The sequence below is a fragment of the Neltuma alba genome, unplaced genomic scaffold, assembly GCF_004799145.2.
Source record: "Neltuma alba isolate B1F8T4 unplaced genomic scaffold, ASM479914v2 tig00003155_pilon, whole genome shotgun sequence".
Lineage (NCBI taxonomy): Eukaryota > Viridiplantae > Streptophyta > Magnoliopsida > Fabales > Fabaceae > Neltuma > Neltuma alba.
Genome location: NW_021633163.1, coordinates 81,183 through 150,188, shown reverse-complemented (window position 1 = coordinate 150,188; position 69,006 = coordinate 81,183). Strand labels below are relative to the sequence as shown.

The window sequence follows — 69,006 nt, the reverse complement described above, 5'->3', positions numbered from 1 at the left end:
GTCTAATCTCTCCTTAAAAAAATAATAAACCAATAACCGAAATACAAAGATTACACCGTCAAGAAATCAGTTCTTATTTTATTGATAGCCGAAAGGCTGGTCTTGTGATCCTTCTAACAGAGGCAAATTACTTAGCAACAGACTGAGGTTAACTGCATTAATTCTAGATGATGATGATCTGAAGTGATAAGGGACGAGGTATAGAAAGAAAATAATATTATAAACATATGGCTTCGTGCTGATCACCATGCATGGTTGAGAAGTTATGTCATAAAAAGTTACAAACAAAGGCATTGACTAACACGATGAAGTTCTTCTTTGTTGGAAGTTTAAGCATCTAAACCGGAGCAAGAACAACTGTATATTAATACGGCCACAACCGCAAGAACTCATATGCCCAATGGGCAAGTAGATACTTGAAGGAAAACAATTAAATATTCTTCTTTTCCACGAATAATTACGAATCCTACAGCACCCAATCTAATAGACACCCCGAACCGAGGAAGGTTTACCTCCCAGTACAGCCCAAATGAACATTTTCAGGTTCCCATTTCATACCAAAAAAAAAAAATGTAACAACTTTGAAATAGACAAAGCATTTGCTTCGAGTGAAATTTACCACTCCAATCCAGTTTAGAGAACTGGAAATACCCATGAACAGCAACAATCAGACACAAGCATAAACTAATCGAAGTGGGGGTTAGATAGACGAGTTCATACTATGAAGCGCTGGTAAAACTTGTGTTTGTAGTGTTCGACGACATCAGAACGTGAGGCCAAATGGGGAGGGACGAGGACATTTGACCAGTAGTCGGCCCATCTTGGGTCGTTCTCGTAGTCATAGGAAGCCGCTGCAATCCGCTTCAGTTTCTGCGGATCTTCTCTGTCATCTCCCATATTCCCTATTAGCTTTCAGCAGTTACTGTTTCTTCACAAAAGGCAGAATCCAAGTCCCTTCTCCGATGCTTTCAGTGAGGATTGAGAAACTTCGATTCGAGCGGTGCTTGGCTTCAGATGGATGGGATGGTGTCGTTGGAGGGCTGCTTCTCAGGCGATCCCTACGAAGTGTCGTTTATTGTTGGAGAGCTGTGGGTTTTTTTTTTTTTTTCTTTGGGCAACACTGTGGGTATTAATTCTGGCTTTTCTCTTTCTTTTTTTTTTTGGTTTTGAAAAGTAAATTTTTAGGAAAAATGAAGGTAAAATACGTATTAAATTTCAAATATAAATAGTTAGACTATTAGACATGTCAAAACTATCTATCTATTTATTATTTTGAAATTCAACAAGTATTTTTTTTATATTTTTCCTTATAATATTAACGGCATATATTATTATTTTAGTTTTTTATATTTTTTAAAAAGGAAAAAAAAAGGTTTATGTTATGAATATAATAATATTTTTGTGGATGTCTATATATCTCTCATTATCTCCTATATCTGCTATAATCTCTAATATCTCTTATTATCTCTATATCCCACAATTATCTCATATTATTATGTAATCTGTAGATTCTATCAAAGATGTAAAACTGTGCCTATAAATAGAGGCCATGTATAATGTAGAGTATCTCTTGAATGGAATGAGAAATACTCTCTCTTGTTGATCCTCTCTTCTTCTCTGTATGATTCTTCTTTATATTTCTTCTTTATTTATAATACGTTATCAGCACGAAACTCTAATCAATTGCATATGATATACCTTTTTACCCTAGCATAATTTTAGAGCATCATCTCTATTATTTTTGTAGAGTATCTTTTGCTTTGTTCAAATAAAAATCTCGAGCATCACATATATGGTGTTTCAGAGTATCCATAATCCTATTCAATTTATCTAGGATAATCTAAGCCATTATATGGAATTAAAAGAATTATCTACCGTTGTTTTAAACATGGGTTTCATGGTTATGATTGGAGATTTTGCTTTACTTTTTAGTGCTACAATTTAATTTTGACATAAATATTATACCTTCCGAACTAATTAATTATGATGAGAGGATTTTTTTTCCCCTATTTCTTATTGACCTAACGTCACTATTTGGATAGAACTCGAAATTCCAATAGATACTCTTAGTATCCTTAAAGAGTTATCATCTAAAATTAAATGGCCAGAAGCCATATAATTCTAAATTTTCATCTCATTGTAATTAAATGGCCAGATGCCATATAACTCTAATTTTCTATTCTTTTCAAATTAAATGGCTAAAAGCCATATGATTTTGATTTTCTATATTATAGCCAAAAGCTATATAGCTTTGATTTTTTTATCTTATGACTAGAAACCATATATATATGGCTAATTTTCTAATTTTTTTAAATGGTTTGAAGCCATATATATTTGAATTTTTTTATCTCATTAAAAGATTAGAAGCTATATAATTTGTATTTTCTATTTTATGGGAAGCCATATATATATTTAATTTATCTTTATTTATATATATCATGTTGAATTTTTTATTTTATGGCCAGAAGCTATATATATAAGTTTTCTATATCTTCTTAAATGGCTCGCATCCATATAACTTTGATGTTCTATCTTATGACTAGAAGTCATAAATATTTAATTTTTTTGTTATTTATTAATTGGCTAGAAGCCATATAACATCAAATTTTTATCTTATGGTCAGAAACCATATATCTTTAATTTTTTTATTTTGAAATTAAATAGCTAAATGCCATGTATCTTTATTTTCTTTATTAAATGGCCTGAAGTCATATAGTTTTGATTATGAGAAAACATTACTATATAGTGGAGGATGTATTGGTAAAAGAGTTTACCTTTTTCTCTTTATTTCATGTTATATTTAATTAATTTAAAATTTAAGTTTTATTCTTATCTATTCTCATATATTCTTTACATTCAATTTGATATTTATTAATATTATAATTTCCTATTACTAAATGGCCATCAGCCATTACACTCATATTATTGAATGACATGAAAATAACAACTTATGATATTTTTAAAGTCCCGAAGGCTTATAGTTCAAATATTAAGGGACATAGATTATTTTTAAAATATATATTTACTATAAATAGCCCTAAAGGCTTATGAATTAAATCTTCATAACTATATAGTTTGATTTTAGTCCTTGTAGATCTTCTCAAATTTTTGTTGGATTTATAATTTTATGAATAAGTTCTGAAGCATTACATAATATATACAAAGAAGTGAAGTTTTTGAATAACTAAATATCCATAAAATTTTATGTTTTGAAAAAAAAATACTTCATACTTTGAAAAAGCATAACTAGAAGTAAAGTATATCATATAGTGAAAAATAATATATATTAGTTCCTAAACAACTATATATATTAGAATATTTGTTTATCAAAAGGTTTTAAGGTGATAGCGCAATTGGATTGAAATTCATTATTATATCTGAATTAGGAAGCATTTGGATTTTCAAGTTAAAGATATGTTATTAGCTTACTCTATTCACTCTATTTGAAATATAGAAATAAGAAAAATATATTTATATGACTCACACTTGAGGGGAAGATTGTTGAAATACAAGTGCGAATTATGTTAGATGAAATTTGTTATTATTAATATTAATGTCATTCCTTATATCTCATATTCTTTTTGAAAAAGCTCCAAAAGAGTCAGTAGCGCTCAACCTTCTATGAGTGCACAAGTTTTTACCATTAGGTAAAAGATGAAAAATAACGCCATAGAAGAGCTATATCATGATTTATTATCCTGAAGATAAAATCCATAATTAATAGCATATTCCTTATGAAATATTAAGGTAAAAAATGAATAATATGACATGGTAACAAGAAGTTTACTAATGATTGAGAATAATTTTATAATAAACCAGAAGTTTATACATATATAGTTTGGCATGACCGGTCAATCATCCCGGATCATAATATGCAAAATATCATGAAAAATGTGCATTGTCATTTATTAGAGAACCAGAAGATTCTTTAAAAATGATAATATAATTTAAGAATTTTTATGTGTTGTTTGTTCTCAAAGAGAACATCACTAGCAATGCTCAAAATCAGATCCGTACAGATTTATAATGTATCAACTTTATTTATAGGCCCATTTAGACACCACGTGAACCAAAGTAATACTCTGTAAGTGAAAGATGCATCTATAAAATGGTCACTAGTGTTTATGATCAACTTGCAACTTGAAGTTTGCAAATATGTTCAGATAATTACATTGAGTACATAAGTTCTTGATTATGAAATCAATATGATTCTCGTTGAATTGCTAATGAATGTTCCTCATGTTGTTGATGATTATATGCTTTATAAAAGCCTCCATAAGTAGCTATATCAGAGTTTATGAGAACAAAATTCCCATTTGAGTGTTGGGATGATTGATTTTATATATTTTTGCACATAAATGCATCAAGCCAACAATATATTGTGAATTCTCCCATTATAATAGGCTTTGGTCAGGAGCCAGACATTTTTCATTTTAAAATATGTGATATCTATTATTCCACCACCGCAGTAACGCACATAGATGGATATTAAAAGTAAGTTGGGATCAATGTTGGATAGAATCTCCTTATTCTTGTTTGTCTCTAAATGAAACAAAATAATGTTTCTAAAGGAGATTTATGGATTTAGAAGATCTACATTATATTTTCCCAATATGAGTGGGAGAAAATGTGTAGCTGGAAAAGAGAATGCATAAAATGTATTTTTGCTATCAAATATAGATCCTCAAATATAGTAGTATGAACTAGAAGTTCATAAAGTATTGCATTCATAAAATATTATTAATATCTGCCAGATGTAATTACTGATCAAAATGAGAATTCTTAATTCTTATATTCCAGCTAAAAGTGCTCATATTCTTGAAGACATGCTAAAAGCATGAGATTATGATAGGTTCCAAAGAAAAGAAAAAGGAACAAATGATCATGATGATCATACTAAGGAGGCATGAATTGCAAAAGAGATTAAGATACAATTGTTTGACCCTTGAAGAGGTTTAAGTGTCTGAAAGCAATAAAGATCTCGATATGTGATAAAAGAAAAGGGGACCGATAAGGAATAAAATTGTCGACAATAATTTTATTGATGATATCATGTGATCAAATGAGGATCTTATATATAAATCTGTCATGAGATACAGACAGAAAAATGGTTGGTCAATAGAAAAGAAAAGACGTAACATTGTAACCCAAGCACTTGAAGTGTAATGGGCATTTGTACAAGAAAAGAGAAATACAGTCTTGTGGTGAATTAGAATTTTTATGTATCTTATCAATCTGATAGTTTGATAATATATAAAAATATCTCATATGTGTTTAGAAAATACAATTCAGTAACTCACTATATAGTGAAACTATATGTGAATCCCAGAAGGATTCAAATCTTTGTATAAATATAAACGATCCAATACATGAATAGACATGGATCATAATGTATGAAAATCCTTGAAGGATTTAAGTTTCTAGAAGCATACAATTATGTTTTCAAGAATACTATTGAAGTAAGTCTCTATATGAGACATATGTGGTTAATATCAATTGAAGGAATGATGTAAACTTATTCCAACTTGTCTGTTTGTGAAAAGATTCAAAATGAGTTTGTTATCAGTACTATTTATAATGAGAGTATCAGAATTCCTGATGAGTTTTCAAAAGTTGCGAATTACTTTTTAAAAAAAATTGAAATGAAAGCTTTTAGAAGAATACATATAGATAAGTCACATCCATTATGTGGATAAGCAATACCCATTATATGTTTCAGTAGTTGTAAGATCTTTAGATATGGACTAAATATCGATTTAGACCTCCAGAAAGTAATGAATAAACACTTGGTCCAGAAGTACCATATCTTAGTATCACTGAAGCATTTATATATCTAGCCATATATAATCTGATACATCACTTGCTAATTAGCATGATATAGTTCTTTATCAACATGAAGATGCTGGAATGGAATTAAAAATATTCTTTATTACTTTAAGGGTGTCATGGAGGTAATATTATTTTATTTGAAGGTACCCAAGACTAATCTTAATAGCTATACAGATAAAGTATTTTTGTTTGATCCTCATGTCAAGAGATCATAGTATGACCCACGTGTAGATAAACCATAAAAGGACCATTCATCTCATGATTTTCAAAAGATCATAAAATTCATATTTGATGTTTTTATCTCATTACAATATTTAGAAGGGTTGTTTGTTATATTAGCCTTTGTAGGCTCAAAGATGTCAACTGATGTTGCCAAAAGGAGGAGTTGAGACACGCTGTACTCTTTTTTCCTTATCTATGGTTTTGTCCCACTGGGTTTTCCTAGCAAGGTTTTTAATGAGGCAATATTGCATAGTGTATCAATGAATGATGTACTCTTTTTCTTTCGTTAGGTTTTTGTCCCACAGGGTTTTTCCTAGTTGAAGTTTTTTAACGAGGAACATTCATATATATTGGACATCCAAGGGGGAGTGTTATGAATATAATAATATCTTTGTGAATGTCTATATATCTCTCATTATCTCTTCTATCTCCTATAATCTCTATTATCTCCTATTATCTCTATATCCTACAATTATCTCATATTATTATGTAATTTGTAGATTCTATCAAAGATGTAAAGCTGTGCCTATAAATAGAGGCTATGTATAATGTATTGAGTACTCTTTAAAGAAATGAGAAATACTCTCTCTTGTTGATCCTCTCTTCCTCTGTATGATTCTTCTTTATATTTCTTCTTTATTTATAACAGTTTACAAGTTATTTTGCATCGTGAAAAAGAGTTTGATGACTTTTTATTTTACAAGATTTGAAAAGTTTGATACACAATTTATAATGGAAAAATTACAATAAGATCTCATGCAAAAGAAAAAATTACAAAATAAGTCTTAGAGGTTGTTATTCTTCACTCTAGAACTTGTCATTACAGGTTGCTCAAATTATTATTAGACCTTTTAGTAGTTATTTACTTATTTCTTTTGTATGGGACTTGATTGTAATTCTCCCATTTATAATTTATGAATAGTATGCTTTTTGTCATAAATTTTATATTTATAATAACAATATTGATATTAATAATATATGGATTGATTAGTTCGTTAGATGATGTCTTTTTATTCATTTTTAGCCTTTTGCTTTATTTTTAAAATTATTGATATAAAATTACTATCAATTTAAAATCCATTGCCTAATTTATTTTAAATAAAAAAAATCATTTTAGTTCTTTATTAGAAGTTATAATCTTTAGTCCTTAAAACTCCGTCTTTTTTTTATTTTGAATCCAACTCGTGTTTTGGATAAGCTTATTGTCGTGTTTTTTTAATTATACCACAAATCAAGCAAGATAATCCATTGCTTTAGGGCAAACAACATTAAAGAGAAATCTTGAAAGAAAGAGTCATAAAAGATGATTCCGTTGAAATATTCAAGAGCTGCATGCATCTAAAATAAATTTTAAAGAGGAAAAAGAGGAATGGGGAGCCATGGAATCCAAACTATGGGAAAGGATTGGCGAATCATATACCTTATGGGCTACAATATGTAGCCGCAAGTAATTCCTGCTCAAAGCTCAATTCTTTCATATTTATAAACCAAGCAAGCTAAATTGAAAGGGCCTCCTCGAGTACAGGTGAAGATTGAAAATTAGTTCGCATTATATTTGGATCGGTGCTCCTTGCTCTTGCATCCCTGTAGTTGATCCATGTATAATTATACATACTCCCCAGATAATTCTCCGTGCAGGAATGCATTTTCATTTTGTTTTAGGGCACAGTTTTCTTCCTCCATAGATATCTTTCCTCCGTTCTTTATGCTCCGAAGCTTAGTTATTCATATGTACTCTCTAATATCTCCCACTACATTTGCCATGTGTTGATCTTCGTATAGGGGCGGTGATTGATCTTCTTCTTCCAATGGTTCATTCATAACAGAACAGAAAACATATTTGAAGAAAGTTCGAAATGCCCAAAGCACGATCGGAACTTGATGCCAAGATGGGGACGAATTACCTGCAATGATTGAGACATCATTATCCCCAACCATCCACGAAAGAAAACAGATTGAAGGATTCCCGATTCCCATGCTTGAACAAAACCACAGCGGCCCAAAATGGCGGTGGTTTACCAAAACAGCTCTATTATCTGAGATTCCTGTGGGCAACTGTGAATGAGGTTCTCGTGTGAAAGATATATTTTTTTTAAAAAAATAATTAATTACTGATAATTAATCATTAATTAATGCTAGATTGCTCCATCATTTTGCGCTTTCTCGAATCGTCTTACTTCTTTTTTCATCGATAACTCCGATTACCTGGATCACTGCAACGCCGCGTCACATCAACTCTTGCCGGAACAGATAGCGAAGCCGTGACTTCCAACGCTTCGGTATCACTGCTTCTCACGTTTAATTGATTCCGTTTACCGAGAGTCTCGAACGCCGAAGTTCAGAACGCTTGGCTTACCATGATCATAAGTATCTTTAATCGCCAAATGATGAACACTCTCACTCTGCCATTGTCGTTTCTTTCTCGGCCGTCGTTGGGTCGCTACGTTTTCCGCCAAATTTCTCTTAGTTTTCCGCGTTCGGCGATGATGAGCAACGGCTGGAATAGCGCTAAACCTGTTCTTGAGGACTCTGTAAGTGTTTACCTTTTTCTATTTTTCGTTTTGAGTTTGAATGTGAAGAATTCGAACGTAAAATGCCAGAAAGAGCGAACTTCTTTTCTTAATGGGATTTTCTTAATTCTCAATGCTTAGTGCAGAATTATAATGACTTTACTACATGTAGACCAAAGGCCATGGTTCTGATAACTTGCACTTCAGTTGGGACAATCTTGTTTAATGATAATCATGTAGTGCTCTGGGATTATATAATCCATTTTTTAAGCCGGATTATTACGTGATTCTATCTCCTTTTGTGATCTGAAACTAGGTTGTAGGTTGTATAGAGATTTACTGGATTTGCATTTCTCTGTGAAACTACCTTCAAATGGCAGAGGGAATTGTAGAAAGAAAAGTGAAAGAGAGAGAGAGCGTGGGAAAAAGAGAAGAAGAGAAACTGAAATTATGAGCCATGAATGGTAATCCTCATCCTAAGTAAATATCTAATCCAAATCTTATTAATATAATTAAATCCCATCTAAACTCTCTTAATTATATACTCCTCCAGTCCTGAATACAAGACCCTTATACTAGTGTGTATAAGGGTCTTATATTTAATTAACAAATCTAACCAAATTTTATCTAAAACTATAGTTATATATCAGATTCTTATCTTGTGACTGTCTCAACTTAGGGATTCATTATTTTAACCTTACTTCTTCAGATAATTTCAACAACTTAAACAATTATACTGGATTCGAATTGCAGGATGGTTTTGCAGGTTGTGGTCCGCAATTTTGTGGCAATACTGAAGAGTGCACTATGATGCAAGTACCTCCAAAGAAACCATGTCAAGGAAAATGTATAATGATTGGCTCTCTTCCCGTAACACTCCCACTACCAAATAATACGAATCTGCATGGTTCTTCGTCACGCCCCTTCTTAACTATTAGCAACACATGTACTGAATCTAGGATTATGTCAAATCCTCTTCATTCTGTACAATCAAACATACGCTTAATGCACACAAATACGGATAAAAACCCGTTGCCTGGTTTTAGTCCTAGTTCTGCAAGTCATAATAGTATGTCCCCTGCTGAGAGATCTCGATCATCAAACATTACAAGATATCAAGAGAAATCATCTTTCCCTAATCATTTAGGGAAGAACAGTGAGGTTGGTTATGTCGAGAGGCGTTCTGCTCAAAGAAATTTGAATAATGCCCTGGCTGGTTACAAGGTAGATCCACCAGATATTAAACCTTTTGACATCTGTGTTCATAGAAGGCGTAATTCTGGTTTGAATAGTTCTTTGCATTCAAACAAGGGAAGGTGCACTGAGATGCAGGAGGGATTAGCAGAGAAGATGATACTGAAGCCTGGGATGGTTCTGTTGAAACATTACTTATCCCCCAAGAATCAGGTACTTTTTATACTCATCCAAAAAGTCACACGAATTCGATATTGATGTTTGATGATGGATATTCCACTGTGGAAACAAATTAGGCAGATAAATAGTTCAAATTTTGCAACTTTTTTTCTTGAAAGGCTATTTCATGTGAAGACATTATCTTCCTCACCTGTTGTTCTGCACTGCCCTTGTCCTGAAAGAAAACGTGACTTTTTGAAATCATATTGAAAATCCGGGTCATTTTACATATCATAAATCTAATGATTTAAATGTGTGATACTCACCATTTTTCTAACTGTTTTAGGTCGAATTAGTTAGGACTTGTCGTAAGCTTGGCCGGAGACCCAGGGGATTCTACCAGCCAGGTTACAAGGATGGGGCAAAACTCCGATTGCAAATGATGTGTCTTGGTCTGGACTGGGATCCTCAGACCAGAAAATATGGAAATAAACGATTGATTGACGGTTATGAACCCCCAAATATTCCTAACATGTTCCAGGGCTTGGCCAGTATGGCAATTAAAGAGGCACAGAATCTCTGCAAGAAGAAATTCAGCGTAACCAATGTGGAAGATATACTCCCTTCAATGTCTCCAGACATATGCATAGTCAATTTTTATTCTGCCCATGGAAGGCTTGGTCTTCATCAGGTCAGCTCTTGTAAACTTTGCATCATCCCCCTTTTTCTCTTACTATTTCTAAATTTTTATTGTATTTTCTATGCAATGCTAATTCAGAGAGTATAGTATACTTGGATTTTACATCTAAAGTTTTTTGAAACAAAGCTTACATTTTACAATAAAGGAGTATGAAATGTTCACAAAAATGACGAGACACCAGATTAAATTTTGAAATTACACTATGCAGGATCGTGATGAAAGTAGAGAGTCTCTGCGTAGAGGATTGCCTGTTGTGTCCTTTTCCGTGGGAGATTCTGCAGAATTTCTATATGGGGATGAGAGGGACGTGGAGAAGGCAGAGAAGGTTCTTTTAGAATCAGGAGATGTATTGATATTTGGTGGTGAATCTCGACTTGTGTTTCATGGTGTTTCGTGTATCATTCCAAATTCAGCTCCAAGGGAATTGTTGGAAGCTACAGGGCTTCGTCCTGGTCGCCTAAATCTTACGTTCAGACAATTCTAAAGCCTTAATCGCACAGTTGTACATATAAGTTGTTTACAGTTGTTTAATATGTCATTAACTTAGCCCTGTAGTCAGTCCCTAGGAGACTTCTGGTCGAGTAGTTCTTACAGTTTGAAGCTGTGGTTAACATTCTTGTCATTTTTTGTGTTGTGTTGATTAATATAGATCTCCAATAATTGTAGTTCTATTGGATTCTGGTTGCTCTAGATTTATTTCTAGTAGAGTCGTTTTCATTAACAATGAAACTTAGTCTTAATCATTGTACTGTTAAATTAGAAAATTCGTGGGCCGATCACTTCATTGTATGAACTTTCAACAACAAGGTGGACATGTCAAAAAGTTACTAACTTGACCCGTCAAGAAAATAGGCGGATATGGCGGGAGTAAGACTTTAAACAGAAGTTAGATTAATTTCCACATCATGACCGTTTAGTTGACGCACAAATAAACTTAATTTGACGCAATTAGAATTCAAATGTATGTTCATTATGGTCATGGATACACTGGATGGGCATGAAAGAAATATTGAGAGCAGTATAACGTCAATGTCTGGTGCCTCATTTTCACATTATAAAGCAAAACAAAAGGCATTACATTTTCACTACATCTGTGTTATGTGGAAAAAACTTAAAAGGTTATACAGAATAAGAACTTTACAGTAAGGAAAACCATGTATGAAGAGGAAAACAAAAAATCAGCCTAGAGATCCTATTTACATTAAAAAAACGCCCCAGCACTTGGTCTTGCACGAATTGAAGTGAGAGCTCCAACACTGTTAAGAACAAACGCTGAAGCTTCTCCAGAAAAAAGTTAGAGGCATGTCACCTGTGTGCATCAGAATTTCTCCAAACATGGCGAGGCATAGGTGGGAATGGGCATTTTGTAAGTAGATATATTAATTTCCCTCACAATAAAAAATCTATATATAATTTACCAGATCATTATTGTAAAAGAATTAATATCACTTTATTTTGGGAGATCATGGTGTTTTGAGTCCTCCTGTTCTCTGCTTCTCCAGCTACTCTGAGAATCGTTAAAGAAACTGGAACTGAAATCTTGACTGGCCCCACCGAAAATCATCTTTTGAAACATTCTGACTTGAGCGGATGGTGGTGAAGGATTAAAGGTTGTACTCTGGCCAGGTTTTATTCCGTTGCAGAGATCGGAAAACTCATCTATTGAATCCAAAGCTCTTGCGACCTAGGAAACGATGCACACAAGGAAGCATGCACAGTAAATATCTCTGAAGAAGAGGTACATGCATGGAATGTTCCAAGAGAACAAGATTACACAATTCAAGTCCAATATATATATTTTTTAACAAGCTACCTGACTCATTCGTGGTCTTTTTGCGGCAGAATGACGCACACAGGCAGCCGCAGCCTCTATCATCCGAAACATTTCATTTCTATTATAGTTCTTCTCGAGTCGTGGATCTACCAGTATATCATAGTCTTCATTTTCAAGCACTTGATTCAATAGTGGTCGAGCCTGAAGAAAATAGGTTAGCTTATTACTGAAATGAGCATTTTTAATCTGCTTTTGTTCCCTTTCCTTCTCCCTCTAACAATGACATATCAAATGAAAATGCAAGTAGTGATATGAGATTGACATCCGCAAGCAATTTCATAACACGACTGCTTGCAAATTTTCCTTTCACCAGCAGTAAATATCATCACAAATCAGGAATAATGGATCCTATATGTCGCAATAATATAAAGATCAACATTATTTGATATATATTAAATGACACAAATAGAACAGAAGTAAATATATATAATCTTGCATAGACATGTAACATCTAATTTAATAGATATATAATTCCTATTCTTTTCATATTTGTCTATTTGTAATTTCAAATTACACCCAAGGAGCATGAGACCTAGCTCCACACAGTATTGTGTGTAAGATATAAACTGTAAAGAAATGTTTGACATGGAACAAATCTTAGTTAATATCATCTACAAATTCTATAGCAAATATACATATACGCACACTCACTAATTTCTAAAGTCACTCACAACTTCATACGAATGTTCTCCCAGTTATCAAAGGAAAAAAAATATATTGACTTACATAATAAAAAAATGTTAAGTATCATACACTTTTTGTTAATGAAGAGTTAACATTGATCAATGACATAACTGCTTTAATAAATTGATAACACAGAGATACTCCACACTTACCTAACTCTACACATATATAATAATGTCTATCCTTCATACCAGTGCCTTCCGTCCCCAAAACCATGCATTTCAGTGCACATGAGTGCATACCCACGCTAGAACATAACTACATACCCTTTGCCTCCGTCTGTCCGTCCGTGAATATCAGCCTTTTTGGCCAGGTGGTCAATATTTCAATCTTTGGCATCCCAAATTCTAACCTGAAAGCCTCTCTGTTTTTCTTCCCCCATCCTTCATACCAGTGCCTTCGCTCCCCAAAACCATGCATTTCAGTGCATATGAGGGCATACCCACGCTAGAACATAACTATATACCCTTAGGCTAAAAAGCTAAACTTAAGCACAAGATCCAGTGCCATATATCCATGTCCCAAGTCCCATGTTCTATCATTTATAGAGATATGCATATTATAATCATATAAAGAGCCAAAACAAAGGGTACTTTGTAATCTTTTTTCCTCTTTTTTTTTTTTTTTTCCGGGCCAACTGAGGGAACTCTTATCAAATGGCATGCAATTGTTTTTTTTCTCCCACCTATTAAAATTAAAAAATAAAAAGTGAAAAGCAAAGTGTTTATTGGCCCTTTCATAAAAGCTTAATAATCTTTTGAGCTCAATTTGGTCTTTGGTAGTTTACATTGGTAAGATGAAGACCAACAATAATAAAAAGGCATAGCTATGTTAATGCTTAGTTTTATGTAACTCACCCATTCAATCAGGCTCTCATCACCGGTGGGCTGAGAGGTATCCACAGGCTTCCGACCTGTAATCAGCTCCAAAAGCACAACCCCAAAAGAATAAACGTCTGACTTTTCAGTCAGTTTACCACTTGTTGCATATTCAGGTGCCATGTACCTGGTATTCAAACAAACCGACGATGAGACAAAACGGAAGAGAATATACTTATACCCCATTTTTTTACCAAATGAGTTGAAGCTCAACTTCATAGTGCTACCTTTCATAATGGAAATGAACATGACGAGACGACTAGGATCTGTATAACTAACAGGACAACACTACATGGTAGACCCAGGACCAATACGACACAGCCGCAAAGAGGAACAACTCCAAATCACAAATAAATTTCCAATTAGGATTTAAACAAAGCACTATAATAGTTGATAACTCTATTCACAGACTGTGCTCAACTACTCGCTCTTCCAGGTACCGGATGCCAAGACAATAGGTACTAGCAAACGATGGAAGTGATGCATGTATTCCAATAAGGATACACATGAGCAAATGATAAGATTTAAAAGCATAATCATATCATTTATTACTATGCACTTAATTAAATGAATGGTGCTTAACCAGCAATGTGGTTTACCTACCCAAAGGTCCCCATGACTCGTGTGGTTACATGTGTATATGAATCCATTGCTAATTTTGCAAGCCCAAAGTCGGAAACCTGTTGATCAGATCGCAAAAAAGAATCTTGAGTTTCATTAAGAAGAAAACAGGATAAATTTGGTAAGCAACGTATTGTCAATACACTGGATAACTTTGGTCATTCCCTGCTATAATATTGCTTCAATAAAATCAGCTGTTGAGGCTAACAATTAAATGAATGTAAATCACAGTGATCACGTCAGAATATACAAAGTATGAAAGTGGCTTACTTGAGCTTCAAATTTGTTATCAAGAAGGATGTTTGATGACTTTATGTCTCGGTGAATAATGCGGGGATGGCCTGAAAAGTCAATCAAACAAAATCAGAAAAAGAAGCTCGACTCCAAAAGCCAAAGTTAGGTGATGTGGCCAGCTTCATTGCAGTTGGAAAATTTTCCAAGTTTCTATTTACTTGATTAAATGTTATATATGTTTCAGTTACATTACATATGGGCTAAATTGGGGGGGGGGGGGGAATCTTCATTTTAAAATTAAAAGGAAAAACATGCTAAAAAGTTTGTGCAACTATAGAAAACATGTTACCACGGAAGTGCTCTAAATCAAGCCTATCTTCTCACATTTGAGAACTTCAGAACATGGAATGTGCACTGAATAAAACTAGGTAGGTAGAAGAAACATACAGTCTTCATGTAGGTAAGCTATTCCACGAGCTGCACCAGCTGCAACCTTCACTCTTGTAGCCCAATCCATAACTGGCCCGTTTTGACCTGCAAAATGTTAAATATACATGTCAAGCTTCAGTTTCAGATCAAGACAGATGAGGATTTAATTGTGCTTTGAAAGCATGAATATATGACAGCATATTTACTGGATATTTAAGAACAACCTGCTTTGGATTTGAAAGTAAATTGAAACAGTCAGTTTCTGTTCAATTAACACCAAATTGAGTAACAATAAGACAAAGGATGCATTATATTTTAAGTATTTCTTTAAGTTTAGATCAAACTTAAACAGATAACAATAATTATAATAGAGTTCATTCTCATTAGTTATCAAGCAAGTGAATAATCTTCATAATGATAATTTTTCAATGGTTTGCATCACGAAGATATCAAACCTAATATTAATTCTATTGAAGTTCTGAATTTGTGTTGAATTAATTAAGATTTTTATTTTTATTTATTCAATCATTTAACCCGATATACATCTTACCATGGAGATGGTAATGAAGGGTATTGTTGGGAACGTAGTCATAGACAAGCAATCTCTGATGCTCAGATATACAGTAGCCCACCAAGGAAACAAGGTGGCGATGATGTACTCGGCTAATAGTTTCAACTTCTGCTCTAAACTCACGCTCCCCTTGCCCGCCTCCATCTTTGAGCTGTTTCACAGCCACTGCTCTTCCATCCATGAGAAAGCCTTTGTAGACACAACCAAATCCACCTTCACCCAACAGGTTTTGTGCCGAAAACCCATCTGTTGCTTGGACAAGTTCGTCATACGCAAACCAAGATCTTGAACCACTTAGTCCACCTGGTTCTGAGGGTGAATACACGAAATCACTACCACAATCCTTAGGAGAAAGGGAAGACTGTTGCCTTAAGAACGTTGTGCCTGGAAAAAAGACAAATCAACATTTTAAAAAAAAAAAAATCTAGCACTCATTTACACATTCATTTATGACTAAATTTAAAAAGTTGAAAATACAAAGGAAATAATCTGCCAAAATGTATGGTACATAAAAAGTGTAGCATCTTTCTAGCTTCAATAGCTTACAAGTCATCAATATTAAAGACGAAAGCTCCAACAAACCACGCTATTCATAAACCATGTGTAGTATAACTTATTTATTAGATCTTGTGCAATACACAGGACATGTATCTAATTTTACCTAAAAGGTGTCATGATTATGAAAACCAAGACAACCATTGGCAACATAAACAAAGTAAGAGTTTACATAGAACTACGGAAATCCTTTACATTTATCTGAATAAAACATATTTGAGGTTGACAACAAAGGGCATAGAGCTACCAACAGAGCATATATTCCTAGTAGCTGGCAGTGCAAAATGTAATACCTGAGTTATGAGATGAGGCATAAGGGGAAGGCATATTGTAACCAACTTTCCATCTTGCTTCCTTCCTCTTCCGCCTCCATACAAACCAAATCGCCATAACAAGAAGGCTGAGGACAACAAAGCCAAATATAATGCCAATAACTGTGAATAGTCCAGTATTTGAACCTCCTGGCTGTGGAGGTGCGTTGTTTGCCGATGTATTTCTATGATTGGATGATTTACCAGTAGGCGACGCCGTTGGAAAGGAAGATTGAGATGCATGTGAAGACTTTGGAGGAGGGACTGAAGGAGTTGAAGGTGTTTTGGAAGGAGGGGTAGCATTTGTGGAGGGAGGAGACTTAGAAAGTGATGGAGGTGGTGCAAGTGAAGGGCTTGAAGCAGGACTTTTCGGTGGCTTTCCTCCTGATGAAGAAGGATTACCAGACGGTGGCGGCGTTGAGTTATGAGCTGGAGGAGGAAGAATTGGAGAAATAGGTGAGGGGGGTGGATTTTCTGCAGGAGGAGGTGAAGAATCTGGTGGTGGAGCAGCCAATGGAGGTGGTGGGGATAAACTAGGAGGGGTAGGTGAGGTTGCAATTGGAGGAGGAGCTCTGGCAGGAGAAGGTGGAGGAGATGCCGGCGGTGATGGCGGCGGAGGAGACAGAGACGGAGAGGGAGGCGGGGTTGAAGGCACTGCCTGAGCAGGAGGCGTAGCTGAAGGGTTAGGAGATGAAGGAGGAGGGGTCTTAGAAGAATTTGTCGATGAAGGTGAAGAAGGTGGTGGTGCTGTATTATTCGCAGAAGTTGGTGGCACTGCAGAGGGAGAAGAATTGGGAGAAGGAGAAGCCGATGCCATTACCGCTATACAAATCTTCACTCAGAAACTAATTGCCAAAACACTTCCATAACTACTTTCCAAAATCACACACTCAAATCTCCAATAGTCCAATTCTCAGAAATACAGAGTCCGCAAAACATGCAAATTCAAGTATCAATTCCCAATTCAAATTCACACAAACCCTTTCACTACAAAAGCATCAATTCCTCCATGAATCAACGTTGAAAGACTCAATTCCAAAGATATCGGACAAAGTCAACATCAAAACCCTTCGGGAAAAAGGAAAACCCTTGGAATCCTCCAGTACCTGAAGATCCTCAAATAATTATAAAACTCCCCATAATAGCAAGAACATCAACCCAGTTCAGGATACAAACCAAAAATCCAGCTTCCAGCATTACGCCTTAGTTTTCGCCTCAGATGGCCCACTCGAGAAGCATAAGCATCCTCAGATCGCAAATAAGAATCCACACACAGCAAAAAAAGAAAGGATTTCAAAAACAATTGGTGCACAGAGCAGAGGAACTCTGCAAGACTTAAAGCTCAGAGAAGAGCTTATTCCAGGGAATATGGCAACAGAATAGAAGCATGCTCTGAAATTGATGAAGAGGAAAACGTGGGGGCGGCTTTAGAATAAAATCTGTGCTCCACTCTTCAGTCTTCTTCCACAGCACATGCAGTGATGGACGGGCAAAGTAAAAAGACGGTCCCAATGGGAAAAATCATGAGCCACATGAATCTGTTTACTGCTCAAGAAAGGAAAGAAAAGGGGCGATCATCACTGCATTAACTTTAAAAAAAACAAAAAAGAAAAAGAAAAGAACACCATCTTTGTGGAATCTATACTAACTACATAGATATTATAATGATATGTGCTATAAATATAATAAAGATTTTCTTCAAATTTTCCATGGCACGCCTGTCAGATAGAGGCCATCAAGAAGTAGTTAAGACAATTATTTTTAATATTAGAAAATTCTCATGCTTTTTCAAAAATATTTTTGTTATTTAATTATTAGAATTTAATTCACAAAGTTAAACATATACTAATAAATAAGGGTACTATAAGAAAAATATATTGCATCCGTCTCTTTTTATAAACAACAACAACTATCTCCCTCTTCTTCTTAAATATAAACAATATTTGAAAGTTGTCTTAAATTTTTACAACGAATTTTCTACTTTACCCCATTAATTACTTATTTTAATACTCAATATATTTATTATCTTATTTTCCAAATCATCATCTATTCATCACATATTCTCACTCTTTCATAATTTTTGTTATTATAATACTTATCTTATTCTCTTTCTTATACTCTCTCTTCCCATAAATAAAGGTGTTTTAGGGGAAAAAAATTCAATTTCTACACCTTTATTATCTTTAACCAATTTTAACTAATATTTTGATATACATTATCAGGTCTAATTACTTATACAAAGAGACGGAGGGAGTAACTAATGCAAGAGGTAAGAGAAATTTTGATTTTTGGGTCAGTTTAAAACTATTAAATCAACCTTATATTTATGATAGAACTAAGCATTTGAAATAGTGCGGTATTATGTTTAAATTCAAAGGAAATACCGGCTCAGAGAGGCAACTACGAATTCCAAACTGAATTAATTGGTTGCTCGAATAGATGATAATAAAATAAAATAAAAACTTTAAAAAATTCTACAATTATGTTAGTTCAGTTAGAAATCAAGTCATGTTTCTACATTTTATAAAATATTTTTTTCATTTTTAAAAAAGATAATTACCCAAGAAACTCTAATTTATATTTTAAATTGGTTAAATAAAAATGTTATCTTATTTTATACTACTTCCGGTCCTTAATATAAAACTCCATTTGATTTTTGTGTTGGTCTTAAATATAAGACCACAATCCATTTTTTCTCATATTTACTCAATTTTTTTAAAGATAGTCCTTCTAATAATTATAGTTTTAACCAACATACTTGATTGGTAAGGATATTTTAGGAAAGACAACACCTATTTATTACAAATAACTAACTTAACTTCTTTTATTAATTTTCTCAAATTAGTCAACTGGTTTTTATAATTAGAATCGGAGGTAATATATTTATATAAGCTTTTTTAAATCGAAGACTTTTATAAAACCTGAGTCTGAAAATTCTGATAGAAGTAGTCAACAAGACAACAAAAATTCAAGACAAATTAATTATCGCCGTTTCTTGTGTAAGGAGGCTTCCATGGAAATACGCTGCTTCTTCTTTCTTCTTCTTCTTTTTCTGACATTTGAATTCTGGTTAATAACCATAAGAATATGCAGAATTTTTAAAGAAAATAAATGAATTATGATAGATAAAAAAAAAGAAATAGATAAATGCAAAAAAAAGAAAGGATTCCATGCATGTCACTTTTTGTTACCATATAATAAAATAGATGTAAAGAACAGATCGAATATATGAATCAGAGATAGAATCGAATGTTGCACTGCTGAAGGGGCTGTGATTATGAATTTTTTGTCGGCATTAAATAATTATATATACTGATAATAAATCAAACAATTAAAAATCCATTGGTCAAAACAAAAAAAATTATTCTTCGGCATAAGTCTCCATCATAACAAATTTCCAAGTCTTCTATGTTTTTGATAACTTTAAATATTTGATATCATTGATCAATTTACATTAGAGCATTTTCAAATCTCAGATTATGTATACCTTTCACAAATTTTTTTTCATATCTTATACTTTTCTATCAGCCTAATGCCTCACTTTAACTCTATTGGGTTACTTCTATTTAATTCAATGAGCGTAGGTTATAATTATCATTTAAATTGAAAAAAAATTGATTTAACTTCTTGAAATAAGAATATTATCTTTCTGCTTTAAAATAATTTCTTTTCCAGTTTTTTTTTTGGTATAGTTCATCAAAGTCATAATATCAAATATATTTTTTAATAATTTTTGAAACAATTTTGATAATAAAATTACCCTTGTCAAGTCAATAACTGATTTTAAAATCAATAATTAAAAATTACTAAACTTTTTAAATCTTTCATAACCTATGTTTTTTCCTGCCAGCCTTTTATAATCTATGCAAATAAAGGAAAATATCTGAATTATTTAAATGTCACTTCTATAAAATGTTACTTATGTGGCTCTGTAAATATTTATACGAAAGATAAGATATATTTTGATCCTATTTATACGGTACTGAAAAAAAAAATTATATGGATATACAATTTTACTTCTTATTTATTACATGTTAACTTTGTTTATATGAGACATAATGTATATTAAATAGAGATAAAGTTGAAAAGTTATTAAATTTTAAATAAGAGTTAATAAAGTTTAAAGTTTTCCTTAATATGTGTAAAACACGCTGAAAATGCCTTATAAATAAGACCAGGAGAGTAAGCCTGAATAAATATGCGTGTGATATTAGTCTGCGAAGATGTAAAATATGTTGGTGATTAATTAATTTAATACTCCTCCGGTCCTAAATATAAGACTCTTATACTAGTGTGTATTATGGTCTTATATTTAGGACCGAAGGAGTAGCTAGACCCTCAAGAGTTTGACGAAGACATTAAGGTGACGTGACAGATAATCAATTGTTGAATTAGGTGGTTAAACACTCGATTATAGAATTTGATTTATTGGTCCCCCCTTATTTGTTTTTTATTATGTTCGAATTTGGACGTTACCCAAATCCGCTCGCACGTGACTGAAGTTTTTTTTTTTTGGGAAAAAACCGATTTTTTGGGTAGTTAGAAAGGTCAACCTGCAAGATTTGAATTTTTTTATTTTTTTATTTTTTATCCTTTGCCGTGTTACTAGGATCATTCATTGCTCCATTGAAACGTTTTCCGCTTCTATGGAAAATGAACAACATTGTTACAAGCACTGGTAATCAAACTCCTTAGTTCACCTGTTAAATTTATTGTTTTTATATTTTTAACTTATAAAATCGTGTTAACTTACTTTTAAAATTATACTAACTGTCAATTGAAGGGCTAATTGACTCCTTGAAATCACAAAATTATGTTAACTCACTCGTCAACTTGTGCTAATTATAAATTTGAGTGAACTCACAAGTGACTTGATCAAACTCATGTGTAAGAGAATCTAATCCAAAGAAAAATAGAAATTAAACGACAAAACTTTTATTAATACAAAATCAAGAAATACTGAACATAAGTGGTTTCATTTTGAAGTCTCAAAGTATTGGCGCCTTCTTCTAGTTTGATTTTTTGTTTTTTGGTGAAATAGTTTGATATTTTGTTTCGACATTACACCTTTTGCCTTCTGTTCAAGAGCTGAAACTTACGAAGAAAAAGATGAAAGATCAAAACCAACTAGATTGAATCTAGTGAAGATATTAATTTCTCATAACCTAATGAATCACTATTCGAATCCTTACTAAGAGAAGTATCCATATTTAGTGCCTAACAGTATTTCAAATAGAATTATCTATGCTTACCCAAAAACATAAATAAAAGATCGAAGCAGGTAGAAGTTTTGAATTGAAGTATATTAAAATCAAATTGTTGTCGTTTTTTTATTCTAATCATTTAGTCATATAATTTTGGTAGGTATTTATTTATAGCAATAAACTCTTATGAGTTTAGTATTCTAATTTATGTTCCTATTATTATGAGTTTGTTTATACTCAAACTTGGTCACAACTTCTAAAATAATAGTATAGTTTATTTGAGTTTTTATATTATATATAGATTTTGTACCAAACGTGAGAAAAATTCAATTCTTTCGATATTGAGAGTTGGATAAAATAAACTTGATATTTAATTATTATGCAACTCTCATAAACTTTTATCTTTATGCAAATAGTTCTGTAGATTTTTCAAATTTGACTAAAAATCTCCCTAAACTTTTAATTTTGTCTAAATAACCCTCATGGTATCAATTATTTTTGTTTTCCCTCAATATAGATATATATATATATATAACTCACAAAATACCTCCTTAAACCTTTTTTCCCCTACAAACAAGTCGCTCAAACTTTGAATTAGTTTAGTGGTGATAAAGGCGTATCAACAGTAAAACCTAATATGAGCTTCTTCTTTTCTCATGAATTTGACACTGAGGAGCCTAATAGCAAACTCACGCCTTCACCCTTTTCAAAATAGCAATTGACCACCCATTTTAGATTTGTGACACTTCTACTGTAATAAAACATCAGTACAAAATTTTGAACCAACCAAATATGTCACAAATTATATTTAGTAATTAATTCTGAAATTTTAATATGGTAACACGTATAAAAGATATTTTTTTATAAAATTTTAAATTTATGTATGAACTATAATCATTTATATTATTTAGCGTGTACTATGTATATACAACCAATAACTAACGCTTCTTTTTTAATAAAGTCTATTTGGTAATTTTTTGAATAGTTACTTGCTTATGTTTGGTGATTTCATATATCAACTTTATTTTGCCAAGTGCAGGGTGTGTTTCTGTGTGTGTGAACTTCGTAGAAATTCTTATGCTGAGTATGATGGTAGATTGTGAGTATTGATGAATTTGATTTGAATAATTTGAATTTGAAATATATTTAAACCAAATTGTATGTTATCATTTTTTTATTTTAATTGTTTAATTATATAATTTTTAATGATTTATTGATAGAAGTAAACGCTTACAAATTTACAATCCGAGTTCACAATTTGAATTTACCTAAATTTACTTAAATAAATGAGTCTAACAACCTTCTTTATAAGTATAATGTGATTTATATAAGTTAAAGTCTCTCTCTTCTAATAGGTTAACGGAGCTATTGGAGACATCACTTCTCTAAGGAAGTGCATGTTAAGAGTCCTACATGCCTCATAAATGTAATGCGGTTCATAAATTTATGGATTCTTTCTTTTAATAAACTAGTTTTTTTTTTTTGGAATTAAGTTCTCTACTTGAACTTATGTTCATAACAATTTCCATCATTTTTATTTTTTATATACATGTACATGATTATTCTGAGCCGATACCCCAAACTACCGCTGTAAAAAATCGAAGTGTCACGTGTTAATAATGCAGTAGCTGCTTAATTCTTTTATGATGTTTAGTAAAACGATGTGGTTTGCCCCTGCTTAAATTGAAAGAAAACTAGGAAGAAGAAAAAAAAACTAGAAAAGAAAACATAAGGAGAAACAAATTTTCCCTTCCTTGGATAGGGAAGAAAATGTGGGGGAAAAAAAATGGAGGAAAAAATAAAATGGGCCTCATGTTCTGTTTTCTCTCCAAATTTTCTCTCCATATATGGAGAGATTTGGGAAGAAAAACAAGATTTTCATGATTATCCCTCCTCTCTCTTCCTTTCCATATTTATTTTCTTTTATTATATTTAAAAAGTTATTCACTTTTTATGTTTTTTTTAATCTTAAAATAATGTTTTTATTAAATAATTTGGTTTTAAAACATAATAATCTGAATATATATATAAATCAAATAACTTGATTTTAAATTATTTGATGATGCTAATGTTAGTATAATTTTTCTACTACAATATTTAATTTAATTTTAAATATGACATATTTTGATAAGGACACTCTAGTCATTTAGATATTTACTAATTTTCTCTCATCTCGATTTTCTCTCATCCATCCAAGCAAGAAGAATGATAACAACTTCCCTCTAGTCTTTCTTTCTCTCTATTTTCTCTCCTCTCATTTTCTTTCCTTTCAACTTTTCTTCTCATTCAAGGGGAGCATTAATCTTTTTACAACAGTTATTCAAAAAGACAACATAGTATAATCATTTTAATAAAAAAAAGTAAATAAAAAAGAAAAATACTAATAATAAGGTAAATGAAGAAAGAACAAGAGGGTATATAAATTTATATGTATATTGAGGGGGGAAAAACTTTTATGAATAGATAACTCCTAAACTTATTATATAGCCTATGCCACGCCAAGCCAACAAATTTTAATTCTAATGAAACAAGCGCGTCACCATATATGGCTTTCCAATTCAAATCACAAGGTCGCCAATCTGTCTTGTAAAATGCCTATATACTCAGCCGATTCTTAATATAGAACTCAATTATTGAGTTAGTTTTGATTCTAAATATAATACTCATTTTTTATATTTATCAATTTTCTCTAAATTACCTCTATAGATACTCTATCAACTATAATTAAGTAAAAGAGGAAAATAAGGTATTAAGAAAGATGATTATAATATTTTAGGAAAAATGTGTCATATTTTTTATAATTAATCAACTTACCTAATTTTCTTAATCTAATCAAATTAGTTAAATGAATCTTATATTAAGAAACAGAGAAGTGTGTGTGTAAAGTAAGGAATTCGTCCTTATCTCATTCTTTATCTTATTTGCTTTATAGCTTTGTAACTTTATTATTATGATTATTACCACGATTACTCCCACCCTTTTCGATTGCCTCACTCTATCATCCGCCTCGTCCTATCATCAAATACGTGAAAGATAAATGTCAACTTTTTATTGTCTGCCAAAATAATTTTTAAACAACTTCCTCAATAGAAAACTAATTTATGAGTTTTTATAGTTTCATCTAATTTATAATCAAATCCATCTAGTTTTTTTTTTCTTTTTTTTATTAAAAATTTTTCATAATTTTCTCAAGTGTAGGCATCACACATACAAAATCAAAAAAAATTTTAAAAAAGAGGAAATAAAATTTATTCATTGTTAACGTAAAAATAAAAATTTATTATGCTCATAACTGTCCTTTTATAATCTGTGATCTCATTAATTTTGATTTTACTTAATCCATGTGGTAAAATTAACTCAGATATATATTTCTCATACAAATTAACAAATTATGAGTATAAAGACATGTAATTAAGAAAAATATAAGAATCCAATAAAAAAAATACAAAAAAACTTAATTAAAATTTGGTGAAATTACAGAGACTTGTATATTAGTTTTCTCATCATTAAATTGAATCATGTGATAATTTTGGGGATTTATACTGTAGTTGGTACTATAGTGCAAATTCGAAGTGGGCCGTAAAGCAAGGCTAACCCCAAACCGAAAAAACGAGATTTTCTATCGTAAGAATTGCAAAAGTTTATAGATTCGTTTGCTTATAATCACTTGATTATTTCGAACATAAAATAAATCCAACCGTTTGTTTAAAGGGAGAATTCTACGAAAAGAAGTTTGGAATTATCAAATCCCAAATAAACATTTTTTACAAAAATATGTTGTTATGTGTTAATCTATTGTCGTTAAAACTTATTAAAGTATTATTATCAAACTTAATCTGGGATTTAGTAATTTTAAACTTCTTTTTGTGGGATTCTCCTTTCTATTAATATATTTTGGCTAAAGTATATATTTAGTATTTTAACTTTACATAAGGTTTCATTTTGATCTATTAACTTTAAAAAGTAAACTTTTAATTCTCTAACCCTAAAACCGTTAAAAAAAAATATGATAATGAGCTTGTAAATGTTAATAAAACATTACTAAATACTATAATATTAAGTTTAATTTTCAAAACAACCTAATTGTTACAAAGAAATCATCATTTAATGCTAATAATTTTAAGGTTAAAGAACTGAAAATATATTTTTTAAAGTTAAAGAACAAATTGAAAACTTACATAAAATTAAAAAACCAAATCTATAGTGGGAAAAAAAACTTAGCAGTGAGAGACCAAGACAATGAGAAATGTCGACATGATAGAGGTTGAAATTTTTTTTTTTGGTATAAAAAAAGTTGAAATTTTAAAACGTGACTATGTGAGAAACAATGGGGCAGTATGAGTAGAACTGCAGGAGATCACAGTTCAAAACAAAACATTTTCATATAAAAAATAATAATAATTTGATTTGAAGCGATCTAGTAATTTTAAAATGATTTTAAATTCTAAAAAGTAAAAATTTGATTCAAACTCCTTTTCTGGATACATTTTCTCGAAATAAATGTAATGAACATGGAAAGCATGCGATTTGACTGTTGTTTCTTTCTGAAAAATGCATACTCATTAGTATTTCCTTTCCTCAACCAAAGTAAAATAAAAATAATTAACCAAACATAACAAAATATTAAAATTTAAAAGAAATATTTTCCCCCTTCACTGCTTTAAATTAAACTCCAAACCATTACAGTTTGTTTCCTCTTCAACCATCCTGCTCAACACAAGCACTCTGAATTCTGTCATTAAATTTCATATGGCCTCAATTTTCCTCAATTTTTTAAAATTATAACATGGTCCATATATATATATATATACTACCTCCGGTCCTAATTATAAGAGCCAGTTGACTAATTTGAAGAGATTAAGGAAGTAAGTTGAGTTAGTTATTTGTTCTAAATAGGTGTTCTCTTTCCTAAAACATCCTTATTAATCAAGTGTATTAACTAGAACTCTTATTATTAGAAGGGCTACTTTGAAAAAATATATATAAATATGAGAGATAAAGTGGATTGGGGTCTTATATTTAGGACCAAAATAAAAGTCAAATAGGGTCTTATATTAAAGACCGGAGGTAATATGTATTTATGTAGATGTTGAACTATGCTAGTCAACGTATATTTGAGATTGGGTTATTTAAATTTAATTGCTCGTTTGTATAACACTTAATTCATCTGACCTTAGTTAAACGAGATTAAAAAATGTTTACTGAATTACCAGCTATTATTAGCTCAAAATATATAAAATAATCTGTCGCATAAGCTAACATCATATCATAATAATAAAATCAATATTAATTGCAATTTACTACCTCTTGTCCTAATTATAAAACTTTGTTTGTAGCCTACAAACAAGATCTTATAATTAGGACAGGAGGTAGTATAAAACTTAGTTCAATTAGTAAAACTTATTAACTACATTTGGATGGTGATGCTTCTATCTTTATTTCCTCTTGAGCTCCTTTATCAGGCTAATTTCTCAGAAGCTTTGGCTGCTACGTTCATAATCATGTTAACGACTAGTTCTATCCCATGCTTCATCCAACTTTCACGGGAGTTTTTTTTGTGTGTGTGGAGAAATTGCTTTTCATTCATTCATTCAGAGCAAGAATTAACATTCCCAACCCTAGCCGCGTGTTCATTACAGGCTTGCTCAAGATGGGGACAATATAGCACGTGTTTTCTTACTTTTTTTTTGCTGTTATTTTTTGGTCTTGCTGGTTGTTGCTTCTCTTGTTCTTTTCCAATTTCAGATGTTCTAGGTCGGCCCTTTTATGTAATCATTTTATTTAGGTTAAATAAATTTGTCCTTTTATAAAAATTGATTATTAATAATAAAACTATAAATGCAAAACTTTTTTTAATGTATACCAACGAGGCCCACCATCCCAATGCCGAATATGAACTTTTCAACTTAACTCCTCATGTGTTTGAGCCAATTGAGTCACACAATAACCAATATCTTACATCACACACAAACACAATTGTAATTTAAAGAGAAAGAGAAACAAATGGAGACGAAGAGAACAATGAAAGGGGAGAAGGAAGAGAGAATAAAAAGGAAAGGCATTTTGCTATTCTCTCTATCATTTCATAATTGTAATTTAAGACCTGGTTCCTCCAAGCAATTATACTTATTCAGGTGTATATTTAGCTATTTTACTAATTCAGGAGTCTTTTTTTTTATTACCATTTTTCCTAAAATTAATATTTTAATTAAAAAAATCTTTTATATAAAATCAATCAGATAATGGCAATATGAAAGGGGGAATAATAATAATAATAAGTTGATTGAAAGGAATCTTGGACTAGGAATGTGTGTTCGTTTGATGAATTCAAGAAAGACACTTAGGTTTCTGAACGTTGGTGTCCAAGAAAGGCAAACCATTATTCTTTCCGTTTTGGAGTTATGGCGACTGGATTTTAGGTAAAGACAAAAAGATAAAGATAAAGCTAATTTAAAATGATTTCATCTTCATTATAAATAATGATCATTGGGTTAATTAAGATAATGATAATTACCAAATTGACTTTCCTCAAAAGCTAAAGAAGTTTGCAATTTGAGGAACGGAAGATACTTTTTACACATTAAATTTAGTTTCCTGCTTTTCCAAAATTTATCTCCTCATTACTTATTTTCTTTAGAAAAAATTATTATGAGATCTTAAGAAAAGAATATAATCACACAAAAAAAATCCCAATGATAAATTATTAACAGCATGAATTTATCACCTCAAAGTACTTTACGCTGTATTTTGTTTTGCCAGCTTTTAAATAAATAATTGAGAATTTAATTTTAAAGTCTTGGAAGAAATACAATTATGGCTTGGGAATAGATTACTCTGAGATTTACCATTTTAATATTTTGTGAGAGATTAATCTCTGTTGGTAGAAAATACTTTTAGTTTCTATGAAAAAAAACTCTTAACTTTTTTATTTAAAATAAAAACATTGAATTCTCCACGAATGTATGATCATGGATTGTTCAACAAATAGTTTTGGACCATCTAGAAATATACCAGGCTGATAAAATTTTGAAATAAATATTGGAGATAATGATCAAATTATCCCATTGACTTTCCGGAAAATGACACTTAGAAACTAAACAATCAAAATAAGTGTAAATAGGGACATTGTCAATGGTGGCGGCAAATTTGGGGCAGAAAAATGAGTTAAGTCTAAGCTGTAAGGATTTAAAATTTTAGCATAGTTTCTTTAAAAAAAAAAGAAATTTTATTACCAATATTAGACATGATCTGAAATTCCAATAAGATTACATAATTAAATAAATAAAGAGTAAGCCTGCAATGTGCTTTACAATGTCAATGATGCATAATGAACATTGCGTAACTTTTTAATTTTTTTCCCTTTCTCTTTCTTTTTCTTTTTCTTTATGTGGAAAGCAATCATAAACGAACGCTTCCAAAAATAATTTTTTTACAAAAAAAATCTAAGGTTTACATGTATCCAAAACTATAAGTCAGTTTGGTTGTCAGTTTTCAAATAATTTTTTTGTTTTGAAAGCAAAAGAAATTAAAGAAAAGTATGGTTTAAAAAACTTTTTTGGGTTGTGTTCTAAACAAATAAAAAATATTTCTTAAGAAAGTAAAACATCTTTTTAATGTTTTGTTACTTGTTTTACAAATTAGAAAAGAGTTTGAGAACATTGTATTTTCATTAATTAAAAATATGTTAATAAAGCAATATGTTTTTCCACAAAATTAAAATCCATCATGCTGTTGTTTTTCCTTCTTTTTTTTGTTCCTTTTTTATTTTACGATGATCAAGTGAAAATCTGGATCAGTTTTTTGTCTAAGCTTCGTACGAACAATCTCCTCTGCTATATGAATAACCAAAGGAGATTAGACAAAGAATTCCCATCAATCCATCAACAAAACAAAACCAAACCTTTTTAACTTTCTGATTTTTTTTTTCCTACTAAAGCTTTTTCCTTATCAGAATTACTCGTGTATTTTTTTTTTTAATGAGACAGGCTTGGTAAACTATAAAAATTAATTGCCAAAAATGATTGATTTAATTATTAAGAATACGATTCATACCCTAAAAGAGTGTGAATTTTGAATTATACATTTGTTATCAGTGACTTATTTGTAAGTATTTTCACAAATGTTTTTTGTGTCTTTTGTTTTTTTGGTAAACCCTCAAGATTTAACATTAACTTAGTTAAAATTTATAATAAATGAATAAATAAAACTTGATTTTTTTTATATGGCTATCTCACTAAGTCAGATTTAAGTATTGTTGGGCTCAATTTTCAATAATTTTCATAGAAATTTTTTAACATTCACACATGTTACAATTTAAAACCTTGTTTTTAAACCGTTAAAACTAGGGTTGAGCAACAAGCGGGATGTGCTAGCTTGAAGGTTAGCTCATAGCCCGCCCATTTATAAATAAATGGGCATGGGTTAGCCTATAACTCGGTAGTAGCCCATTTAAGCCCGTATTAAATGGGCTACAGGGTAGCCTGTTTAGGCTGACCTGGTTACGGAATAACCCATTTAGTTTTTTTTTGGCAATTTTTTCAACATAGCTACCTTGTATGCAATCTTGTGAAGCTGTCAATAAATTTTGCATACCAAATGGCAGACCAAATATAAAATAACATCACATAATATCAACCATATTCAATCACACAACCTTACATAGAGTCATTTAATGAAGAATAAAAATATTTTAAAAAATTAAAACTTAAACGGGCGGGTTTGGGTAGCCCAATACCTTGCCCATAGCCCGTCACGTTTAATGGGCTACCTTGTCCATTTAAACCCGCCCGTTTATAGTCTTTTATTTGGATTAATTGAACGGGCTTAAACGGACAAAAATTTATGGGGCCACAGGAGGGTTAGCGGATCATGGGGTTTCTTGCTCACCCCTAGTCAAAACGTGATGTGTTTGTAATAAAACCTAACTTAGATCCTTAACTATGTGAGTGAAAAAAAAAACCCACCTCTGAAATTCCTCAAATGGGGAGTAGTTCTTGCAGGGTGAATATTCTTGGCACACAAAACTAAATGACTTTAGTAGAATTTTTTTTTATTGACTTAGAAGAATTTTGATGCCGAATTCATGAGTACTTCTTTAAGCCCCTGCTTGGTATTTAAAATAAAAAAACATTTATCCAAAAATAAAGATGTAAATTTCTAACACCATTGAATGCTAGCTACTTTTTTTATTTAGGATTAGAAGCATAAAAATTGTTATCCATCTAATTATTATATCTCATTTTAATTTTCTTTTAAAGCGTTGATTTTCCCATAAATGTATAATTGCAGTTTCTAGAAATATAGAAAACTCATGAAACTTTAAAATAAATATTGTAATAATGATCAGAATCAGACTCAATAATACTACGACTTTCATTGTACAAAGTACATACCTACGACATTCTTCCTCTCTTGGCAGATATCATATCTGCTGGAATATATTTATAATATATTAATAAGTTAGTTTTAACATGGTTTACACAGATAAAAAAAATCTTAAATTTTATTAATTTTTATTTAAAATTTAACAACATTTTAATTTTACCCTAATCTAATATATATTATGTCTCATATAAATAAAGTCAACATAATAATAAATAAATAATAACATTATATATTAATATACAAAATTTCTCTTAATGCTTTATAAATAAGATAAAAATATATATATTCTTTCTTTGCCCTGTAGCTAAGACCAAAGGAGTATCTAGCAATAACCGGAAACCTAATTATTATTGTTATTACTATTTCAAATTCCAACAAGATTACACAATTAAATATTAAATAATTAAATAAAAAAAGTACATCAGAAACGTTATTTAACATTTTCCTTTGAATATGGAAATGGAAAGCAGGCATAAGTATTCAGAAACGAAGGCCTCCAAATGATTTTTTTTTTTTGGGGGGGGGGGGGGGTAACAACATCACATGAAATCAGAGTCCTCCGTTTTTAATATTCGTACAGATTCCCTTTTGCTCTGCTGTGAACCCACCAAAGTAGATTGGTCAAAAAATTGAAATCTTTCAACTTTCTGATTTTCTTTAATGCATTTTCCTGATCATAAATCCCTTCCAATGCAAAGACAAACCCTTTCCTTGATTCTTCAGCATCTTTCAATTCAGGCTCTGTCCATTCAACAAGCTCCTTCGTGTATCCCACATTAGAGAATAACACTTCTGTGATTGGTGTTATTGGCAGAACTTGAATCAGAAGTCTGCAAGATCTGCAATCTGCAGAAGCCCACCATAATGTACTGTCTCTCTTGTTAGACCACAAGATCCCCACAATCCTATTCTCCTTCACAAACTCTTCTTCATACATTTTGTTTGATTCTTCCACATGCCACCATGTTTGAGCAGCAAGAATCTCCAGAGCTGTGAGGGTTGAACCAGTGGCCATCAAGTCTGAATCTTCATATACTAAACCCATTAAAGCTGCTGAATAGTAAGCATTCACTGCTTCACTTGTACTCTCTTGGTTTCTGCCATGTTCAAACTCTGTTAAACCAGCAGCCCACGAATGCAAACTATAAAGATCAAAACATCTCAAACGAGTATAATATGGGTTTGAGTTTGATTTCCCTCCCAGGTTGATGTAATCTTCAACTAATGAATAAGCTTGAGGTTTGTGTTTTTCTCCCCAGTCTGGATCGATCTTAGCAAGAACAGCCATTCCGTATATGAAGTAACCTATGTGATAATGATGATCGTTGTAAATCCCAAATCCAAAATCTGCACCTGTACTTGTAGATCCTTGTTTAGTAACAAGTCCTTTCCACTCTTTCTCGCAGAGGAAACCATTTCCTTTGAACGTTCCGTACAGCCATGGCTCGATGGATTGCTTCAGAAAGTTCTTGACTTTTGGGATTACTTCAGGATATGATACTTCCTCTGCTATAAGTGCGAGTCTCGCAGCATTGGCAACATGCTTCCCGTACAAATAAGACGAATTCGTTGAAATGTTTGATGGATTCAGATCGTCCACGTCTTTAACCAGAGCTGAGATGATTTCTTTGCAGGAGTCTTGTTTGATTCCTTTTGTGGAATGCCAAGTTACAGGAATTGGGTTTATTTTTAGAACCCATGAAGCTCCGACGACTCCGACGAGATCGCCGTCGATACTTCTGTACTTGAAATCGTGAAGGATGGTACAATCGCTTTCTTTTTCAGAAAGAAGCTTGAGATGAAGCGGGTGTGCGAGCATAAGCAAATCTCCAGACCTTCTATTCTGAAATTTATACTCAACACGATAGGGTTTCTTCAGAGCGGCGTCCCCAGAAACAGGGTAGCAAGAACTGAATCGATTCAAAGTTTGCTCGGAATTGGGATTCTCGGAATCCGGCAAAGCCGCAATCCGAATGATCCCATAAAACCCCTTACCGGAGGTAATCTCCGACGACGAGGTGCGCCTAAAACGGACCGGCGAAGAAGCATAGATGAGCCACGTCTGGTTGTTATCAAGCCTTATGGTGTGTTTCGTGAAATAATCACTCGACGACAACCACACAATGCCGTGGACGGTGGAGATAGAAAGCGACGTCCGCCGTGTGACCTCGGCGGTGACAAAGGGGCTTCCTTTCACGAGAAAGAATCGGAGATTGGAAGAGGGAAGCTCAAGAGTGACACTGAGATCGCTATAAGACGAGACGACATGTGATATATTAGAGGAACTGCATCGAGAGTTGGATTTAGAGGAGATGGTGAGATCAGGGACGAAGACCTGGTACAAGAGGGCGGTGGAGAAGAACATGAGAGGGTAGGAGAGAGAAAGAGAAGAGTTGGCGGATTTAACGAGGTAAGGATGGAAGTATTCGTGTTGGTCGCCATTGTTGAGGACGAAGTTCTGGAAGAAAGAGTTGGTGGGAAGAGGGGAAGAGAGGAGGTTGGGGGAGAAGAAAGATGAAGGGTCTGGCATTACAGTGGATTGGGTTAAGGGGAAGAGAAATGGAGACGCCATTGATGAAGAAGAAGTAGAAATGGAATTCATTGAACAAAAAGTTATGTGCAGGGCGTTTACAGCTTGAATAAACTTGAGATACCGTAAACGAATAGAAACAAAAGGAAAGCCAGAAAGCCAGAAAGCCAGAACGCCTAGACTAGAGAGTCAGTTCAAGTGGCTACAAAAGTCTTTGGCCCTAATGATGTGATCAGTGAAAGAAACAGCCTAGTTGAGCAGGCGGTAAACGAGAAGTCCTCTCATTGTTGAAAATGAATGTATTGCGCGCGTGCCATAGCTTCCAACATGGAACTCCAAACAGTACACATCACTGAGGGTTGGTTTTCCTGCAACTAAGATTTTCCTGGAACCAGTCTGACAGACTAGTTAAATTGAAGCGCGTCAGGTGTGAGGAAACTCATTATATAGAGGAAGTACGCAGTATTTAATTATTTATTCATATTATTCTTACATTTAACTAGGGAGAATATTTATGAATAAAGGTTGAGGGAACGGAAAGGTATGCTTTGACTTGCCACATGGGGGCATTGGGCCGTATGGCGAGAGTGGAATATATAATGCTGCCTCCCTCAGCAGTTTTGCAGCTTACCCGACCATTTCCATACGCCGAAGGGATCACACCCGCCAAGGGAATCTTTAGACCATCTCCCTTGACCACGAATATATAAATGACACTATTTTTTAGTTTTTAATAAGAGTTAGATAACTAATTTATTGATGTATTTACAAATCATCTATTAATAAGACGTTAATATTAGTAGTGAGATATGAATTCTAAATATTATGGGTTATAAATCAATTCCTTATTAATTGGACAACTATTGTTAGTCATAATTTTGTTAATTAATTTGTGACTTTTTTTGATTGGGTCTGATAAGTATAGAATGCAAAAATTTATATACTCCTTAATCTTGCTTTAAGGTGGAGGACGAAATTTTTTTTGTCCGATTTATTAATCACATTGTTAAATTTTTATATAAATGTATAATTTTACTATTTATTTACTATTGTGCATACTTTGTTCTCATGGAGTATAGTGTATATTAAATAGGGATAGAATTAAAAAGTTATTAAATTTTAAAACAAAGTTAACATGATTTAATATTTTTCTTGATTACAATTAAACATGCTGAGAATGACTTATAAATAAAATCAGATCAGAGAAATAACCTTCAAATAACAATCATCATATGCCATATATACAGTAATACTATTTTTTGTTCTTTTTTTTTTCAAGAAACAACTACTAAAACCACACAGTTTAAAATGTTAATTAAAATTAATAATTGTGCAAGCTATATATATTATGCAATTATATCTTTGTTTGTAACAAGGTATACAAGAGATAATGAATAGAATTTTATTACAAAAAAGATAATAATTGACATATAATTTAACAAGGTTAAAAACAAAAAGATGGGTTTTGTTATAAATATTGTATATATGTGGATATCCATAACTCCCAACTCTTGGGATTCTTCATAGGATTTTTATCTTTGAGTATCTTAAACCCATAACCCCCCAATGAACGACTTTAGAACAATTTTTCATGTTTATTGTCATTATTCCCTTATTCATTTTTTTGTAACTCTTGGATTAGACTTTTATGGTTGGGAGCCTATAAATAGAAGCCATATACAAGGCATTTGTACCCATATATGTATATGAGAAATACTCCTTGTTTTCTCTCCCAATTCTTGTCTTGCTATCTTTTTTCTACTCTCTAACTTCCTTATTTTCATAACACGTTATCAGCACGAGTTTACTCTGAAGATTTGAGGTATGCCCTTTGTAAATTAATATATTCTTATGGTATATTACTTTCTATTAACTTTCCGTTACTCAATAATTCTTTTTATCCTATTATCATTTGCAATTTTGATTTTCTATACATTTGCTATGCATTATGTTATTTATTAATTTATTCTTTCTATACATTTTAATTCTATTACCTCCTCATTGTGATATTGTGTTATTTATTTATTTATTTATTTATTTTTCCATACTTCTTGTTTTATTGTTTGTTTACACATATATGTTTGGTTTATATTATGTCGTTTTATATCTATTACAATATTATATATATAATTATATAATGTTATTTATATTTGGATTTATTTATTATTTATATTTGATTATGAATTTGAATTTATTTAATTTATTTTATTATAGTATTATTTTAATCTCATTTTATTGAATGGCTAGAAGCTATAATACTTTTAATCCTGTGATTAGATGACTAGAAGTCATATCACTCTTGTAATTATTCTTCTGTTAAAGGACACTATGAGTGCCTTTAAATGACATGACAAGAAAAATTTATGACACTTTGATCATCTAATGGTGACAAATATCAAAGTCCTGACGGTTAAATGGTGACAAATATCAAAGCCTCAAAAGCTAATAGTTCAAACATCAAATGGCATAAAAGAGCTTTATTTGAAACATTTTTACTATAATCTTGAATACTAATATTTGAAGAAATTGATTATGTGCTACTGAAAGTAAGGAACATGTCTATAAGAGTGATAAAGAGCATGCCCACATTGTACCGTTGGAATTAATAATTGAATGGCAATAATCTTTGGTTTTAGCTACTGAACCATAATTGAGGAGATATTGATACCTTTATAGTCAAAAACAATTATGAGCAAATGTCATAATATGACCAGAAGTCATATGGACAAATATATGTACCAATCCATTGAAAGTAAATGTTAAAATTGGTTATGAAATCAAAAGATCAAGAGATATTATGTAAAGTATGAAAATGTAGTTATGATGCCCAAGGTAATGTCTTATAAAGAAATATGCTCAAATTAGTCAAAGTTGAAAAATATAATCATTAGTCCATAAGACTATATCCAGAAGGTTATATAATATTATTTTAAATTTCTTGTGATTGATTGATAGAAATATATTATTATAAGTATTTGATATTAAGATATTGATAAATATTAAAAGTAGTTATTGGCCACTTTGAAATGTTAATTTATTATGCCAATTTACTTGCATATTTATGAATGTGAATTGTGAATGTAATTTATTTTCATATCAATAGAATAGCTAAAAAGATGATCATATTATGATATTAGTACTTTATTATGCTATTTTTGCGCAAATTAAAGAGATGATATATTGTTCATATTTTGTTTATTTATATGCTATTTGTATGATCTTAGTTTGAATGATTTATTGTGATTTATTGACAATAAATTTTATTATGAGCATTAGAAATTGTTTTGAGTTTAACTAAATAAGAAATTAGTTGAGAAGAAAAGTTAAGCATTCATAAAATATGTAAGTAATTTTTCAAAAGATATATTTTGAGTATTACAAATTAAATAAATAATATATATTAATGTTAAAAAGTTTTGCCAATAAGTTCAATTTTACACTTTATTCTCAAAAAGTTTATTTTAAAAGATATTTTATATTTTTTTTCTTTTTAATTATATAAGTTTGTTTATAAGAATAAATTAAGCACGTGAAAATGATAATTATAGTTTAAAAATTATGATTATTGGATTAATTCAAATATTATTTAATTCTTTAAGTTCATATATTTTAAAAAAAGTATAAAAGAAAATTGTATATCTAAATTAAATTAGTTTTTACTGTAACATTTGAGAGAAAAAATCATATATTTATGTCGCATTTGAATTGAGAGAATTGAAAGTTATTTAATTTTATGAGAAAATTTATTATAAATAATTGATATTAATTTTGATTGGTTGGACAAAATCATCTTTGCAGTATGTGTAAATTCTATATATATTAGAAGTTAAATTTATGATGCTCATAACTATTTACTATTATGTATTACAATCTTATTAAGATAGATTTATCTCCTTATTCTTATCAAATTACATAGTTCCTGAAGAACTATGTGTAAAAATATTAATATAGTTCCTGAAGAACTAATGTAAATTTTTTTTTTTGGGTAGACAAAGAATTGACAGTGAAAAATATAACCTATTGCTCTACATCAAAACTTCGATTCTCCCAAGGGTCTAAAATTACAAGTATGAATTGATGTTAAATAGAGTTTTACTTATATAAGAAACTTGTTTAGTAAACCAGAAGTTTACTTGCCCAATTAGATTTACAGTTGGTGTTATCTTGTTTGATCATTATGAATCATATATATGATGTAACAAATTATTGATGATTATTATTGACATCCATTGAAGAATCAGAAGATTCTTCATGAATAGATAACATATTATATGATTCAAGATTTCATATCGTTATTGTTCTCAAAGAAAAATTGATTATGTTGATATCACTAGGTATGATGGGGAATAGATCTCAATATTTCTGGAAATATATCAAATTCAAATATATGGGCCCATACAGATAGCATGTAGATCATACAAGTATTCAATAAATTTGATAGATACTTCTATAAAATGGTTACATGTGTTATTATCATGGTGTAACCTGAAGTTTGCAAGAATAATTGAGTAAATCATTATATATATTAAGTGCACATTTCCATAAAAGTACGATCTAGAAAATTTTTATTGCAAACGCTAGTGAGTTCATATCTTAGCTTTTTAATGATTATCATATATTTATTAGAAAATTGTTGAAAAGCCTGCTTAATAGAATGATCAAGCAAAATAATTTATTAAAGCCTCTAGAAGTAGCTATATCAATACTTTTGAAAACAAGATCTTCATTTCAGTGTTGACATATTTGATTTAACATTTTATAGCACTTTTACATATCAAGCCAACAAATTCTCCCAATAAAAATTGGCTTTTGGTCAGGAGCCAAATATTTCCATCTTAAAAGTTTAAATGTGCAATATTGATTATTATGAGCCCACCACAATGCATATAGATGGATATTTGAAAAAAAAAAGTTGGGATATATGTTGAAAAAGAATCTCCTTCTTGTCTTTAAATAAAATGAAATGATGTTTCTAAATGAAACAAATGAATTTAGAAGACTCATATGGTATGATTAATGAATTGTTATTCAACAAAGTTTTTTTAACATGAACAAAGTTTTCCCAACATGAGGGGGGGAGATTGAATAGCTGGAAAAGATAACATATAGAATACATTATTATTATCAAGTATAGATCCTCAGATATATGATGATATGAACCAGAAATTCATCAAAGAATGCATTCATGAGATATTACAAAATATTTGCCAAATGCTATTCTGCCCTAGTTAAGTGAGTATTACTAAATCTCATATTCCAGCTGCAAATATTCCAATTAGTATAAATAAAAGTGAGACATGCTTGAAGCATGAGAGATTAATTGGTTCTGATATAATTGTATTGAATAAAAAGGAGCATGAAATTTAAAAGTTATACTAAGAAGGCATGCGCTCTAAAAGAGTGCCAAGATATAACTTTTTTTTTTTTTTAAAAAAAAGCCCCAAAAGAGGTTCAAGTACTTGAAAAGTAATGAACTTAATAAGTTATGCCGCAAGAGGAAAAATGGAACCAAAAAGATAAAGTTGTCGACAACATTTTTTATAATAATATCACGTGATTTTAAAGAGGATCTTATATGAAAATAGAAATTTGGCCAAAAGCAAAAGGAAAAGAGAAAACACGCAATGAAAATATAATTATTATTTTAACATGTGAAAATTATAGACCTGCATTTCAAATACATCAAATACAAAGTTATTACGTGACATATGAATATTTTTGTGAAAATAATGAATTTCACAAAGGTCCAGTGATTATGATTATGCACAGGGGTGTGCATGAGGCCTGCATGCCCAATAAGCCTGTCCAAGCCTGCAAAAAAAGCGTTTAGCCCAGCCCAACAAAAAGCTGCCTGAATAAAAATGGACATTTTCAGGCCGGGCTGATTCGCGGGTAGGGCAGGGTATGCTACACTGCCCGTTTGGCCCTGCCCAAAAAAAAATATAATTATATTTGTATTATAATATATAATATAATATTATTTTAAGCAATTATCCCCTTTATTTTGGATAAAAAATTAGGTAAAATTAGAAAAAATGAAAGGAGCATAACAATTATAATTATATAAAAGAACTAAATATCAAAATATAAGATTAAATATGTTAAACTACTCCAAGTCAAATTTCCTTCTTTTCCTCTTACCTCCATTTTCCCCCCCTAAAAAAACCACCAGTTAATTCTTGTGCTTTCACATGACTACAAGAATCCGTTAACTATATGAATGAAATGAACTGTAGAATTGAATTGCAGAATTAGCTCACCTATTAAATGTTTTAATTATTAAATATTTTTTTGCCTCCCATAAGAAATCAAAGGCTGAAGAACAATACTACATAAGCCTTATATATATGAGTAATTAAGTCATTCGTGATAAATTTTTTTCCTCTCACTTGTCTCAAAGCATGATAATTAAATTTTTTTCTATATATGATATGGGCAAGGTGTTGGGCAGAAAAGCTCACCCTACTTAGCCTGCCCTTACCCAACCCAAAATGGTTAGGGCATCTACTGGGTAGGGCTGAGTAGCGGGCTACAAAACGCAGCCCGCTCATCTTTCGAGCTGGGCATCGAGTATGAGGCTTGCCCTGCCTAGCCTTGCCCATGTGCAACCCTAATTATGCATAATATTTTGTGGTAGATGCAATAATTTTTGCATATATTACTAGTTTGGCACTATATGAAAAGTGAAATATGTATCTATTAGATATCGTTATAGCCTATGGATGTGGCTCACTAAATAATGAAGTTTACATTAGAATTCCTAAAGGATTTAAAATGCCAGAAGCATACATATATAGAAGAAAAGCATCCAATATTTGAGATATTATGATGATTAAGATAATCTAAGTATACATGTTTGGCTCAGAAAAATGTATTAGAAAATAAATAATTTCGTATCTTACTTGAGCTGCAGATCAAATTATTGAATGTATCAATGATTGCAAAATGATTGATTTTTGTTATGATAATTTTGTTTGCAAAATATATTCAACTAAATAGACAAGAAGTCCTATATATTTATTCTATAATAATATTTACATATATTGTCAATATTATGGTAAAGATAAGTTTCTACAGGTATGCACGTGAATAACGAAACTGAGATTAGATATGTAGTTCTATGAAACTATTACGTGATATCATTTTGTTCAAATTAAATTAATCATGTCGATGTAAGATATATTATAATATTTTTCAGAATAACCTTTCTTTGTAGTTTTCTCGGTGCAAGTGAAGAATACATTGATAATTCCACATATCTAGAAGATATGTTAGAGGAATACATTTCAATATAATTTGATGACGACATACTATGCATAATTCAGCTAAAAAGAGGATATGCTTGAAGAAGCATTGGACAACTTGAGAAATTAGTATACTCTATTATGATAAAATGACAGAGTGATGCTGTTGGCACGGAGAGTAAAAGTGATGTTGTCATTGGGGGGGTAAAGATCATACTGTACTCTTTTCCTTAGCCAATATTTTGTCCTACAGGGTTTTCCTTGCAAGGTTTTTAACGAGACAGCTCCAATATATATTGTGTACTCTTTTCCTTCACTAGGTTTTATCCCAATGGATTTTTCCTAGTAAGGTTTTAATGAGGCATAATGTTTGTTCTGGACATCCAAGGAGAAGTGTTATAAATATTGTATATATGTGGATGTCTATAACCCCCAACTTTTAGGATTCTTCATAGGATTTTTGATTTTTGAGTGTCTTCAACCCATAACCCTCTAATGAATGACTTTAGAGAAGTTTTTCATGTTTATTGTTATTATTCCCTTATTTATTTCTTTGTAACTCTTGGATTAGACTTTTATGGTTGGGGACCTATAAATTGAAGCTATATACAAGGTATTTGTACCCATATATATATATATATATATATATTTATATATGAGAAATACTCCTTATTTTCTCTCCTAATTCTTGTCTTGCTATCCTCTTTTTACTCTCTAACTTCCTTATTTTGACAACAGGTTTAAAATTTTAGACTAAAAAATTGCTTTTTATATTTAGAATTACCTTCAACAATTGGTCACTAGAGCTTTGATGGCCAGAAATAATTTTTTTGAAAATTTTTACAACTTCAATATAACGATTAACAATTTTAATAACGCTATTAACAAGTTTAGTATAATAGTTAACAACAGATTTTCCAAAAAAATTCAAAAAGTAATATTTTTACAACTTTAAGATAGCAGTTAATAACAGCTTTTCTAGAAAATTCAAAAAATAATATTTTTTTACAATTTCAATAATACCATTAACAAGTATCGTAACTCTATTAACAATTTTGGTATAACATTTAATAACAAGTTTTCTTAACAATTCAAAAAAATGGTATTTTTACAATGTCAGCAACTACTTTTTTTTTTAAAATTTTTTTTTTACAACTTCAGTATAATAGCTATTATTAACTCAAAATATATAAAATAATCTGTCGTATAAGCTAACATTAGATGATGATAATAAAATCAATATTAATTGCGAAATATAAAATTTAGCTCAATTTGTAAAACTTATTATCTGCATTTGGATGGTGATGCTTCTACTTTATTTCTATGAATCCCTTCTTCATAAGTTACCATATCGAACTGATTTCTCAGAAGCTTTGATTGCTAAGTTCATCATCATGTTGATAATTAATTCTGTCTCATGCTTGGTCCAACTTCTGCGGGAGTTTCTTTTTTTTTTTTGGGGGGGGGGGGGATTGCTTTTTCGGTTCATTCATTTAGAGCAAGAATTACAATTCCCAACCCCCGCATGTTCGATACAAGCTTGCTCAAAATGGGTTCGATGTTGTAGAATGTATTATCGCACATGTTTTCCTATGTTTTTTTTCTTCCGTTTTTTGTTTTTTGTTTTTTGTTTTTTTTGCTTGTTACTTCTCTTGTTCTTTTCCAATTTCAGATGTTTTGGGTCAGCCTTTTCATGTAATCGTTTTATTTAGGTTAACTAAATTTGTCCTTTTATTAAAAAAAATTAATTATTAATAACAAAACTATGAATTCAAAACTTTGTTTTTTTAATGTGTGCCAACGAGGCCCAATAGCCCAATGCCCAATATGAACGTTTCAACTTAAGCCCTCATATTCAGCTAAAAAAAAACAAAAAACTTAAGCCCTCGTATGTTTCAGCCAATTGAGTCACACAATAACCAATATCTTACATCACACACAAACACAACATCATCATCCTCATAATAACTTAATTACAGTAATGATCAAACCAGGAATATTTTTCATGACCATACTCATCTTCTTCTGGTCGATCACCCCTGCTATGAACCCACCATAGCAAATTAGAGAATGAGTTGCCGTCATCAAAACTTTTCAAGCTTTTAATCTTCTTCAATGCGCTTTCTTTATCATAAACTCCTTCCATGGCATAAACGAATCCTTTCCAACCTTCTGCAACACCTTTCCTGTTTCTCAAACCAGGCAATGTCCATTCAACAAGCTCCTTCACAAATCCCACATCAGAGAACAACACCTCAGTGATTGGCAATAATGGCAGAACTTGAATCCCCAATCTGCATTCTCTCCATTGAGGAGGAGCAAACCAGAGTCCACTGTCTCTCTTGTTGGCCCACAAAACACCGACAAGTCTGTTCTCTTTTGTAAACTCTTCTTCCTCGTACAACATCTTATAATCTGCTGTCTCTTTCTTCTTCACGTGCCACCATGTTTTTGCTGCATGAATTTCAAGAGCTGTTAATGTTGCTCCAATGGCTTCCAGATTGGTGTCACCGTATGCTAAGCCCATTAATGCTGCTGAATAGTATGCGTTCACGGCCTCACTTGTGCTTTCTTGGTTTCTTCCATCTGCAAATTCAGATAAGCCTCCAGCCCAAGAATGTAACTTGTACAGATCAAAGCATCTTAATCGAGGATAGTTTGAGTTTGATTTTCTTCCCAAGTTCATGAAATCTGCCATTAATGAATAAGCTTGTGGTCTGTACTTTCTTCCCCAGGCTGGATCAATCTTTGCAAGAACTGCTATTCCATATAGAAAGTATCCTAGATGGTAATGGTGATCATTGTAAATTCCAAAACCAAAATCTGCGTCTGCATCTTTAGAGCCTTGTTTTGTGATGATTCCTTTCCATTTTGTGTCATATAAAAAGCCATTTTCATCAAAAGTACCATCCAACCATGGCTCCATGGTCTCCTTCAAGAACTGGGTTACTGCAGGAATGGCTTCTGGAAAACTCATTTCTTCAGCTATCAAACCTAACCTTGCTGCTCCTGCAATTGATTTCCCAGAAAAATAGCAAGATGGTGGTATTGTTTTTGTTCTTGATGGGTTATTCAAAGCATCGATATCTTCAGAAAGTGCTGAAACAATCTCATCATAAGAATTTTGGTTGATGCCTCTGGTTGAATGCCAAGTAATAGGAACAGGCTTTGTCTTCAATACCCATGAGTCTCCAACGACTCCAACAAGTTCACCATCGATGCTTCTGTACTTGAAATCATTTAGAATAGTAATTTCGCAGTCATTAGCAGATAGAAGTTGAAGATGAAGAGGGTGGGCTAACATTAACAAATCTCCCCAACCTCTCTTTTCCCATTTATATTCCAAAGAGAATGGCATTCTGAATGTGGCATCCCCAGATACAGGATAACAAAAGCAGAACTGATTAAGGATCGTTTCAAGTTTTGGATTCGAATCTGGCAACAGAGCTATCCTGATTATCCCCGAAAACTCTTCAGATGTAATCTTTGAGGGATCGTGGTTCAAACCAATGGGTGATGAGGTGTATATAAGCCATGTTTGACCATTGCTGAGCTGAAGGGTATATTTGGTGAGCGAGGCATTATTGGAAGAAAGCGAAAGGATAGAATGAACAGTGGAAATTGAAATTACTGTTTGATTCGTCACATTTACAGTTAAAAAGGGACTTCCTCTAACAAGAAAGAATTGCATATTGGAGGAGGGAAATTCCAAAGTGACACCAAGGTCACTGAAGGAAGAGATTACATGCGTCTTCTGGGAATGATGATCAGTTACCTCTGAGGCAGAGATGGTGAGATCGGCGGTGAAAATCTGTGAAATAAAAGTAGAGGTGGAGGAGCGAGATGGGTAGGAGAGAGAAAGGGAGGAGAGACAGGGTTTAATGATGTAGGGATGAATGTATTCAGGTTCGACATTGTTGAGAACGAAGTTCTGGAAAAAGGAGTTAGTAGGAAGTGGGGTTGAAAGAAGGCTAGGGACGAAGAACTTGGAGGGATCAGGGACAATTGTGGATTGAACTTGAGGGAAGAGAAATGGAGTGTTTAATACCTTCTGAGGCTTTGGTGGTGATGAAGGAGGAGGCGGGGGAGAAGGCGGTGGCGGTGGTGGTGAAGGAGGCGGAGGAGGAGGCGGTGGTGGCGGTGGAGGAGGCGGCGGAGGTGGTGGCGGTGGTGGGGACTTTTTGCGTCTTCCAAAGAATCTACTGATTTCTTTTTCAATTTTTCTTCCGAACCTTGGCATATTAGTAGGCAAGTTAGACAAAAGTGGGTTTGGTTGGATTTGTTTGGAATTGGAATTGACGGTTAAGTTGGTTGGAAGCGGGGATGAAAGATTGGTTATATGCCGCGGAAGAGTAAACCTATGCAAAAAGAAAGGGATTGATGAATGAATAGTTCTGTATATGAAAACAAAATATGATACTCTATTGGCGTAGTAGCTAGGCAACTAATTTATAATTATTAAAAATATATTAAGTTAATTATTTATATGTATTATACTATTGTTTAGAACCAAAACAAATTTACCAACTAACTTTTTCATTTAGAATACGAGGAATAAGAAAATAATTTCGTAGAGTATATATTCGATCCCCTGCCCCCAAAAGAAAGTATACTTTGTGTTAAAGTTTTAAGCAATATGCATCTTAAGGATTAAATTGTCATATGATATATATACTCCTCTGGTCCTTAATATAGGACCCAATTGTTGAGTTGGTTTTGGTCCTAAATATAAGACCCATTTCTCATATTTATCAATTTTATCTAAATTACCCCTATGGATACTCCATCAACCATAATCAAGTAGAAGAGAGAGGGGGTATTAAGAAAGATGATTATGGTATTTTAGGAAAAATGTGTCACATTTATTATAATTAACTAACTTACCTAACTTCATTAATCTAACCAAATTAGTTAAATGGATCTTATATTAAGGATCGGAGGAGTATATATATATATATATATATAACAGGTGTTAATACTAGGTTACATAAAATAACGTTTCTGTGCTTTTCCAACAGTTAGATAACCGAAAGGTTTTGTGCTTCACAAAAGAAAAACGTTCGTTGCTACTATTTTTTAATTTGGCTTTTCAGAACAATAAATAAAATTAATACTTTAATTAAAAAATCTCTTGTATAAAATCAATCAGATAATGGCAATATGAAAGTGGGAATATAATAAAGGAATCTTGGACTAGGAATGTGTGTTTGTTTGATGAATTCAAGAAAAGAACTTGGGTTTCTGAACGTTGATGTCCAAGAAAGGCATGCCGTTATTCTCTCTCTTTTGGAGCTATGGTGACTGGATGTTAGGTAAAGACAAAAAGATAAAGATAAAGTTAATTTAAAATGATTTATATTCATTATAGGCGTATTTAGATGAAAATAAAATTATGATTTTAAAAATATTTTTACGGTATACGAAATAAATATATAAGGGGTTTGTCTCCATTTATAAAAAAAATACTTTTTAAAAACATTTTTTATACAATCCAAACACCTTCATAATTTAAAAAGATAAATAATGACCATTTGGTTAACGGAGATAATGAGAATTATCAAATTGACTTTCCTCAAAAGCAAAAGAAGTTTGCAATTTAAGGAACGGAAGATACTCTCTACACATTAAATTTAATTTCCTACTTTTGCAAAATTTATCTCCTCATTACTTATTTTCTTTAGGAAAAATTATTATAAGATCTCAAGAAAAAAATATAATCACACAAAAAAATCTCAATAACAAATTATTAACAGCATGGATTTATCACCTCAAAATCCTTTACGCTGTATTTTGCTTTACCAGCTTTTAAATAAATAATTGAGAATTCAATTTTAAAGCCTTGGAAGAAATATAGTTATGGCTTGGGAATAGATTACTCTGTGCTTTATCATTTTAATATTTTGTGTAAGATTTATCTCTGTTGGTAGAAAATACTTTTAGTTTCTATTAAAAAAATCTTAAATTTTTTATTTAAATTGAAAACATGCACTTCTCCACGAATGCATGATCATGGATTGTTCAACAAATAGTTTTGGACCATCTAGAAATATACCATACTGATAAAATTTTGAAATAAATATTGTAGATAATGATCAAATAAACATAGCATTGACTTTTAGGAAAATGATACTTAGAAACCAAACAATAAAAATAAGTGTAAATAGGGACATTGCAATGATGGCGGCAAATTTGGGGCAGAAAAATGAGTTAAGTCTAAGCTGTAAGGATTTAAGATTTTAGCATAGTTTTAAAAACAAAAACAGAAATTTTATTACCAATATTAGACATGATCTGAAATTCCAATAAGATTACATAATTAAATAAATAAAGAGTAAGCCTGCAATGTGCTTTACAATGATGCATCAGGAACGTTGCGTAACCTTTTAATTTTTTCCTTTCTCTTTCTCTTTCTCTTTCTTTTTTTTTTTCTTTTCTTTATGTGGAAAGCAATCATAAACGAACACTTCCAAAAATAATTAAAAAAAAATCTAACAAGGTTTACATATATCCAAAACTAATGGCACGTTTGGTTGGACTACAAGAATCAGGATTACACTGGTGGAATATGTGAATAAGAATTACAACATGTGGGAATATGGTAAAAAGACATTTTTTGCCCCCGCCTCCTCCATAGTCTCCCTGACCACACAACCACCTGCTCATGCATCTCTTCATCCACTACCCTTCTCCTCCATTTCCATTACCACTGTTGAGCTTTATCATTATGGGTGTCATAGCTTCATCCCTAATGAGTGCCGCCACTCATTAAACTCCTCCTATTCATGAACTTTGCCACCACCATCAACCTCCCCACTCGGCAATGGTGATTAAGTTTAGGAACCAAGATATTTGGGTCTTCCATGTAGACCTTGAAAACTCATCTTAAATTCTTAGTAAAACCATGGAAACAACTTCAAGTGAAAACCATGAACAAAAAGACTAGAAAAAGTGGGTAAAATAGTAGCAGGAAAAAAAAAGAAAAGATGTGGCTACTCATTTGAACAAACTTTTTTGGCCTTACAAATCATTAAGCGATGAATCAATTAGATAATGGCAATACTTGACCCTTTTCATTTGGATCAGAAGGCAACAAAACAAATTAACGACATTTAGGACTGTCAATATACATAAACTTTAGTAGCTCTCTACCTCGTTTTTTGCCGTAGTCCTGATCCCTCTTTTATCTTCCATCCAATGATTTCATTTTTGTTTTTAGCTTTTTGAATCATTTTGCCTTGATTATGTTTCTAGACATTGGTTATGGCAACAACCAATGAAAAAAAAAGAGGGGGGAGGCGATCATGGAAGGGAAGGGGGTAAGAGAAAAATGTGATAAGGATATTTTAGTCCTTTTTGTTTTTATAATTATTAAGATTAATTTAAAAATTATTACCTTTTTCAGATTTCTAATATTAAACCAAACAAACTTATTGTAATCATCTTTACAATACATTACATTCCCTCCTATTATATTACATTCTATTACTTATGATTCAATGAACCAAACGGGCTAATTCGCACTTGATTACATTAGCACTTGATTACATTAGTGTGAATTTTGAATTATACATTTGTTATCAGTGTATTTGTAAGTATTTTCATAAATATTTTTTGTGTCTTTTGTTTTTCTGGTAAACCCTCAAGATTTAACATTAACTTAGTTAAAATTTATAATAAATGAATAAATAAAACTTGATTTTTTTATATGGCTATCTCACTAAGTCAAATTTAAGTATTGTCGAGCTCAATTTTCAGTAACTTTCGTAGGAATTTTTTTAGCAGTTACAAATATTACGATTTAAGATTTTGTGTTTAAACAGTCAAAACGTGGTATATAGGTAATAAAACCTAACTTTGATCCTTAACTAAATGACTTGAAAGGGGAGTAGTTCTTGTAGGATGAATGTTCTTGTTACACAAAACTAAATGACTTTAGTAGAATTTTTTTTTTGGGTATTGACTTTAGAAGAATTTTGATGTGGAATTTATGATTACTTCTTTAAGTCCTTGTTTAGTATTTAAAATAAAAACATTTTTCAAAAAATAAAGATATTAAATTTTTAACATCATTGAATACTAGATTTTTTTTTTAATCTAGGTTTAGGAGCATAAAAACTTTTATCCATCTACAAAATTATTATATCTCATTTTAATTTTCTTTTAAAGCGTTGACTTTCCCTTACATGTATGATCGTAGTTCAACAAATAATTTTATATTTTTTAACATCATTGAATACTAGCTTTTTTTTTTTAATCTAGGATTAGGAGCATAAAAAAAACTGTTATCCATCTACAGAATTATTATATCTCATTTTAATTTTCTTTTACGGCGTTGACTTTCCCTTACATGTATGATCGTAGTTCAACAAATAATTTTAGACTTTTACACCTTCTAGAAATATATAAAATATATAAAGCCAATAAAATTTTAAAATAAATTATGTAATAATGATCGGAATCAGATTCAATAATATCTGTAAATCCATTGACTTCTTGCTCACTGTACAAAGTACATAACTCGGACTTTCTTCCTCTCTTAGCAGATAACATTTCCGCTAGATAGAGCTTTGAATATATCTAGCAATAACCAGAAACCTAATTATTATTGTTAATTATTATTTCAAATTCCAATAAGATCACACAATTAAATAAAAAAAAAAGTACATCAGAAACATTAGTTAACATTTTCAATGTGGAAATGGAAAGCAGACATAAGAATTCAGAAACGAATGCTTCCAAATGATGAGCAAACAAAAAAACAACTAACAACATTACATGAAATCAGAGAGTCCCCTGTTTTTAATATTTGTACAGATTCCCGTTTCCTCTGCTGTGAACCCACCAAAGGAGATTGGTCAAAGAATTCCCATCATCGAAACCTTTCAACTTTCTGATTTTCTTCAATGCATTTTCCTGATCATAGATCCCTTCCAATGCAAAAGCAAACCCTTTCCTTGATTCTTCAGCATTTTTCAACTCAGGCTCTGTCCATTCCACAAGCTCCTTCGTGTATCCCACATTAGAGAATAACACTTCTGTGATTGGCGTTATTGGCAGAACTTGAATCAGAAGTCTGCAAGATCTGCAATCTGCAGAAGCCCACCATAATGCACTGTCTCTCTTGTTAGACCACAAGATCCCCACAATCCTATTCTCCTTCACAAACTCTTCTTCATACATTTTGTTTGATTCTTCCACATGCCACCATGTTTGAGCTGCAAGAATCTCCAGAGCTGTGAGGGTTGAACCAGTGGCCATCAAGTCTGAATCTTCATATACTAAACCCATTAAGGCTGCTGCATAGTAGGCATTCACTGCTTCACTTGTACTCTCTTGGTTTCTGCCATGTTCAAACTCTGTCAAACCAGCAGCCCACGAATGCAAACTATAAAGATCAAAACATCTCAAACGAGTATAATATGGGTTTGAGTTTGATTTCCCTCCCAGGTTGAAGTAATCTTCAACTAATGAATAAGCTTGAGGCTTGTGTTTTTCACCCCAGTCTGGATCGATCTTAGCAAGAACAGCCATTCCGTATATGAAGTAACCTATGTGATAATGATGATCGTTGTAAATCCCAAATCCAAAATCTGCACTTGTACTTGTAGATCCTTGTTTAGTAACAAGTCCTTTCCACTCTTTCTCGTAGAGGAAACCATTTCCTTTGAATGTTCCGTACAACCATGGCTCGATGGATTGCTTCAGAAAGTTCTTGACTTTTGGGATTACTTCAGGATATGATACTTCCTCTGCTATAAGTGCGAGTCTCGCAGCTCTGGCGACACGCTTCCCGTAGTAATAAGACGAATTCGTTGATATGTTTGATGGATTCAGATCGTTCACGTCTTTAACTAGAGCTGAGATGATTTCTTTGGAGGAATCTTGTTTGATTCCTTTTGTGGAATGCCAAGTTACAGGAATTGGGTTTATTTTTAGAACCCATGAAGCTCCGACGACTCCGACGAGATCGCCGTCGATACTTCTGTACTTGAAATCGTGAATGATGGTACAATCGCTTTCTTTGTCAGAAAGAAGCCTGAGATGAAGTGGGTGTGCGAGCATAAGCAAAGCTCCAGACCTTCTATTCTGAAATTTATACTCAACACGATAGGGTTTCTTCAGAGCGGCGTCCCCAGAAACAGGGTAGCAAGAACTGAATTGATCCAAAGTTTTCTCGGACTTGGGATTCTCAGAATCCGGCAAAGCCGCAATCCGAATGATCCCATAAAACCCCTTATCGGAGGTAATCTCCGACGACGAGGTGCGCCTAAAACGAACCGGCGAAGAAGCATAGATGAGCCACGTCTGGTTGTTATCAAGCCTTATGGTGTGTTTCATGAGAGAATCACCGGACGACAACGACACAATGCCGTGGACGGTGGAGATAGAAAGCGACGTCCGCCGTGTAACCTCGGCGGTGACAAAGGGGCTTCCTTTCACGAGAAAGAATCGGAGGTTGGAAGAGGGAAGCTCAAGAGTGACACTGAGATCGCTATAAGACGAGACGACATGTGATATATTAGAGGAACTGTATCGAGAGTTGGATTTAGAGGAGATGGTGAGATCAGGGACGAAGACCTGGTACAAGAGGGCGGTGGAGAAGAACATGAGAGGGTAGGAGAGAGAAAGAGAAGAGTTAGCGGATTTAACGAGGTAAGGATGGAAGTATTCGTGTTGATCGCCATTGTTGAGGACGAAGTTCTGGAAGAAGGAGTTGGTGGGAAGAGGGGAAGAGAGGAGGTTGGGGGAGAAGAAAGATGAAGGGTCGGGCATTACAGTGGATTGGGTTAAGGGGAAGAGAAATGGAGACGCCATTGATGAAGAAGAAGAAGAAGAAGATGGCTGGAGAGAAAAAGGGTGCTCTTGAATGTGAAGCTAATGATGAAAGTGTTTGCTATTTATGGAGGCTGAGATTTCAGAATGTTCGTCGTCAGCATTGAATTGAAAACTTCCAATTGATGCAACTCAAACTGTTGGTTAGAAATCCAATAGATAATTCACATTTAACACAATTAATTAATGTTTGAAAATATGATCATTTTTGGTGATGTGTTTCGCAGCAGCTTTTCTTGAACGTTTAAATTTGAAAGGTGGGGATTTTGGATGGCAAGAATGACAGCTAAGGACCTAAAAGACCCGTTATCCTGTGTTACCTTTTGCTCTGGGCGCTGGAGCAATCTGCGGCTCCTCACTTCTGATTCTTTGTTTTTGTATTCTTTTTGACTTTTGGTTTGATTATTTCAGTTTTCAGCTGAATATTTAGCTTTTATTTTTTAACATTTTAATTTTCAGTGTTCAATTCTCTTTTTTTTTTACCAAATTTTCCTTTAATAAATGTTGTTATAATAAATATTATTTTAATAAATCACCTTGAATGATAAAATATCATTAATAGATGGCTGTAATTGTATTTGATTATGCATTTCTAATCTAAAATGATTTTACATATATATTTCGACTAACTGATAGTTAATTCGGTTTCAGTTAATTTAGTTAATCAAATTTAATTTGGCGTTTTAAATTGACTTTGATCAATTTTCTGATTAATTTGGTTTTCACCGAAAATCGAACCAAAAAATCAAATGATTACCCCTACTAATGGGGTTGGATTTATGAGAAAATATTACAAACAAAGGTTCGAATCTATATTAGAAGAAGCATCTATATTTAGTGTCTGACAATGCCTCAAACAAAATAACCTCTAATAGGAGGATACCTGTGCTTAGAAAAAAGAATTTTAAGATAAATCCATTTTTATTAGAATTTACAAGATTAAAAAAAAACCTTAGTATTTTTCATGCTAGTATTTTTGAAAAAGTACACAATAATAATATTATTTTGATTTATTTATGAAAATTTAAACCTGTATTTCTTATAGACATAAAGTTCTAATCTATGTAAGAATATTATTTATATATATAATTTATGTTGGCCCAACGAATTATTTCTATGAGTAATTTTTGAGTTCTTTGTCTTAATCTTGTTGAGAGCAGTTAACCGAATCAAAATTCTGTCTTAAAAATAAAAAAATAAAATAAGAAGAGAATTTCAATTGATGACGGGGCATTTTTTGGTACATATCTACGTACGTGGAATGATAAAAAAGGATCTTTTGGAATAATTGTTAAATTGGTCAAATGAAAAAAAAATCTATTATTGGCAGCAAATTGTATCACATTCGCAAAAGCATTCAACTACATTCTATCCTCTCTTTTTTTAAGTCTCAGAAAAGCAATTCTCGTTTGAAATTATCTTTCATGTGCATGCACCAACATTTTAGACATTAACAAAAGGGAACAAAGCAGAATTTAGGGGAGTGAATCAAGTGAAAGTGAAAATATCAAAATAGCAAATAGTTATCGTAATGTGCTTGGAATAATTTTGACTTTTTAAGGGAGGGTGAGGAACGGGAACAATTTGGATTTGAAAATAATGCTTCCTTTTATCTCCCTCATTTAATGCTCCTTCGGTCTTATACTACCCGGTTTTAATTATAAAACTTTATTTGTAGTTTATAAATTAAGTCTTATAAGTAGGACTAAAGATAGTATTTAAATTTTAATTTTTGTGACATGGTAGATCCTTTGTATAAGTTGTATTTTGTACTTGATAATTTACTTTATTTTTTCATTTTTCTCATATTTTTTCACTTAACCCTTTCCATAAATAAAAGTGTGTGTGTGTGTATATATATATATATATATATAAACTTTCTTACATATTATCACTTTTAATAAATTTTAACCAATTTTTTATCTATGCAATTTGATTATTTGTAACTTATTATATATAGGGAGTAGGCAGTATTTATTCGTATTATTCTCATTAATTTCGCAAAAAAATTTTAATGTTTGTGAACTAATTAATTAAATAATCTTACATTTAACTAAGGAGAATATTTATGAATAAAGGTTGAGGGAATGGAAAGGTTTGCTTTGACTTGCCACAGTCCACATGGGGGTGGAAACAGGTCAGGCCTCACCCTTAACAGGCCTGGCCTGTTACGAGGCCTGTTGGTCTGAGCCTGGCCTGCGGCCTGTGAAAGGTTTTTAATCGGCCTAAGCCTAGCCTGTGGCCTGTTAAGAGGCCTTTTTTTTAATAAATTTTAAACACACATAAATCAATTCAAAATTATAATAATTCAACCTAATTGATCTAAAATGCAAACAAAAACTATGAAATTATCAAATTAACACAATTTGTAAAACATGTCCCCTTAGGGCAAAAAAAATCTAATATGAAAAATTATCAAAAAACATAATTTCATTTTGATATAAAAATATCACTTCATCCTATCTCTAGTATAAAAATTAGTTGATAACTAGATTTAGTTTAAAATATGAAACATCCTTAATCCCTTTTATATTTTAAATTTATCATTTATTCAGACTAATTTATTAACAAAATGATATTTGATCCTGTTGTTACACATGGTTGTTTTAAAAAAATGTTACAGTTGTTATAATTTATTTATTTATTTAAATTAATTAAGTAACTATTATAATAAGAATTAGATTGAGTACACATATATACGGTTTAAAACATAATAGGTCAATTCTATATAAATATATATATATTCTATAAGCATGGATCAAATAAATGAATGATGCTTTTTTTTTAATGCACTTATGTTTTCTTTCTCTGTTCAAATATGTGTCATTATACATATATCAATTATTTTTATTATAGAGAATGGAAATAAAATGACGCATGCAATATGCTCTAGATAACACGTTTATATGGATGGAGTTTTCTCAATTAACTGATCAGAATAGCAAAGTCCCTCCTATCAATTTATAATTTTAACATAAAAAAAATAACAGGCCCAGGCCGCCTGACAGGCCTAACAGGCCTACTATCAGGCCTGAGCCTGGCCTGATAAAACAAACAAGCCTTTTTACAGGTCTGAGCCTGGTCTGATATCTAAATAGGCCAGGCTAGGCAAAGCTATTTACAGGCCAGGCCACAGGCCTCTGACAGGCTGCCTAGTCTATTTCTACCCTTACACATGGGGGCATTGGGGTGTATGGCGATAGTGGAATATATAATGCTGCCTCCCTCAGCTGTTATGCAGCCCACAAGACCATTTTCATATGCCAAAGGGACCGCACTCACCAAGTGAATCTTTGGACCATCTCCCCTGATCACAAATATATAGATCACACTATACTCAATTTTTATATAACAACTAAATAATTAATTTCTTAATATATTTACAAATTACTCATTAATAAAATGTTCATATTAGTAGTAAGATTTGAATTTAAAATCTTCTGCGTTATGAATCAATTCCTTATCAATTAGACAACTTTTGTTAGTCATAACTCGTTTTCTATTAATCCATTTGTAACTTTTTTTAATTGGGTCTGATAAGCATAGAATGCAAAAAATTATATGCTCCTTAGTCTTGCTTTAAGGTAGAGGAAGAAATTTTTTTGGTCCTGTTTATAAATGATATCGTTAAATTTTCATATAAATTTATAGTTTTACCATTTATTTACTATTGTGCATAGTTTGTTCTGACGTGGTATAATGTATATTAAATAGAAATAGAGTTGAAAAGTTATTAAATTTTAAAACAAAGTTAATAAGGTTTAATATTTTTTTTTATTATAGTAAAACATACTGAAAATGAAATCACCTTCAACAGAAATGGAGGCCGTAGAAAAGAAATCAAAATCTGTGTGTGTAAAAAAGTAGATTTTACACTCTTATTTCTCTCACACTCACGGTGCATGCATCTATTCCGACATAATGATTAATTCCCCCGGTCTCACATATGCTCTTTTTATCCCAAATGTAGAACTCTCTTGAGGGTTGGAATAATACATTTGTTCTGGAAAGTTTTTCATCATGTGCATCTAATATTCTTTAAAATAGTAGTAGTGTAATAATGTCACTTTATTGGCAAGATTTGACCAATAATATATTCTTAAATACTTCTATTTTGGCCAATAAGCACTCATGCATTTGTGTGTGTTTTGCATTAATATCCAAGGACATTTTATTCCACATCACATGTTGTCCCTTTTGTTTGTTCCATAGCACAAGTGAATTATGAGAAACACCAAGCATGTTTCACTTGGGTGGGTTGTGTGCCTGGCTCTGTCAGTTGCTCATCATTTTTTGGGTCATTCCCAAATTTTTGTTTTTTTTAATGTTTTTGCATCGTTAGATTCTATATAAAATGAGTAAAATTTTGATATTTTAATATTTAAAAATCATTAAAAAAATTAAAAATTAAACCATTTTTTGCTTATAAAATATCAAAATTTTACTCATTTTATATAAAATCTAATTATGTAAAGACATGATAAAAAAATATTTGGGAAGGACCCTAAAAATGAGGGGGTAGCTGAGGGGCACGGTTGACACACCAGATTGATTCCCTTTTGGCATTTTCTTCTGAATTGCACATGAACTTCATGTAACTCTAGAAAAGACAACATATGCATCGTCTGGCAACACATAATTCAAGACACATGCATTGGCACAAACATGGTTAAAATAACACGTTTTTTTTCCCTGTATATTACATGAAATTAAAAATGAGTTTATGGCTATTAATATCTTGATAATTGGTGCGATTTGGTTGGATTAGTTTAATTTATACTCTTTTGGGTGCTAAATGTAGCAGTTAGAATTGTTAAGTTTGCTTTGGTTCTAAATGTGTAATATCTCAAGTCACTTTATTTCAGAAATTTCTAATTCTTTTCTCAAATAATCCTATTGGTTAGAGAGAGTTTTCACTATTGAAGACGGTTTTGGGTACAAATTATCAAAAGCATATTTTTTTTAAAAAAATCAATACACATTTATTATAAATAAATAATTTAACTAATTTTTTAGAGATTAACACTATCTTTACTTTCTGTATTTAAGATAAAAGGAAGTATAACATAAATTGCAGGCGTGCTAATACAGTAGTTTATGGCGGGAGCAATAAATCAAGTGGGTTGGGTCTCTTGCACTCCCAAAAGACATGGTTTTCAAATGAGTTTTTAACTCTTCAAATCTTATAGTGAGGAGACTATTGAAATGGATGTTGGAGAGCAAGCATGAATAGACTAAGCATATATATATATATATATATATATATATATTTGCTAGCCTCCTTCTCCCACTTGGTGTCTAGCTTATTATTTGCAATTTGCATCTTGTCTTATGTTGTCTTAATTTTAATTTACTTTTTGACTACTAGATCAACAATTAACAGCTCAAATTCTGTGTATTATGAAAGTGATGACAAGAGAAGTTATTAGTATTATAATAAGAAACTTGTATGTATAAATTCAGCTCATAAAAAATGACACACAACTAGGAGGATGTAACTTGTTTTAGATTTAATACTTAATAAAATTGATTACCCAATCCAATTTATAGTTTTTTATAATATAATAGTCCTATTTACAAGTTACTGGCCTAAACTAAGAAAAATATTAAATTAACTCTTATTAATCTTGCCTTAAAATTTACCAATTTTTTTAATTTTATTCCTATATATTTAGCATGCACTATATTCATGATAGCAAAGTCTACACAATAATAAAATAAAAACAAATTGTATATTCATATGGAAAAATTTAATTATATGACTTACCAAAAGCTGATAAAAGAAAAAGACTTACCAAAATATATATATAAATATAGTTACTAAATGAGATATGTATCACAGGAGACAAACTAAATTGAGCAATTCACTTAAAATTATAAACAATTATGGCTGATTTGATAATTAATTCCAATTCAAATCAACTAATACTAATTTGGTAGACTTTTCACATTCATAAGAATATATCTATGTTTTTGCTCTATGAATATGATTTTTCTGGGCATTTCTAATAATATCGAGCCTTATTCTTATTTCGGGGACCAAAAAAAATCTACATATTTGAATACTTAATAAATGTTTATTCGCATCAAAGTTGATCGAAGCAGTCTCAAGCATATGTTGGCCCCATAGAGATAACAGATAGTCCGAGTCATGTGGGTGGGTGCTGTCCCAAAAGAAAAGGTACATTATTATAAGATTTTTGACTTTTCAAATCCCACACGTGCCATATATTTATCATATGAATCATATTACGACTCTATATACACAAAACGCATGGTGCTAGAAGTCTCATGCAAAGCTCTAAAGATTTGCATGTTATATACTACCTCTAATCCTAATTATGAGACTTTATTTATAGACTATAAATAAAGTTTTATAAGTAGGACCAGAAGGAGTACATGAATGATGTATCAATATTAATTAGATCAATTGAATGAGAAAATCACAAAAAAAAACTTTCAAAATTAAAAAATTACATATAAGGACCTGTTCACAGGAATTGTTGTCAATTGTTTATCAATTGTTGTCAAAACCAATAGTCCAATACTAATATTGTAATGGATCTCTATTTGTAGTTTTTTTATTTTTAAGATTTTTTTTTGTGATTTTTTCTAATTGAATTGATTGGTTCATGAATGATGATGAGTAGTGAAGATTTTTTTTTTTGAATAATACGAAATCTTATCTTTTTAATTAAATGCTCCTACACCCAAAACCCAACAACATGCTCAATAAAAATCAAACTCCAATGAATATGGCTCAAATTCAGCGTCTTTTGAATATTTTCAGGCAAGATAAGAGGCAAGCAAAGCAAGATTTTTATCAGCCTTAACCGTGCCACTCAGTGGATTGTTTCACGTCGCAGGACCACCACCAAAGCAAAAGCTTGTATTATTGATAAGGGATATTAAAGGGTCCTAGATTTTTATCAGCCATAGAAAAAGTGGTTTTGATTTTGGTCCTTAAAATTTGAAATTAGTTGTTTTGGTTAGGGATTAAAAAAAATTTTATGTGTACCAAAATAAGGTCAAATTTTAGGGACCAAAATCAAAAGGAGATCAAATTTTAAAGACTAAAAATAATATTAACCTTATCATTCTCAATTTTATTATTTGATAAAAATAGATTTTTTTTTTGTCATCGTTCATTTATAGAGGAAACTGACACATCTATTATATTCATAGAAAGTCAAATCCACAAATTAATACTATTTTAGGTCCTTAATATAAAAGCTAGTTGACTAATTTGAATAGATTAAGAAAACTAATTAAATTAGTTATTTGTAATAAATAGGTGTTGTTTTTTCTAAAATATTCTTATTAATTAAGTGTATTGACTAGAACCATTATCATTATGAGGACTATTTTTAAAAAAAAAATAGATTATTTTTTTATATTTGTGATTAATATAAAAATCAAACGAAGTCTTATATTAAATACTGAATGTAGCACATAAAATTTTTTTAAAGATTTTTAGTGTTATTGAGCTAGAAAGCCCACATAGAAAATTTAGGACTTGTTGGTTTAATCCTATTGTAGGCATTTAATGGTAATCATTATTACATTACGATAGATTACATGTTTTGTTAGGCATTAGGATAGTAAAAAAAAAAAAAATTGCAGAGGTAAAAGAAATAACACATTTTTTTTAGTAATATCTATTCATAGGGAACCCTATGAATATTCATTGCAGGCTGCAAATTTTTATAAAATGTCAATTTTGTACTTAACAATTCAGGTAAATAGACAACATCTGCCCTCCAAAAACAAATCAACGATTAATCGTCAAAATCCCTAACAGACCTATTTTGGGAGTTGCATCAGCAGAATCACTGACAAGGCGAGAAATTGCATCAACAGTGGCTTCAAAAAGACATGCGGAGATGTTTAGATAAAAATCAAATAATAATTTTAGAAGTGATTTTAGGATATGTGAAGTAAATATGTAAAATAATTGGAATTGATTTATAAAAAAATACTTTTAAAAAGTATTTTTAGACAAAATTTTACATTAATTTATAAAAAAAGTGTTTTTAAAAAATATTTTTAGACACATCCAAATACCTTTTGGTTCGATTTTGCATCTCTAAATCACCACATGACGCCCACTCATTTTGGGAATGGCATCAACTTTGGGAGGCATCCACATTAATTTTCAAAATCACTAGGCTAGCCTTGGGAAGAAAGAAGCTGTTGAGAGAGATTTTATATAAAGCAGAAAAAAATTTCTTTTGGATGAAATACTAGAAATTTAAAACTGATTTGCGTTGGGTTTTTGGATGCAATAGAGATATATAAATTTGAGGACATAGGGCAGAGTGGGGCAACAGCTACAGAGCTTGCATTTTGGCGGCTATGGCGAGGCCATCTTCGGCAAGGCAGCTCCCGCCTAAAATTATTTTTAAGGCTAAAATTGTCTTTATGTTATACATTAATTTTAAATTATTATTAAAAATTAACTCATTGCACCTCTCTCAAATAACATGCCAATCTCTATTGTCGAAAAATATTACACTGCATTGGCATTGCATTGCAGGGCAGAGGTGGAATGGGATTGATCTAAACGAGTTATATCTTTATCAATGATACTACCTTCTATTCTTAATATAAAAGCTAGTTGATTAATTTGAATATATTAAAAAAATAGTTAAGTTAGTTATCTATAATAAATAGGTGTTATCTTTCCTAAAATATCCTTACTAATCAAGTATATTGGTTAGAACTACTATTTTTATAAGGACTACCATGAAAACACATTGATAAATATGAGAGAAAGTGAGATCTCATATTTAGGACCAAAATAAAATTCCAACGAACTGTTATATTAAGAACTAGAGGTAATAATTATTATTTGGGTAGAAGTGTAGTTTTACCCCTGATATTTTTGGGAAGCAATTGCATAAAAAAATATTATGGGTAAAATTGCACCTAAAAAATATATAATATCATAAATAAAATTATACCATTAAAAAGATTAGGATAAAATTGTACTTGAAAAGTAATACTAGGGTTAAATTTGCATCTCTACCCTTAAGTTTTATTAAGATTATTTTTGCCTTAAGATGTGATGGAAAATGAAGGTATGTTATGCAACAATAATTAAAGAAGGAATAATGGACGGAACGAATTTAATCAAGTTGGCAAAGTTAAAGACTACCCCTAGTTGTCATTTATTGGTGCGCCGTTAAAGCAGACGCTCCATTTCGTTATAGTCAATGAACAATCATGTTATAAATAAGGTTTTGTTGAATAGATTGTGAAATCTGATGCATTAGAATGGCAATAAAAGTTTGTGAGCGATCAGACTAATGAAAAAATTTGGCTTTTTACCCTAAGAAAGCAAAATTATTTGGCCTTTTTATACCCTCAAGAAACTGAGATTACATTACTAGACATAATAATACGTTCGGTTTTGAGATAGAATAGTACAATATTACTGTAACTAGTTAAAATGTTTTAATTTCATAGGGATAATAAGTTTTTTTGGTTGCTCAAGTTTACCTTAATTATTAATATTATTGGTTTTTGAGGTTTAATTATTAATTGAGTCTTTAAAGTTTCATATGCAATTTCATATTTTTTGGCCAAAAGAATTATACAATTTCATATTCTTATTTTTTTTCTTCCAAATTTCATATTAGTAGTCTTTTCTCGAGTTAAAAGTTACACATTCATGTGTCTAGAATTTTATGTCTTCTCTGTTTTTTTTTTGTCAACCTACAATTTTATGTGTTCAAACTATAATAACTAATTTTAAATGATTATAAAATTTTATAAATTTAATTGATAAAAATTAAACTTCAATGACTAAATCGATAATTGAGACATACTTAGCTTGAGGAATCAAAAGTTTCATTCAATTTCATATACAAGTAAGGGTGACTTTTTTGCTAACTGCGAAAGCCATTAGATAATGAAATAAATATAATTCTAGAAAAAATAAACATGATAAAAATGAATTTTAATAAATATATTGGTAATTAATACAACTATAATTAAAATTAGTTATAATTAGGTAGCCTAGAAGTTTGGAATTTTGTCCCCTTTTTCATTTGGTAGGTCTTTGTCTTCTCTTTTCTTGTTCAAGACACTATCTAGTACGAAACATAGACATCTCTTTCAGTTAAAATTTGAATTTTAATTTGTTATGCTGTGAGGAACTAGCTCTTCCCCTTAAACTTAATCCCCTTGGTGTTGTGTCCTTTTAATTTTTAATTTTTTTTTTGAGGCTAAAGCATAGGTGTCCTCCTATTGGAGGCAATCCTATTGGAGGCAATCCTATTTGAGGCACTATCAGACACTAAATATGGGTACCTCTCCTAACAAGAATTCAAACTTTAGTTTGTCATGTTGTGAGGGATTAATTTCTTATGCTAGACCTAATTTCCGTTGTCAACGGGAATTGTTTCATTTGCTTTGGGCCATGTCATGCTTTAGCTAATTGGCATGCCTTGTATTTTTAGTGTTTCTCGGACTTTTTTGGGCCCACTTCTATTGGGCCTCTAAGTTATGTTCTTTTAACAGTGTTTCTGAAAATTAATTTTGATAATTATTTTTGAGTTTATATGACATTAAATTAAATTAGTTGAAAATGAAGCATGGCCATAATTCAACGACTTTGAAGGCCTTTTCATTTGGAATCTTTCATTCTCTGTCCTGGGCAACTCGCAAGTTTACCAGACTTATCCATGGCTGGTTTATTAGCATGGGCAGCGGACGTCGTCGGAGGCGGTGGCGTCGACAGCGACGGAGGCGATGCGTTAAATCGGATCCCACTACTGTTCTCACCGGAACAGCAAAAGTACGTTAGGGAATTGGATCAGAAGGCAGCATCTCTCACCCGTTTGATCCAGGATCTACGTCAGAGACTTCCTCCTCCTGACATCTCCCAGAGCCTCCCTCACTTACACGCTCACACCCTTGCTTCCAATGCCGCTCTTGCCCGTCAATTAAATGCCCATTCGACGACTCGGGAACAAGTTCGTCTCATACTCATTTGCTTTTTGTAATGTGTTTGTTTATTCTGTGAATTAAAGATTTCTTTCCTTTGGGTCTTGTCTGATTCATTAGCAAACGAGTTAGATTATGTCTTGTTTATATATGTATGGTTAGAAATCTGGGGTTTGATTTGAACCAACACTCATTGAATCTTGATTTTATTGTGGTGTGGTAGGGTATTTTTGTGCGCCAACCATATTGTATAGTTAATCTTGTTTGTGTGGGCAATTGGACTGATGAGTTTCGTTCAGTGTCGTTTGATTTGGTTCTCGTTGAACCAGTTATTTCAGATTTTATAAACTAGGGGTATCTCCTCGTCACAGGTTCTAGACTAGCACTGATGGGGAATCGACAGATTTCTATGTTATGATTTTGACCATAACATTGCTATTAAGGTTTTCTTCTGCCATTCTCGGAGAATCAAGAGACTCTAGGTGTGATTGTTAATTATTTGGCATGTGGACAACTTGGGTGGTAATTATGATAATAATACTTTGAATCTTGTTATCTTTCATGCACTTGACATCTGTGAATCAGTGTAGAGTATTAACTGTTTTTATTTTCAGTTTGCACATTACGATTTCTTGAAAAGAAATGGACAAAAACATGACATTTTATGGACGGACGCCTCCATTCGTGATGTTGCAAAAATTTTGTGCCACTTGGAGAGAGAATTTATTGTTAATACTGTTTTCAAATTATTGGCAGAAAACTTCACCAAGTTTCTTGTAAGTGACTGGTAGATTCAACTTTCTCATTGGCATTTTGGCAATGTGGCAGGCCCAATTAAGAGAGGCAACACTGCAGGCAGAAAATGCTGATTTTGAAAGAGCAATATCAAACTGTGAGAATAAAATGCAAGAAAAAGTGCAAGAGGCAGATTTACTACGGAGGAAGTTAGAGGTGAGAATTGCAGGTTTATTTATACAAGCTTCTTTGGCAAAGGCTCTATTGTTGTCTTTATTGGTGGCGTCATTTCTATCCTAAGATTGTGATGGAAACCTGAAGCCTATTGTTAAGAAGTGATATGCTAGATATGCATTAATCTCTACCTCTCCAGAGGAGGCAGGATCAATTATGAGATATAGTTAGTAATTTTGTCATCATATATATTATGATTTGTATTTTATGCTTTTTTCTCCCTCAAATGAAATTGTGTAGAAACTTTGCTGAGAAGCATGGTCACCGGCCTTTATACCTGTTTGAAATGTCGTGTCATGTCTTGCACAAATATCCATGCATGCTAGACATGGACATGGGTGTTTTGCCAACATGTTCATGCTTCATACTCAGCGCAAAATATATTTGGTTTTGATATTTTCTTGTTTTTTTTTCTTTCTCTTTTTCCTGTGCTTCAGGAAATGAATGAAACTGAGAAGAAGCTGAAAGCTGAGCTGGATAATTTAAAACGTCAAAATTCTGTAGATACTGATCAATCTGTGAGATCGCATGGCTGGAAGGAAGAATCCAACATAAAGCCTGAAGCTGGCACAGATGCAGATGCATCAGATTCTGTTATGCTAAACAAGTTAGAAGAGAAGAACAAAGAATTGGTCTGTTATGGTTTTAATCATAAGTTGCTTTCTTAAGTTCATTTCCATTATATTATTATTTAATAGGGAGTTATTATTGTTAACAAATAGTTACATAATTCATTCAGAGTTCAATGGAAGAAATTGTACGAAAATTAGAGGAAAAATGGACCGAAATGCAGGAAAATGCTCTTGAGCACCCTTCCCCTGGTATATCTTCTTCCCCTCTCCACTAGTCATTCATCAATTTATTTAAGAGTCATATGAATCTTTTTAAGGACATATGGACATCTAATTGATCTAATCAATTCTATTTATATGCCATCCTCTCTTGGCTTTCATTTTGTTATGAAAAACTCAAAAAATAGTATTGGGTGCTTTCTTCTATGGTGGATCATTGTTGATATTCTTTGCATTCTTGGATATGGATGTTCTCAATATTGTACTTATGTACTACATTCGCAGTAGTTTCATTTGAGTGATACTTTGCATTAAATATATTGGCATCAATCAGTTTTCTTCTCCTTTTCTTTTTCCCCTTAATATACAGCTCAAAGAGAGAAGGCATTGGATAAACAGCTTCACAGTCTAATTGAGCAACTAGCAGCAAAACAGGTCCTTTTTTCATGCTTCATTCTCCATAAACACTCCGTTATTTGTGTATTGCAGAACTGTTATATTGAATCTTTGCATGTGTTTAATAAACTGCCTTCCTTTCTTGCTTTTAGGCTCAAGCTGAGGGCCTACTTAGTGAAATTCATCTGAAAGAGATGGAGCTGGAAAGACTGAATGGGCAATGGCGAAGAATGGAAAGCAATATTACTGAGGCCAATACAGCTAGAAATCGATTTGGTAGAAGCTCATCTGACAAGGGATATGCTCTGTTAGATTATGATGGTGATGGTCATCATAAGCTTCCTTACTATTCTGATGGCAGAAATGAAAGCCAACAGAGGATAATGCTGCTCAGGTCGGCATTTGTGCTCTACATTTTAGCTTTACACGTAATTGTATTTATCAAGATATCATTTTGATTGCCTGGGAGAAATTATTTATACATATACAAATTCTTAGAAAGGCAGCTAAATGTATCATTCTTTTCACTGTACATGGTCATACCTTGGGTTGTAATAGGGATGCTTCTTTAGCCTGTACGTACTATTTTGATCATGGAACACTGGCTCATAAGAAATGTAAGTACTTGAACACGAAGAAGATGCTAATCAAGTGATTAATATTGCTTATGACTTGCGAAAGCTTCACCAACATTATCTTCCTTATTTATTTAGTGACGGAAATTGCTGAATTGTTTTCTCCTTTCTCTGTGGAGACCTCAGTGCATGTGTATTGTTCTTATCTGTCTGTACACGTTGAACACATGATGTCAGGGTAGCAATGTTGATGTTTTACATGCTATGAAATTGTGCTTTATTGGGAGGAGTGAATATTACGAGGGAAAGCTTCTATTACCTCCGGTTCTTAATATAAGACCCTGTTTGACTTTTATTTTGGTCTTAAATATAAGAACCTAACCCACTTTGTCTCTCATATTTATACATTTTTTTCCAAAATAACCCTTCTAACAATGATAGTTCTAGTTAATACACTTGATTAGCAAGGATATTTTAGGAAAGACAACACATATTTAGGATAAATAACTAACTCAACTTACTTTTTTAATCTTCTCAAATTAGTCAACTGGGTCTTATAATTAGGACCGGAGGTAGTATTTCCCTAATTTCCTCCCTATCCAACATCTTTTAGGGGTGACCTGACAAGAGCAAGATTGTCATTGTGGCACCTTGTTATGTCTCACTAGGCCATTGCTCTATTTGTGAGCATGGCATCAGAAATTCCTAGCCCCGCGATTTAGTTTCGATCAATATCAACTGATGCCACTGTTGCCCTCCAGATGATTATTCGATCAATATTCTGCTTGGAAGGGTGATAATAAAAGGGAAGGTAAGGGAAGGGAAGGTTTCAAGTAGGCTTTTTAATTTTTCTTCTTTTTTATTTTTAAGTTTCTCAATCTGTTATGGAGAAAAGTAAGGAGAATTATCATTTAACCTTCCTGTCCCTTTCCATTTTCCTTGGATGTTTTCTGTTCTCTTCTCCTTCCAACTTCCTACAGCCGAATGAGTTCAATACCTGCCATCACGGCAGGGGCATATAAGATAGTTATGTGAAAAGTCAAAACATTACAACTGATCACATAAGATATACTATGATATTTATATATATATATTCTTGGCATTATGTTCCAGAATCCACCATGAAGAACAGAGAATACTATCCCCCCCCCCCCCCAAAACCAATTCAGCCTAAAACTGGTTGAGAAAAAAACAGAATATATCTCACATTTTAGAACTTAATCTTGTTTAAAAATGTCTACAACACTGAACTAGAGGAGGATTTCAGACTGTCCATTCTCATGATATAGAGCAAAAACTCATTCCACGTATCAACAGGGCCAGGCACACACCAGTGAACACAGTCATTAACAGTCACATTGTTATCCCTTGAACGTCCATACTTGCTAGGATGCCCATCAGGTCTCATTAACATCAACTCAGTTATGTCCATCAACCAAAACCTCAAACCCTTCTTTCTCCCTTCTCTCTCTGCTGCTCTAAACTCTACCACCTGACTCAAATACATTTCCTGAGCATACCACTTTAGCTTCACCTCCCCCTCCTTAAACGGCTTTGTCCTCGGACAACTCCCTCCTGTGTTCCACTGGCCGTTCTCGAAGTGAGGAGGAGAAAATGTCCTCAAAATAGTCACCCCCTTATAGCCTTCAAGGTTCAGAAGTGTCCTAAATGCTGTTCTGAATGCCATTTTGTAGCCATAATAGCTTGTTAGGTCTGTTATGTTGTTCATGTTGCAGCTGGTACATCCAACTATGTGACCTTTTTCATAGTAAAGTATTGGACGAAAGAACCAGTGGCCAGCTGAGAAGATGACATAGTTGTAAGTTTTGATCTCATTGGCCCAAGCTTTATCTGGCTCATCTAAATACAGGTTCATGAGGCTGTTGTAAGAATGAACTGTGTCTTTAGCATCTCTTGTGGTCACCAGATATGGGGCCCACAGAACTGTGAGAGTGAAATTGTATTTAGCATAGAAGTATCTTCTGAAATATCTTGTGTCTGATGTTTCCCTCAGGGAAATATCCTCAGGGTGCGCCACCTGAAAAGAATAAAATTATTTTTAGGGTTGATATTTCTGCTTCTCTGGGTGAGATGATAACTTTACAAATGACAGGCTAAAAGAGTGCTGCGTTTTTTTTTTTTAATAATTTTTAAATTTTGAACTTTTGTAACAATGTTTTGATCATTCTGAAAAAATAATTTTAATTTTTAACTTTAAAATTTCATTAGTATTAGCTCTGTCAAATTTTGTTACTGATGCCGAAAATTATGAACTATTATTGTGGGACTCTAAATTTGGTAGAAAATCAAAGCATCGCTTGTTTAATTTCTTTTGGGGACAGAAACATCACTTAAAATGTAAAATAAAATTGTATTGTTATCCAACTGTGTAATAATCTAAAGTAAGTCGTACATTTTGAAAGATGGGTCAGATTAAGATGATATTGGTAAATGAAAAACAAAATTATCAGAAGATTTGGTCAAACTAAGTATCTCTTTTACCCACTTTTACTTTAGCAAACAGGTTTCCAAAACAAGCAAGATTGAAATAATAAGTTAAAAAAAAAAAAGCCACGACAACAAGAAATAAACTGATGAGTTTATTTAGACACAAAGGGTGAATTAGGAGTGATGAGGGGAGGAAAAGGTAGGGAATTCTCACTCTCTCTCTCTCACACACACACACAGATTTTACTTCCCCTCATTATCAAAATTAAAATCGAACATAAATTTATCATAAATTATAATTCTCAAAAGTTATAAGTAGGAAAACTCATTTCTAGTTGGGAAATTTTCTTTTCCAAAATTTCTCCTTTGTGGGCCCACTTGCCCAAAATTTCTCCAATTGAAAACTTTAGAATTTAGAGAGAGGAAAAAGCATTCTCAGATTTTGGAAGCTCACTTTATCCCATATGAATTCCCCCCCCCCCCAAGCGCAATTATCTTTATATTAGAAGCATTATTAGGTATTAAATGTGGGCGTCTCTTTTGACGGAGATTCAAACATTAGTTCTTTATATTGTGAAGAATCAGCCTCTTCTGCTAAACCCAAGTCCGGTTTATAAGTTACAATGGCTAGTAGCCATTTCATGCAAGTACATCTTCCATCACATTTATGCATAAAGTAGATCTCAACCATTAAATTAGACGCACTAAGAGTCAATCATAGGCGTCTGTTTCCAATTAAACGAAGAATCCATATGGCTGGCTCTGTTACTGAATCCAAATCCTCATAATGTGTAATCATTAATTAAGTTGAAAATTTTGACTTACTCTGCTTATGAGGCACAACAAAGACTCCATCTGGTTCCTTCCCACTGAGTCTCCAACAAAAGCCATGGATTTTCCTCTGACAAGCTTCAAGAACAGAGCTGCATTAAACAATGGAAGCTCACATTC

At 32.0% G+C, this 69,006-nt stretch overlaps 7 protein-coding genes across 8 annotated transcripts in view; 2 read left to right on the top strand and 5 right to left on the bottom strand.

Moving 5' to 3' along the window:
• Positions 1–8,304: 8,304 nt before the first annotated feature.
• Positions 8,305–11,285, top strand: LOC114740458 (uncharacterized). Its single transcript, XM_028928604.1, has 4 exons — positions 8,305–8,582; positions 9,315–9,968; positions 10,261–10,605; positions 10,823–11,285. Exons 1-4 carry the CDS (start codon positions 8,409–8,411, stop codon positions 11,096–11,098), a joined length of 1,449 nt encoding a protein of 482 aa, XP_028784437.1. The 5' UTR covers positions 8,305–8,408; the 3' UTR covers positions 11,099–11,285.
• Positions 11,286–11,601: 316 nt separating this feature from the next.
• On the bottom strand, positions 11,602–18,260 carry LOC114740447 (proline-rich receptor-like protein kinase PERK8). Of its 2 annotated transcripts, XM_028928593.1 has the most exons (9): positions 17,908–18,260; positions 16,714–17,837; positions 15,845–16,249; positions 15,313–15,399; positions 14,902–14,972; positions 14,614–14,690; positions 13,990–14,137; positions 12,428–12,589; positions 11,602–12,298 (listed from the first exon to the last, which is right to left on the bottom strand). In XM_028928593.1, the coding sequence occupies exons 2-9, from the start codon at positions 17,546–17,548 to the stop codon at positions 12,065–12,067; spliced, it is 2,019 nt and encodes a 672-aa protein (XP_028784426.1). In that variant the 5' UTR covers positions 17,549–17,837; positions 17,908–18,260; the 3' UTR covers positions 11,602–12,064. The 2 variants fall into 2 exon arrangements, with proteins under 2 accessions (XP_028784426.1, XP_028784425.1); XM_028928592.1 differs by having other exon boundaries at positions 16,714–18,260.
• A 13,502-nt stretch (positions 18,261–31,762) lies between these two features.
• On the bottom strand, positions 31,763–34,050 carry LOC114740446 (endo-1,3(4)-beta-glucanase 2-like). Its single transcript, XM_028928590.1, has one exon. The coding sequence runs from the start codon at positions 33,919–33,921 to the stop codon at positions 31,885–31,887; it is 2,037 nt and encodes a 678-aa protein (XP_028784423.1). The 5' UTR covers positions 33,922–34,050; the 3' UTR covers positions 31,763–31,884.
• A 9,012-nt stretch (positions 34,051–43,062) lies between these two features.
• On the bottom strand, positions 43,063–45,333 carry LOC114740451 (probable endo-1,3(4)-beta-glucanase ARB_01444). Its single transcript, XM_028928597.1, has one exon. It carries the CDS (start codon positions 45,331–45,333, stop codon positions 43,063–43,065), a length of 2,271 nt encoding a protein of 756 aa, XP_028784430.1.
• Positions 45,334–49,784: 4,451 nt separating this feature from the next.
• LOC114740445 (endo-1,3(4)-beta-glucanase 2-like) lies at positions 49,785–51,954 on the bottom strand. Its single transcript, XM_028928589.1, has one exon. The coding sequence runs from the start codon at positions 51,906–51,908 to the stop codon at positions 49,893–49,895; it is 2,016 nt and encodes a 671-aa protein (XP_028784422.1). The 5' UTR covers positions 51,909–51,954; the 3' UTR covers positions 49,785–49,892.
• Positions 51,955–62,565: 10,611 nt separating this feature from the next.
• On the top strand, positions 62,566–65,712 carry LOC114740454 (trichoplein keratin filament-binding protein). Its single transcript, XM_028928599.1, has 6 exons — positions 62,566–62,905; positions 63,705–63,827; positions 64,283–64,477; positions 64,585–64,666; positions 65,007–65,071; positions 65,185–65,712. The coding sequence occupies exons 1-6, from the start codon at positions 62,615–62,617 to the stop codon at positions 65,488–65,490; spliced, it is 1,062 nt and encodes a 353-aa protein (XP_028784432.1). The 5' UTR covers positions 62,566–62,614; the 3' UTR covers positions 65,491–65,712.
• A 956-nt stretch (positions 65,713–66,668) lies between these two features.
• The window catches only part of LOC114740456 (protein trichome birefringence-like 20), a 2,720-nt gene continuing 382 nt past the window's right edge, over positions 66,669–69,006 (bottom strand). The window contains exons 1-2 of the mRNA XM_028928602.1: positions 68,881–69,006; positions 66,669–67,645 (exon numbers count right to left, since the gene is read on the bottom strand). The exon at positions 68,881–69,006 is cut by the window's right edge and continues 382 nt beyond it. Coding sequence (XP_028784435.1) covers positions 66,845–67,645; positions 68,881–69,006 — 927 coding nt within the window. The 3' untranslated portion in view covers positions 66,669–66,844. The remainder of the gene's footprint in view (positions 67,646–68,880) is intronic.

Bases quoted from the DNA above. Each gene is read 5' to 3' on its own strand.
- LOC114740458 (XM_028928604.1), top strand. From the start codon at position 8,409: ATGATCATAAGTATCTTTAATCGCCAAATGATGAACACTCTCACTCTG. The intron at 8,583-9,314 runs GTAAGTGTTTAC...TTCGAATTGCAG, and splicing joins AACCTGTTCTTGAGGACTCT to GATGGTTTTGCAGGTTGTGG. The intron at 10,606-10,822 runs GTCAGCTCTTGT...TACACTATGCAG, and splicing joins GAAGGCTTGGTCTTCATCAG to GATCGTGATGAAAGTAGAGA.
- LOC114740447 (XM_028928592.1), bottom strand. From the start codon at position 17,548: ATGGCATCGGCTTCTCCTTCTCCCAATTCTTCTCCCTCTGCAGTGCCA. The intron at 16,250-16,713 runs GTATTACATTTT...TCTTTTTTCCAG, and splicing joins TGCCTCATCTCATAACTCAG to GCACAACGTTCTTAAGGCAA. The intron at 15,400-15,844 runs GTAAGATGTATA...AACATTTTGCAG, and splicing joins CCTTCATTACCATCTCCATG to GTCAAAACGGGCCAGTTATG.
- LOC114740446 (XM_028928590.1), bottom strand. From the start codon at position 33,921: ATGAATTCCATTTCTACTTCTTCTTCATCAATGGCGTCTCCATTTCTC.
- LOC114740451 (XM_028928597.1), bottom strand. From the start codon at position 45,333: ATGCCAAGGTTCGGAAGAAAAATTGAAAAAGAAATCAGTAGATTCTTT.
- LOC114740445 (XM_028928589.1), bottom strand. From the start codon at position 51,908: ATGGCGTCTCCATTTCTCTTCCCCTTAACCCAATCCACTGTAATGCCC.
- LOC114740454 (XM_028928599.1), top strand. From the start codon at position 62,615: ATGGCTGGTTTATTAGCATGGGCAGCGGACGTCGTCGGAGGCGGTGGC. The intron at 62,906-63,704 runs GTTCGTCTCATA...GCAATGTGGCAG, and splicing joins ATTCGACGACTCGGGAACAA to GCCCAATTAAGAGAGGCAAC. The intron at 64,667-65,006 runs GTATATCTTCTT...CTTAATATACAG, and splicing joins TCTTGAGCACCCTTCCCCTG to CTCAAAGAGAGAAGGCATTG.